This window comes from Perissodus microlepis, chromosome 23, assembly GCF_051167445.1.
Source record: "Perissodus microlepis isolate ML-2025 ecotype Zambia chromosome 23, ASM5116744v1, whole genome shotgun sequence".
In the NCBI taxonomy this organism is placed as follows: domain Eukaryota; kingdom Metazoa; phylum Chordata; class Actinopteri; order Cichliformes; family Cichlidae; genus Perissodus; species Perissodus microlepis.
In genome coordinates this window covers 11,433,256-11,494,203 of record NC_140482.1, presented here as the reverse complement: position 1 = coordinate 11,494,203, position 60,948 = coordinate 11,433,256, and the positions used below count along the sequence as shown (strand labels likewise).

General features: G+C 40.9%; 4 protein-coding genes across 6 annotated transcripts; 2 read left to right on the top strand and 2 right to left on the bottom strand.

Moving 5' to 3' along the window:
* The first annotated feature begins 506 nt into the window (after positions 1-506).
* gckr (glucokinase (hexokinase 4) regulator) lies at positions 507-15,188 on the top strand. 2 transcript variants are annotated; one of them, XM_084922435.1, is made up of 19 exons: positions 507-652; positions 4,895-5,044; positions 5,130-5,198; positions 5,290-5,358; positions 5,594-5,667; positions 5,796-5,862; positions 5,936-5,989; positions 6,160-6,254; positions 6,354-6,459; positions 6,577-6,695; positions 8,921-9,019; positions 9,328-9,425; positions 9,557-9,633; positions 11,704-11,800; positions 11,873-11,982; positions 13,202-13,285; positions 13,598-13,738; positions 14,044-14,175; positions 15,014-15,188. In XM_084922435.1, the coding sequence occupies exons 1-19, from the start codon at positions 602-604 to the stop codon at positions 15,125-15,127; spliced, it is 1,806 nt and encodes a 601-aa protein (XP_084778561.1). In that variant the 5' UTR covers positions 507-601; the 3' UTR covers positions 15,128-15,188. The 2 variants fall into 2 exon arrangements, with proteins under 2 accessions (XP_084778561.1, XP_084778560.1); XM_084922434.1 differs by having other exon boundaries at positions 508-652; positions 14,041-14,175.
* Positions 15,189-18,419: 3,231 nt separating this feature from the next.
* rp1l1a (rp1 like 1a) lies at positions 18,420-38,120 on the bottom strand. Of its 2 annotated transcripts, XM_084921055.1 has the most exons (8): positions 37,980-38,120; positions 31,958-32,210; positions 30,333-30,731; positions 29,995-30,238; positions 25,136-29,886; positions 23,684-24,652; positions 22,572-23,588; positions 18,420-21,378 (listed from the first exon to the last, which is right to left on the bottom strand). In XM_084921055.1, the coding sequence occupies exons 2-8, from the start codon at positions 32,189-32,191 to the stop codon at positions 20,947-20,949; spliced, it is 8,046 nt and encodes a 2,681-aa protein (XP_084777181.1). In that variant the 5' UTR covers positions 32,192-32,210; positions 37,980-38,120; the 3' UTR covers positions 18,420-20,946. The 2 variants fall into 2 exon arrangements, with proteins under 2 accessions (XP_084777181.1, XP_084777182.1); XM_084921056.1 differs by lacking the exon at positions 37,980-38,120 and having other exon boundaries at positions 18,421-21,378; positions 31,093-32,050.
* A 1,303-nt stretch (positions 38,121-39,423) lies between these two features.
* c23h8orf74 (chromosome 23 C8orf74 homolog) lies at positions 39,424-47,491 on the top strand. Its single transcript, XM_084921058.1, has 5 exons — positions 39,424-39,831; positions 40,337-40,520; positions 40,846-41,069; positions 41,216-41,371; positions 41,595-47,491. Exons 1-5 carry the CDS (start codon positions 39,751-39,753, stop codon positions 41,853-41,855), a joined length of 906 nt encoding a protein of 301 aa, XP_084777184.1. The 5' UTR covers positions 39,424-39,750; the 3' UTR covers positions 41,856-47,491.
* LOC146360953 (L-threonine 3-dehydrogenase, mitochondrial-like) lies at positions 44,047-52,262 on the bottom strand. The gene is made up of 10 exons (XM_084921057.1): positions 52,147-52,262; positions 47,941-48,102; positions 47,347-47,389; positions 46,145-46,215; positions 45,805-45,954; positions 45,559-45,731; positions 45,327-45,417; positions 44,887-44,979; positions 44,621-44,797; positions 44,047-44,530 (listed from the first exon to the last, which is right to left on the bottom strand). Exons 2-10 carry the CDS (start codon positions 48,092-48,094, stop codon positions 44,391-44,393), a joined length of 1,092 nt encoding a protein of 363 aa, XP_084777183.1. The 5' UTR covers positions 48,095-48,102; positions 52,147-52,262; the 3' UTR covers positions 44,047-44,390.
* Between the last annotated feature and the right edge of the window lie 8,686 nt (positions 52,263-60,948).

The following is a 60,948-nucleotide window of genomic DNA, read 5'->3' as shown; positions in this document are numbered from 1 at the left end:
TTCTAATGCTGAGCTTTCAGTTTGATCTCCATGTTAACTGCTACTGTGGCAGCATGATTTAAAACCAGGGATCGGAAATGTTTGATCGTTGGTTCCGTTAAAGAGAGACAGCTACACTTTATTTTCAGGAATGACATTTGCCAGACAAACACACAGGTGCTCATAGTGGTGATTGTGTGTGTGTGTGTGTTTCCCTTTTCCCGGTCTCAAAGGTCAAGTAGGTGAACTTTGCTACTACAGACAGAGCGGTGCCCTTTGTGGTTTTTATTCTGAGATGCTGTAAACAAACAGACAGGCTGGAGCGTTTGTTAGGACTGTAGCTGCCTCCACGCACGAAACGATTCGTTACTCACGCATCGTTTTGAAGCTGACGGCGGACTTTCCAAGCTGCTGTTGCCTGGGTGACCCTCTATTATATTTACTACCAGGTCATGTGTCAATCAACGGCATTTTTCATTCTCATTCGTTGTCACTTTTCAGTTGCCGGCCTGGAAGTTGAGCAAAGTTCAATCGGGTCCCGCCCACTTCCCCCTTTCGCTCGCAGTTTCTGTTTTCTCTGCAAATCGTTACCAGTGACCATTTTTGCCAGATAAAGTGGACAATGGCAGGATTAGACTGGACTTATGGTGTTTCCACTTTACGTCAATGGGAAGTAAGTTTATAGAAATCGGCGGACTATTTAGGGAAGTGATTTCTTTTCCTGCAAAGAGTTAGATGAGAAGGTTAACACCGCTTTTGACAGTAAATATAGTGGTAAATATTTTGTATAGCTACAGACAGGATTTGGTTTGATACATTATTGTGCAAAAGTCTTGATTAGGGTTGCTAACTTTTAAACTATCAAATAATGGCGACTCTGGCGTGCACAGCCAGCTGGGCATAGTGTAAATATGCACTGTGTGTTCATATTCTTACAGTAAAAATACAGTAAAACTTTGGCATTCGGTTTAATCAATACCTCATCTAAATCAATAAAGAAAAATGCAGTAAATGATGACAGAAATCACAAACAAGCAAAAAAGAAAAAAAATATTCAAATCAAATACTGCAAATACCGGCATCAATTAGCCAGGTTTCTATGCTACGGAGACCAAACGGAGTCGTAATTTTACGAATCACGCATTACTCCTCATATATGTTGTTCGTCAGGGACCGTCGCTAACTGGGCACAAACACTATAAAACACTCGTCTGATACAATTGCAGTCAAATCAGATTTGATATTCGTAAGAGTGCCATCTGTTGGTCAGGAAATGACATTGCAGGTAAAGGTCAATATATGGGACATTAGAATGAGGATACGAACCAATTTTGCTCATTACGGGATGTTCCGGCTAAAACGGGACAGTTGGCAACTATAATCTTGATCCACATCTCATTTCTTTATGCAGTGCTGTAAAAAAAAATATTTTTTGTCCATATTTGTTACACTTAGTTCAGATCATCAAACAAATTTTAATATCAGACAACAGGGTTGTGGCCAAGCATCTCACAGTTGTTCTACATGAACATAACATTCTTGATAAATTTCAATCTGCCTTTCGTAAGGCTCACTCTACTGAAACTGCACTTCTTAGAGTGTCTAATGATATTTTGATGAATTATGATGCTGGAGAGTGCACTGTTTTGATGTTGCTGGATCTGACCTCTGCTTTTGACACTGTTGATCATCTTATTTTGTTAGATAGATTAAACCACTGGGTGGGTGTATCGGGTACCGCATTGGAATGGTTTAAATCCTATTTGTCAAATCGATCTTTCTCTGTGGCTACCTCTAAGTTCAGATCCTCCGTCAGGTCTCTTGCCTATGGGGTGCCCCAGGGCTCTGTCTTGGGACCATTGTTGTTTTTGTTGTATTTACTCCCTCTTCTGCAACTTCTTAGCTCTTTCTCTGATATTTCATATCATTGTTATGCAGATGATATTCAGCTATATATCTCTTTTAGGCTACCTGATGTTTCTAAGCTCCAAATCTTGCAGTCCTGCTTAGATTCCGTTAGAGAGTGGATGGCTGGTAATTACCTTCAACTAAATGCTGATAAAACGGAAGTCATTGTCTTTGCTCCTGAGAAATTTGTTCCCCTCGTGGTTAAAAATCTAGGCCCTCTTGCTTCTTATATTAAATCCTCCATTAGGAACCTTGGTGTTACATTTGATCCAGCTCTGACGCTGGACACACACGTTAAATCTTTGGTTCGCTCTTGTTTTTACCATTTAAGAAATATCGCTAAGCTGAGTCCCATTGTGTCACGTTCCGAATTGGAAATGATTATTCATGTTTTTGTTTCATCTCGCTTAGACTATTGTAATTCCTTGTTTACTTGCTTAAGCAATGCCTCCCTGGAACGACTGCAGGGTGTTCAAAATGCTGCTGCTAGGCTTCTGATAAAGCATCACAAATACTCCCATACCACTCCCCTGCTGATTCAGCTGCATTGGCTCCCTGTCAAGTTCAGGGTCCATTTTAAGATCATAATCATGACTTATAGGGCCCTGCACGGTGTAGCTCCGACTTACATAAGTGATCTTCTTCTTCCTTATCACCCCAGCAGGTCCCTGAGGTCTTGTGACCAGGGGTTGCTGGTTGTCCAGCATACAAGGTTAAAAACAAAAGGTGACAGAGCGTTTGTATCAGTGGCTCCCAGACTCTGGAACTCGCTCCCTTTGAGTTTGAGATCTGTGGACTCAGTCATGTCTTTTAAAAAGCAGTTAAAAACGTATCTGTTTAAACTTGCTTTTGGTTGATTTTGTTTTGTTTGAGATTTTAATGTTTGTTTTCTGCCTTTGTAAAGCACTTTCGGATTTTATCTTGAAAGGTGCTATATAAATAAAATTTTACTTTACTTTTACTTTACTTTACAACGTAAGTAATATACAAAAGGCAGTTTTTAAATGATGATTTCATTTATTTAAGGGAGAAAACATATCAAAATCTACTTGGTCATGTGTGAAAAAAGAAAACTAATTACCTCCCCATCCCTTGTCAAATCATGAATTTACTGTGATTAACCACATTGTTTGGAAAGCTGAGTTCAGTTTCACTAGCAACACCCAGGCCTGATTACTGACAGACCTGATGAATCAAGAAATCACTTAAACAGACAAACTGAAGAAGCCACAATCTAAATAAAAAGCTTAGAAACAAAGTTACTGATCTCTATCCGTGTAGAAAAGATTACCAAGCCGTTTTTAAAGCTTTGGGACTTTTGCAAACCACAGTGAAAGCCCTTATCCACAAACACTTTGAACAGTAGTGAACCTTCCCAGGAGTGACCAGTTGACCAAAACTACTCCATGGGTGCGTTGATGACTCATCCAGGAGATCATAAAAACCCAGACCAACATTTAAAGAACTGCAGGCCTAACTCGTCTCAGTTAAGGTCAGAGGTCATTATTCAACAATAAGGAGAACGGTCAAAAATTAAGACTTCCAAACCAATAAAAACCACTGCTGATCAAAAAGAGCACAAATGCTCGCCTCATATTTACCAAAAAAACAGAATGTTGATGATTTTTTTGGAATAATATTCTGTGGACTGACGAGACAAATGCTGAACTTTTTGGAAGGTTTGAGTCCTCTTACATCTCTTGTAAAACTAACACAGCATTTCAAAAAGAGAACATCATACTGAGATGTTTTTGGTGGTGGTAGTGTGATGGTGCGGGATTGTTTTGCTGCTTCAGGACCTGGATGACTTGCTGTAATTGATGGAACCATGAATTCTGCTCTCTACCAGAAAATCCTGAAAGACAATGTCCAACCATCAGTTCATGCCCTGATGCTCATCCACGCCTGGATCATGCAGCAAGACAATGATTTGAAGCCAAAGTATGGACTATTGAGATACTTTGGCATAACCTTAAAGAGACCCTTGATGTTTAAAAAACCTCCGATGTGGCTGGATTAAAAAAATTCCGCAAAATGATGGAAAAGACTCATTGCCAGTTATCACAAACGCTTGATTGCAGTTCTTGCTGCCAAGGGTGATGCAACCAGTTACTAAATTTGGAGGGCGCATTTATTTACACAGGGTCAGGTAGCTTTGGATGGCTTTATTACATTAATTAATGAAATCATCATTTAAAAACTACAGTTTGCATTTAGTTGAGTGGTCTAATATTAAAATTTGTTTGATGACTTGAAACAAGTAAATGTGACAAATGTGGAAAATATAAGAAATCAAGGAAGGAGCAAATACTTTTTCACAGCACTGTAGGACAGAGTCAGATGAATAATTTAGCCATTTTACAGTATTTATTCTAGCTAAGGTAACCAACCTTAAGTTTTCCCCATTTGGCTCATCCTTGCTTCATGTTAGCTACTTTATGCTAGCTAAAGTAGTTGAGTGCTGGATCTTACTTGCTTCATTCATTTTATGCTAGCTCAGGTAAACGTAGTTTGCTTCATGCCATCTATTTATTCTAGGTACGCAATAAACCGTATAAAAGATGGACTTAACTACTTGGCCACCTTTTTTAAAGTTATAACAGTTACAAAAGTCCTGTTTTGAAGCTTAGTGCTGAGAACTTTTACCACCGCCATCTTGCTGTTTGAATACTGGATGTGACCAGCATGAGGCAGAAGTGATTGTGAAACTGCTAACAACTTATTAATCACAGGTTTTTAGTCAATGAGGATACCGTGACACTGACTGACCGGCATGTATAAAATGAACATGTTTTATACACCATGAGCTGAAATGATTGATTTGAACTCATAAACTCATCAGGAAGGTCAAGGCAGAGGGCCATTTTTCTCATCGCTATATAAGCCTGAGGTCAGTCACAGCGATCGGGCTTTGGTGGTCCTTCAAAATGATGCAGTTTTTTAATGTTGGATTCACTTTTCAAAGATAGAAGTCAGTTAGTCGTCAGTCTAATTTGTTGTTTCTTAGTCCGCAGATTATGAGCCTTCACTTCCTGTTTCAGAGAAGTCTAATCCCCTGACACGTGACATCGACCGAGTTTCGGCCTATAGCATTGTGAAGATGTTACAAGTTTGTGATTCCCAGATGTTCCAGGAAGAGGCAGGAACGACTTACCAGGTATATCAGTACTAGCCTTCATGATGGGAAAATGTATTCTCAAAATTTCCTTTTGAGAATTTCTTTCTTTAAATCTCATTTTCAGAGGCTTTTGAGTGACCAAGTGGTGAAAACCTTAATGGAGGTTGCTAAAAGGGTGGAGGTCATAATTAAGGTGCCTTTTTTTTCTCCTCCCTCAATATTTGGATCTGTATTTACGTCGGTCAGTCGGGCATAGGCTATTGTGCCTTCTGTGTCTTTAACAGGATCCTCAGGAGAGCTGTGTTGTGATGAGCGGTTGTGGCACTTCTGGTCGGCTGGCTTTCCTGATCTCGGTAAAAGTTGTCCCGAAATACTCTCTGCGCTGTTCAGGCTTCTGGAAAGCGTATCAGTTACTTGAATGTTCATAATGGAAAATCAAGTGCACAGTGAGCCAGAGCAGAACGAAACAGACCCTGCCAGTAATATAAGGAAAATGGCTCTTAATTAAATTATGTGATCAGATCTCTCTTGCTCATGGAAAAAAAATGCTTCCTGTATTGTGTGTTTATTGTCTGTTTGTGTTGTTAGTCAGGCTTCAACAAAGCACTGAGTCAGTTGAACCAAAGTGAAGTGTATTCATACATCATTGCAGGAGGAGACAGGTGAGTTGGGGTTGTGTAAACAGAATATAACCAGACAGTCTCACAAAACAGCAATTTTTTTGCTTGATTAAAATCCTGTAATTAACCTGACATATGCACATATACATGTTCTGGTATCATGTCCTCAGAGCTCTGCTTTCCTCCCAAGAGGCTCCTGAAGACGACCCCAGACTGGGCGTGCTCAGTCTGAAGAAGGTCTGGGACATCCTGGAGTGTGTGTCTTGTGTTTTGTGAGAGCATTTTGACCACAGCATGTTGTTCTCTGCAGGTGTGTGAGGGAAAGAAGCGAGTGTTGTTCATTGGCATTTCCTGTGGACTGTCTGTAAGTCAGCCTCAGCTCTGAGGTCAGAGTTTGAATAGTGTATAGCAAATAAGGTTTACCTTGCTCATACCTGAGAAACAATTCAATCTGCAGGTAACTCGAGATCAACCTTTGAGTTTTGGCGTTCACAACTCTTTAACTTCTCATGTGTGTGATTTCTGCCCCCATAGGCTCCATTTGTGGCAGGGCAGCTGGATTTCTGCTTGCAGCACCCTGAAGTCTACACACCTGTGCTGGTTGGCTTCAACCCTGCACATCAGGCCAGGTACAGGACTTTAAATATTTGCAATGAATGTATGATATGTGATAAGTTGTGAATAAATATCCATTTTGTCTTTGAAACAAACTGTCTTTATGTATGTAGAGATGAGCCCATACAAGACTGCACCTTCACGTTTCACAGTGTGGTACAAAGGATGCAAGAACTTGCAAAAAGCCAGAAGGCCTTCCTCATTAACCCAGCAGTTGGGGTACTTGTACCTTTTGAACTTGATGCCCTACACATTACGGTCGATGTGCATTTATATTCAAAAAAGTAAGTGAGCGGTGTGTTTATGATTGGCTGGTGACTGTGTGTGTCTGTTCAGCCCGAAGCCATCAGTGGGTCCTCCAGGATGAAGGGAGGCAGTGCAACTAAGATTCTCCTGGAAGTTGCCTTCTCTGCTGCTCATGCCGCCACTTCCTCCAACACACCTATCACACATAGGTAAGCTGGAAGACATATGTCATGTGTCATATGCCATGTAATGTTATGAACATGCTAACTCTTGGCATGTTGCTGTTGCAAGTGTGCCACAAGATTAGCTAAAGGGACAGAAAACTTACAAACATACAGTACAGCACTTCAGAGTCACACTGCTAGCGACCAATGATTTATGTAAATTTGACAAGCTGAACGCATTCTGTACTGTACTGGAGACACGGCACGGAGGAGATTGATTGACAATGGTCTACAGCCAATCAGGACGCAGAACACAATGTGCTGTCAAAAAACCCCAAAAAACAGCATGCAAAATTGCCCCCCAAAAATCTGCGAAACAGCGAGGCTGCAAAAAGTGAACCGCATTAAAGCGAGGGACCACTGTATACCTACTTCAAAGTGGCCTACAAGTGAGGATTTAGATGATGGTGCCACTGGTTCATATATTACCAGTTATATATTAAAGCCTTCCTTAGGCCTCGGGGCGTGGGGATGAACTGCCGTGTTTCTCATCTGCTCATTCTACTAAATGAAACAATAGATTTCGATCAAATACACAGACCACATAAAAAACATACAGCGTGTAAGCTTTAAGTGAGCATACATTTTGGACTACGTGTAAGCATTGGGTTTCAATATGTTTAGGCCTAGTCCATCTAGTGCAGCGTTTCAGAACCGTACCACCAAACAAAAATGTCACAAAAAGCATATTGATAATTTTTCCCCTCACACCAGGCATAGCGGAATTGGCTCAGTTTGTCCCCAGTATACCTTTTTTGCTTTCTTCTGATCAGCACTCATGCTAGGGCCTTCATCTGGGTCGGAGTTTTCTCCAGGACCCAGATCAGACTGGTTACTTTTTCTTTTCAGATATCTATCTATTGCTATTATGCGCTGCATCGTCTCACTATTATGTAATTTCTTCTTCATCTTCTTCTGTTTTACTGGCAGTTGGCAACCCATTCAATTAGAGCAGGTAGTTGTACTGCCCTCTAGTGGAGGAGAATGTAATTGTCCTGCCCATTATTCACGCCAGTCGCTTAGCGTAGCGGTCCCCAACCCCCGGGCAGAGACTGGTCCGTGAGTCGTTTGGTACCGGGCCGTCTGATACCAGGCTGTGAGAGTCGAGACTCGGGTGTGAAATTTATGGTTTTTATGGTTTTTATAGGTTTTTATCGTTATTTTGTTTTCGTTTTTATCGCTAACTTGTTCCCTGAGTCTTTTCCTGTGTGTTATGAATAAATCTTCTTTTTTTTGTCAGCGCTACCGCAACACGCCGGTCCGTGAAAATATTGTTGGACCGGTTGGGGACCACTGGCTTAGAGCACTAATCAGGTGGAACCAGATAATCTTCCACACCTATGTGCCGCGGCACAGTGGTTGGGAAACACTTCTCTAGTGGATAGACATGAACACACACCTAGGTATAAATAAACACTAGTCTGTCTAGTGGACTAAGCCAGTAGGTAGATTAGGCTTAGACCCATGCCTAGTTGACTTGCTTAAATAAAAGGATAGCTTTTGCTGTAAATTCAACCTTTGGTGTCTCTTCAGGCTCACCATCGTCTGAGTCTGAAAATGTAGCCAAAATACCTTAAACGTATACATTTCAAATACCCACTAGGGGGCGATCCGTGGATCCAAAAGACTTCATTTGTTAGTTTAAGTGTTAGAGGATACAATTATACTCTATGATCCCTATTAGGGTCACGTCTTGTAAATGGAAAATACACTTAAAGAAATATAGAAGAGCTTTTGATATATAGATTTGTTTAATTACATATAAGAGCTTTGTCACAATTTAGTAAATCAGATCATTTTTGATTGATTGATACTGATTGGAAGACTATATAAGAACAGCTAAACCAAAATAGTTTCATGTGTATTTAATAAAATAATAAAAAGACAGAATGTACAGTTACTGGGTCTCCATCATAACCCAACTTTACTCACAATAACTCACATTGTGTGCTTGTCAGTTGCATGTATCAATTTAGTATCTGCTCATGTTCCATAACCCACAGAAAATTTACTGAAATGTCCTTGAAGCTGACATCACCAGCAAGTTGAGAATAAGCAGAAAAGCTGTTATGTGTATTGGAGGACACCACAGCGTATTTTATTGGGTTTTGCTGACCTCTAGAGGTCATTAGAGAAAAGAGAATCTGTTTGGCATGATGATAGACACAAAAATCTGCGCTCTGTGCTTTGTTTTTGTGTCTGTTCAATAGTGGTGTTCTGCAGCACTTGAAGGCATATGAGAGAACTCTGGCTGTCACGTACTCTCAGACTGATGGCATCACTACTCTGGTGGAGGCAGCGGGACAAAGGTAGAACATCTCATCCGACACCTTTAACTGACGCCTCGAAACTTACTGACAAAGAAAACGAAGTATGTTGATTTATAGCAGCACACTGGTTCTAGCTGTTAGTGCAGGTGACAACTGAATTAGTTGATGAATCAGCACAAAAAGCATAGAAGCAAAAATGACTACAGATACTTAACATGTTGCCATACTCACAGCTTCCTTTGGAAATCTGTTTGCTGTGAGTAGAGAAAGCTTCTGAACTCCCCCCCGTGACATTTTTCATGTCGGGTCAGCAGTTTCAGTCTGATGTGCTTCTGGCTGTGTTTCAGTTTGCGGTGCAGCAGGCACGTGTATTACCTGGGCTGGGGTTTGCTGGCTTTGCTGGGCCTCATTGATGCCAGTGAGTGTAGCCCCACATTTGGTGCAGGTAAGCGCAGTGCGATGTCCTCATTAGGAGCCAAACTACACTGCCATAAAGAAAATGTCTTTTCTTTTTGTTTCGTATCGCAACTAGTGATGGAAACTGTGTGTGTGTGTGTGTGTGTGTGTGTGGCACAGACTATGAAGACGTTCGAGGCTTCATCAGAGGAGGATACAGAGAGCTGAATAACAATGACGGTCCCTTAACTTCACTGGTGTGTGAAAGAAAACAATGTAATAACATCTATTTAGACAAAAGATAAACGATTAAGTAATTACTGCATCAAATCTTTCATTTCACACAATGCTCAATCAATTCACAGTGAAGTGCACAGATTCTTCTTCTACAGAAATCCTGCCACTACCAGCTGACTGCAAGCATGGAGATTTCTATTCTAACATGTCTGTGGGTTTGAAACAAGGCCACACAAAGTAATAACATGTCTGAAATCCTGTAAAATCCAATTAACATTAACATCCAGGTCTTGTTGTGTACCTTGCAATGACACATCTGTCTCTGCAGAGCAGAGACTAGAGCAGGATTAGAGTAAAATACACACTGCTGTATCTGCTCAATGTTCCTTAATCTTTTTTTTTAATTATACCGCTTGTTGGTGTTAATTAGATTTTCATATCAGTGTCGGTAGGACTTACAGGGTACTCTATCAGTCATTTAGACATAAAATTACATGTTTGCTCCAGCATTCACCTGTTTCAGGGTAGGGATTATATGAATGGGCTAATATGAATGTTGAACAGAGAACCATATCTAGGTCCCCAGTTAGGAAACATAAATAAAGAATTCATTCTACATAGATTAGCTGACTAAAATACAACCACTTCTTTGTGTCCTCCTCGGAGTAGGACAAAAATAATGGAAAAAAAATGAGCAAGATTAATGTAGAAAACAGAGAAAAATAACATATTTATTAAAGCATTACAGCTAGCAAGTGCATGCTGAGGTGCCTGTTGCCACAAATTTAGCTAGCAGGTAGTACAAGGGGTTATTGTCTCTGACTAGTTCTGACTTACTCTTGATTTCCTAGCATCCCAGCCTCAGCGAATCCCCAGGATCTTACAAGACCGAACTTGTGGCTCCAGATGTTTTTCTACTGACATTTATGACCAGGTCACCACCAAGTCATAAATGTGTATTAGCAAAATAATCTGAATGCAAGGAACAGAGCCAAACTTAGCCTGCATCATCTGACATCCTTCTACACATTCAACTGGAAAATGTGATACAGCATACTGCTACAGTTTTGCAAACTGAGTGAATCATTAAGTCTTTTTAAAGGACCCAAAATCCAAGATACAGGAGGCAAGGAGGCAGTCCAAGAGAACAAAAGTTGAATTCAATTTATTTTATTTCAGTTTAAAGGGCCAAATCACAAAAACAGTCACCTCAAGGCGGTTTATATTGTAAGGTAAAGACGCTACACTAATAGCACTAATGTATGTCTGATCTTATTGTAAAGCACTTTGTGATTTTTATCTGTGAAATGTGCTATATAAATAAATTTTACTTACTTACTTACTAATACACAGAAAAACCCGACAATCTGATGTCCCTCTTTGCACAAGCACTTGGCGACAGTGGGAAGGAAAAAGTCCCTTTTAAGAGGAAGAAACTTCCAGAAGAATCACAAGAATATCACAATGGAAAAAAAGGGGAAACATACTATTAGTAGACACCCCGTCAAAGAGAGGCGTGTACTATTTCACTAATTAGGGCAACAGGACACAGGGTGGAAACTATCAGGGAAGAGTGAAAGTCAGAAATGAGGGAAAAGGGAGGAAGTCAAAATGACTTAAATAGATAAAGATTAACCTTGAACAAATAAATACTAAGACATGACAGTGACAGACATGGATAACACAGAGAGAACAAAAAACTAGAATACATACTAAAATCATAAAAAAAGATTCAAAGTCTCTACAAACAAACCCCCCCAAAGTTCTCTGAAGTGTAAAAACAGTAAAACTGAAACTGAAACTCAAATATTAACTAAGAATACAAACCCCCCCAAAACAGTTGAACCATGGCACGCCTCGGTGAACAGCTTTCCACAGCTGTTATTGCTGCACGCCACCTTCCAACCCACCTCCAGCTCAGCTCCACATCTTCTGTCATCGTTGCCGTTCTGTTCTGTGCTGAGGCCACGCTGCCCTTTGCTTTCATTATAAACATGTGACAGGGCAGAGAGATGCTAATACCAGTCTTCTTCTTCTTCAGTGGTCCTGGCTATACCATAGTTTTCTCTGAAACTATGTCTTTCCTGTAGGGCCCCAAGTTCTCCATAGCACATGAGGACTTCCTACATCTGATCCTGCCGTGTCTTACTGATAAGGACACTGTGCTGCTAATCTACACGCACTCCGGTGAGACGGTGCTTTGTTTGTAACTTGGATTTTTTCCAGAGCAGCAAGTGTTTTGACAGCCTCTCTCCACAGATGATGCCACTGAAGTGGGTAACATGGCCCGCAGAGTGAGAGAAAAGACGCCCAACCTCCATGCTGTTTATCACCAGGCTGATGGAGACACAGCAGCTTCTTTACAACAAGTAGATGTCTGAAGTTTTGGAACTGCAATATTATGGTTTGATCTTTATGGAGTCACAATTAGAGACAGAAAGGATCTAGCTAAACTAATAACACACAAACTGCACTGTTATTCACATGTCCAGCCCAAACTAAGTGTCATTTTAAAAAATAAGCTCTATTTTTTATTTTGGCAGTGACTTGACAATCACTCAGCCTACAGTGAGGTCTGTGTTCACACGTTAATCTTGAATCTTGTTTCACACACAGTGCTGACTGATGGATTTTACAAACATGCACACTGCTGTGCGCACTACATGTATGAACACCTGTTCAAGGTTTAACTGCATTGCTTTGACATTAGCATGAGCCAAGATGTTGTAAGACCTTCTTTAGCATAACAACCTCCATCAGCTACAAAACTATTTCAGTTCATCAGTATTTTGGCATTTAAAAATATGAATTTCATTTCATTAGCCATTTTGTTTCAGGTTATGTACTGCTGCACTCAAAGCCCTCTTTAAAATATTTTATAGACTGTTAAATCAGTTGTTCCCTCAGTAATTACAGGTTTTCCATGCCCTGAGGTATCACAACAAATTCTTTCTCATCTGTCAACGGAACAACATCCCGAAGTGCTCGGTTGCAAACTTGGGATGTGCCAGTGACAGCTGTTGCTAGAGGCATTATGTGTTCAGGTTCTCTTTTCTTTCCATTTCCAATTCGGGAACATCTGAGGAACACCTGGATGAAATTTCAGTACATCTTTGATCTCAAACCTGTACTTTAACCTTGAATGTCTCAGGAGTTCCTTGAGGGAATGTTTTGGATGGACTACAACTGGTAGTTTCTCTTTCCCAGTGTAAAAAAGATTAGTTTAAAGTCAGGTCTGTGGTAGTAAATCTACCAATTTAAATGAACTCTATGAATTCTGCCAGGAAGACGGATCAAATATTAAGCCAGAAGCTGATGGTTACCAAAAGGGCCTGGTCGTGGTTCAGCTTACTGTGGGACATTAGTGGGTTTGTATTGTATACAAACGTCTGACTAAGTTCTTCCAGCCTGAACCATGAGTGATCATGAATGTGTCTGGGTATAGTGTAGTCAGATGGTGTCTGGCTACAATTGTGTCTTATATGAAAATCAGATAACATATTAGCATTAATTGATACAAAAATCAAGGTTCACAACCTTTTATAACAACTGTACTTGGGTATTAATGTGGGTATCTTTTCTTTGCAGGACGACATCAAAAAACTGTGTTTATCTACACTAAAGATAACTTGGCCTCAAGAAGCACTTGTTTCAGGGACCTTGCAGCATATGGTACAGTATACACACACACTTTGACACACATTAGCCCAACAACTCACTGAAGCATGAGAAATAATATAATATTAAATGCTCTGCCATTATATTTCTGCCACCTTCTTTCCTTAGAGACGTTTGCACCCATATAAAGAGATAAATACAGTGGAAGGAGGGAGTGTCAAAAAAAGTCATCTTTATTGATTCTCAATTTTTCTTGCTTCTGTAGATCTTATTTTGGATGGCAGGTTATTTTCTTTAATGTTTCCTCTCAGTGTGGTTTTTATAAATGCAGGGGAAGGAAAATCAATAACTTTTCTGTGTGAGCAGCGGGAGCTGTCCACCAAGCTGGTGCTGAACGCTGTGAGCACTGGAGCTCATGTCTTAAAGGGGAAGATATACCAGAACCACATGATTGACCTGCAGGTCACCAACACTAAACTGTACCGCAGGGCCACGCGTTTAATCCAGGTACTGTGATGTGAAATGCTAACAAAGCTTAAACACTGCATTACAGGGTGTACTGTTTGTGGTCCGTCCTTTTCATGATTACTGACTACAATTTTCACACTATGCCCTTTTTTTTAGTCTTATACCATAACTAGTAACCAATAAACAACATGATGGGAACCCACAGGGCAAAGTGTTTTTGTTTTTTTAAATAAGTCCATATTCTTACTTTTCTTTCTGTTTACGTGCAGCACATTCAGCAAAGAAGACTATAACTTACTAGAACTTAGAGGTAAATTAAGGCTTAATCATTCTATTTTCAGAAGCTTTCTGCATGTCCAGAGGAAAAATGTGAGGAAGCTCTTTTAAAGGCAATCTACCGAGTAGACATGCTGACACTGGAGATGACATCCTCTGACATCACCACACACACGTGCTTTGCCAGAAACAGCACCAAGGTAAAGAGGTGGTGTGCATGTTGCTGACAGATCCGTACCAGAAACCCGATTTAAAAAAGGTTTCTTCTTCTCATTACCTCTTTCAGTTATAAGTAAGTGCTTTAAAAAGCTTTAAAAACATATGTTGAAACACATTTTAGAATTTAAAAACAACCGTTTTTTAAAATAATATTATTTTGACACATTAGCCTATAGCTGTGAAAACTACTATATTGCTGTTCATTGGTTCTGTGTAATAGGTTGGAGGTTTTTATCAAAGTTCTTATAATCAAGAGGGTCTCAGGATGAGCGGAGGCATTCGTCACAATTTGTTCAGGCTGTGATAGTTTTCTCTTGGGATTACATCACATTCACTTTTACTCATTTTACTCCATTTCAGAGGGGAAGTGCCAACTGCTGTGGCACTCCTCATCTCTTTGCTTGATTTTGCTCGTCGTCAGATTGTCCATTGATCCAAAGATGCTTGTGACATAGAAAGAATCATGTTTAGAAGTTAACTTTGGTCTTCTTCCCCTCACCCCCAACCAGTCACAGCTGATTGCCGCACTTTCCTGTGTCTGGTTCTGCTGGAAGTTTCTTCCTGTTAAAAGGGAGTTTTTCCTTCCCACTGTCGCTGAGTGCTTGCTAGTAGGGGTTTGTCTCACTGTTGTTGTTTTGTTGTGATTTTGCAGTATATAAATAAAAGTGAATTAAATTGAATAAATTACTTTATGTAGAATGACCCACATGGTAGAAGAAAAATCTGGTTTCTGGTACGGATTGGGTCATCACATAAAGAGCTGAATAACTGAAGAGAGAGGAACTAAACGGCTGTATCATGTTGTCTCCCTCTTTTTAGGTGGTCCCTCTGGCTTTGGTCATTTTACTTACCGGTTGGTCACTCGTGGAGGCGGAGTCACATTTGAAGCAGCAGCCAATTGTTAGGGAAGCCGTGGCTCAGCGGATGTGGTAACTGAGGCCGTTAAGTTAAAATCTTACATACAAAACACACAGATTTGAGCACTTTTATCTCACTCTTAAATGAACATACTTCTGTTTTCATTTAATGTGATTGAAATAAAATAAGTAAATTAAAAAAAAGTGTGTTGTTTTCTAAGATAATGAAAGTTTTAGCCTTTTTGACTCAAATTCACTAAAATATGTTAGAAAGCCTGACACTCTATGTTCTGTAAGTGTTTTCTGGAGTTTAAAGGCTCAGCAGGATCTGTCCGTGTGATGTAAGTCAATCTCAATCCCTCTTTTGCTCAACTTACTCACAGGTAGGGGATTAGCGTGGTTTATGTGTGAGTATCTTGAGAAAGAGGTTGAACAGCTTTGGAACTCCACTGGAGGAGAGCCAAACACAGCGGCGAAGCCCAGAGAGAAGGAGGTCCCAAGAAGATGAAGTGCACATCAGGTCTGGATCAGAAAGCGTTAGGACACAATTCTCAGCATTTCTGTTTGCCACCTATAAAATCACAGTGATTTTACTTCATAAACCATTTATTACTTACACTGCTGGCTGTTTGATTTTGTAGCATGATGTTAACAAGTGCAGGAAAAAATGGAAGTAAAGGGCCTGAGATCATTGCACTCTGTTATGTGTAAGACTAAAGCCGGGAAGTGATTAGCGTAGCTTAATAACCTGAAAGTAGAAGGACACATCTTGCTCTCTCTCTTTTCTTGGGTTTTAATCTATACACAGAAACAAATCTGTTACACACTCAAAGTGTCTAATTGTCTCTAAACCGCTACTAGTGGAAGTTCCTTTCACCTGTAGCTTTTGAGTTTATAGGCGTTTAGCCATGCTAGCTGTTTCTTTCTGGTTAGATGCCATGCTAACCTAAGCTAATCACCATGTAACTAGACTTATTAATGTAAGTTTGCGTTTCAGTACTCTAAAGCTGGGCATTTTAACATGGTGGTCTGTGGGTATAACTCACTTTTGGAGCAACCTCAAGTGGCCATTAGAGGAACTGACATTTTTAGACATTTCACTGCATTTAACAATCATTTACAGATGAGGACAGAATTATTAAACATATCAGGCCCTTGTGCTGGCCAGTCAGTCACATTCACTTAGGTCTTCTGGGGCAGTTTTTCACACACACCGCAAGATCTGATATCTCCGTGTTGGCGTCGTCCCAACATCATAATAACGATAGTCCCAGATCAACATCGCAACTAACCAATATGTCTGAGCATTAAGGCTGCCACGATTAGTCGACTAGTCACGATTACGTCGACACGTCGTTTGAAGCTTTGTAAGATCCCAAAAGACGCAGGAATAAGTAGTAGGATTTAAGAGTGTAATAACGGACTGAAACAGAAGATGGCAGCACTGCATGTACAAGGATGCCAGCTGCCGTTAAACCCCGAAGAAGAAGTAGCTCTGTCCCAGAATTCATAGCGCAGCCCAGCTCAGTTTCCAACAATGGCGGCAACTGGTTAGTTTTAATATTGCTCTTATTATTCTTTCTGGGTCACAAAATAAACGTTTAATATATTTTCAGGCGAGAATGTAGCTGTGTAAACCTCAAATATCTGCTCAGTTTATCAAGACACCACATATTTTCAAAAGCGCTCCGACGTTTTCGGAGACGTCTGTTACCCTCTAGCTCGATAGCTAGCCGGAGGCAAGGCTCACTAGAGCCGTGAGAACACCGGACTCCCGGCAAATCGTTTTCAAACCCACCGCCATCTTTCGCTACTCAGGTTAAACATATATGAGTCACTTAGATAACTTCAAAATGTTATTGTTTGGCTTTTTTTTAGTATTTTATTTGTTCCTGAGTAAATTGGTTTGGCTGAGATTAAAGTTATAGTTTTTACACAGATGAATAAACGTCAAGCAGACAGCTGATTATCAGAAGTGTGAGATGCTGGAGAATTTACTCCGGTGTCCCGTTATATTTTAGATAGCAAGGAGTTTATTAAACTTCACCGAAACAATCTGCAGATTTCATTAAAATTTAATAAACTATCATCTTGCCTTTATTTTTAGTTAGCACAAACCTTAAACACTTACAGCTGTAAGCTAATGATAGTTATATAAGAGCAGATGCTGCTGGTGCAATAAGCTGTACGTTTTACGTACAATGGATGATGATCTGATTAGTCGACTAATCGCAAAAATAATCGGTGACTAGTCGACTATCAAAATAATCGTTTGTGGCAGCCCTACTGAGCATTCAATTATCTTTAGTCAAGAAGTTAACTAATGCTATTAAAAAGTATCATTAGCAAACCAACTTTAGTAACCTAAATTTGGCTAAGAGGAAACCAAACTTGATAATATATTCATTATATCAATAAAATTAATAAAGAAAACACTTCAAATTCTTACCATTTGTCTGACAAGAAAGTTTTATATAAAGAAGGGTATTTTTCTTCTTTTTTTATCCACATTGCAAAGCTATGACAACACGATTGCTTAGTTGCAATGTGATCCTGGAACGAGGTTAACACACCAAAACAGGCATGTTAGATACGCTGTTCTTCACCAGAAGCAACATATGTTTTGGGTTATGGTCATGTTGGAAAATAAAGTGATGACCCAAACATAGTTTTGCTGCTGACTGCTTGAGGTTTTCTTTAAAAATCTTCACATATCCTTTCTCCTTCATGATTCCTTCCACCTTGACAAGATTCCCAGTTCCAGACACACTGAAGGATCCCAACATCATAATACTCTCACCACCGTGTTTCACTGTGGGGATTGCGGTGTTATTGGGTTATACAGCACGAAACTACTAAGTGCCTGCTGGACACGTGGTGATTGGTTGATCAAATGAACGCTGGTATTTTCTAGAGAGAAGAGCGGAAACTTGTCAATGTGGACATCGCACTCCTAGGCTCCACTCAACAAGAACTTACGAGAGGCAGCGAAGACCGGATTATGAATAAGCGCCAAGAAGACAGGTACTTCGTGTGGGTTATGCTTACATTTGAGTACCAGTCATGATCAGACAGCAACAAGTTGACGAAGTTGAGAATTTCTGCTACCTAGGCAGCATTATCTCAAACGACGGTGTCTCTGATCGAGATGTCTGCTCCAGGATTGGCATGGTGTCTGGAGTTACAGCACATCTGGAACTCAACTTTACTGAACACGCCGATCAAGATTCATCTGTTCAACTCCATTGTTATCCCAATCACCCCTCTACGTTAGCGAGACATGGCAATCAACAAATGCAACAATCCGTCAGCTGAACGTGCTCCAACAACGTGGCCTCCGGCGAATTCTGGGACCGGATAATGAACAAAGAGGTGCTACAAAGAGCAGGCATGCTTCCCCTAGCCGATATTGTTGCTCAACGTTGATTTCGGTTTGCAGCAAAATTCCTTTGCCTACTCCTTCACCGGCCAGCCAAAGTCGCCATGACATGGTTTCCACATAGAGGGAAACGCAAAAGAGGAGGTCCTAAGACCACCTGGTGCCGGACCATAATAGATGATCTGGAGCGTGCCAGCGTTAACTTGGATGAAGCCGACTTGGACATCAATAGCTGGCCGATGCGCTGCATGGTGTAGGAGAAACTAAAGACTAAAGAAAAGACCACTCTCCAATCTTTCTTTAAACATAATCAATGTTTCTATGACCAAAGAGCTCTAGTTTCATTTCATCTGACTAATAGACGTACTTCCACGATACATGCTTGCATAACTGACTTGGAGTTTCAGCTCCATCAAACACTGCCGAGTTACAGAAATGTGTCCAGATTATTATAGAACATTTTGAGAATTACCATTCAGTGCATTTATTTTATTTCTGTCAGTATCATTACATTCATATAATCATTTGCTCTAAGTACATGATGTTCACTTTGTGATGCTTAAGATTAGTGGACAGACAGACAGACCAGTAACAGCATAGGCACACACACCTTCTTGGTACCACAAAATAGGAGGCTTTTGTCAAACTAAGCAGTAAGAGATAAGCGCCTCATTCTCACTGTCCTGAGCACATACTGACCGTGTGCAGTGTCCCTGCTCTAATATACAGTTGAAGAGTAAGCCTGAAGCCTTTAACAGCAGCTTTGACTCATTCCAGCTTGTTTAACAGGCTTTGTGAGTCTAATGGAGAGCCACTAACTTAAGTGTGATCTCCTCCTCTGTTTGTGTCGATCATCCTCTATGTAACCATGGATACAATAAGGCATCAGTAACACGCTTCACGCTGTTGTTCCACATGGCTGGTGTGCAAACTCCGCCAGTATCTACAGCATGTAACACACACCTAAGGAGACTCCTTTACCAAAGCAGCAGAGAAAGGTTTACATCAACCTTAAAGTCAGGCTGTCGTCTCCTAAAATTTCCTGCAGCTACACGCTGCACACTGTTTCTCCTGGGACAAAAAGCATTTACGGTATGATCACAGTAATAGGATTACATAAATACAGTGAGGTACAGCACAGTTAAAACACATTCTTACTGTCAAGAATTCAAAGATAATACATTGTTATTAAAGTACAGTATGTATTATTTGAAGGTACCTGAAAATAGAATACTTTGACATTTTGAAAAATACAGCTGTTTACTTTCTTGCTAAGAATTGACTAAGAAAACATTTATATATGCAAGCTAAATGCTAAATGAATACAAAGTTGGGAGTTAATGAGCTTTGTTTAACTTAACACTGGAAGAAAAAGGAAACTGTGAGCTAGCTTTGTTTAGAGGACAATAAAAATGACATTAGTTTATTAGACACTCTAAAGGTCAGTAATTAGCTATGCTAAGCTAATTCTAGCTTTTAAGTGTGTACGCTTGATAGTGCTGATAAGTCTTCACACTAGCTCAGCAAGAAAGCAAACAAGCCTATTTTTCAAAAAAAAGATTCTAATGTAATCACATTACAGACTTGTATAGGTTTAAACAATTGATTTAACAGGTTAAAGATTTAAACAAGTAGTTAGATAATAGGTAAGCTAGGAAATTACCTTTTTTTAAATCTCCATGACGATGACATTTTATGACTTCCTTTGTACACTTAATGACAAGTTTTGACAACTAAATATATATATAATGAAGACATGGTTTGAAGAGCAGTAGAGTAGAATAGTTTGGGGTTTTTCCGTAGCTGCAGCGGCAGAGACCACCCTCACTAACTTCTGATGCACACCTCACTTTGTTTTATAAGCAGGGTGAAATATGACAAAAAACCCACAGTTCATAAAAGACCTTCAAGGGTTACTTCTAGTATGTTTTTCGGGGTAAAAAAAATCAAAGCAAGCTGGGTGACCAAAACCCTGAGAATCCAGCACTGACCCAATGATACAGCTCCAAGAAATAGTCGCAGAACTGAACCGATAACCCAAGTAAATACAACTGCCATGGCTGAGCTAACGTGTAGTAAATATAAAAAGCTATTCCATTCAATACAGCAATAAATCTGTCCACTGAGCACAAAACTGAGTTCTGATAATTCACCCATAGATACCAAGTGTTAGTTTTTCAAAAATATATTCTCATATGCCTTCTTACATACAGTTAACTTCAAAAATATGCACAGATCCATTATAAACACAATAAATGTACGATAGACTGGTTTCAAGTTTCATTTTGCTTTTGTAACATAAATCAGTTTTGTTCCTCCTAAACAAGATCTGGATTAATAAAGTGCTTCAAGTTTTTAAGTGAGTCTTTAAACCTATAAAAATGCCTATGTTGATCCAGTGTAGTCCCAGAAAGAGCAAATTATGTTTTTAAAACTATGTCACTAAGTTGGGGATTCACCTGGCGAATAGTCTTTGAAAGTGTCCTGAGGTGCATCCAAAAACTGTCCAGTTTGTCTTAACCCTCTTTCGGTTTGAGTTGCTTGACCTTGGCTGGTGACCGGCTCCTTCTCTGGCCATTGCTACCACCTGTGGATATGCTGTCAGCCGTTTTGGACACTTCAGTGGAGTCCACAGGATTTTGTGGGGACTCAGCGTCGATGTCCTCCAATGAGCCAGGCTGGGACTCCACTGAGGTTCTGGTGAACTGATGCAGAAGAGCACCATCCTCTCTTTTGCTTCCATTTGCCTTATCCTCTTCCTCTTCCTCTGGCTTGAACTCTTTAACAGCATCTTCCTCCTCATCTTTGTCTTCTCCACTCTCTTCCTTCTCCGACGATCCCGATTTGTCAGCAGTGGTGTCGCTTGAACGTTTGCTTTCTATGTCCGAGTCTTCCGCGTCTGCCTCCTCTCCCTCGGTCATGCAGGCAGCTGGAATCGCGTCTTGCCCCTGTAGGGTTAAATGAGATAACAATAAATGATTTCTGAGCAGTTTTAATTAGATGAATTGGGCATTAGAGTGCTGTAATTACATCTACAAGATGCTTACATAGTACCACCAAATTAATGTGTGAGATTAAAATGAGTTAATCAGTGCAGGGAGGTGCCAGTAAATAATATCACCAAACTGATCCTTAACCGGTTTCAGCTTCCGATGGAGGCAAAAATACACAGTTTAAAAGTATTTTTAACATGTTGAAGCTTTTTCTGTAACTGGCAAAAGCAGCATACGTCCATCAGCGGAAGCTTCATGTTGGTGCCAAACAAAACAGATTTGTTCAGGCTCTCTAATTGGATGGCGAGATTATCTTTTCCCACAGGCTTAGAATTAGTGGTGAGGATGCAGTAGGTCAGATTCCTCTTTAAGGAACAGCGCAGTTTGTTGTTCAGGGACTCAGTGGTGTTTTAAAATAGAGTGCAAGACAGAAACTGTTATTAATTGGGTTTAAATTTTAAAGAACATTTAATGTGGGGGTGTAATAATTTTATTAGCATCACCTATAGCATAAATATACTCCTAACTTGTGAAAATGTACATTGGATAGATGCAATTAAAAAGTGTGCTGTGATATATGTCATATATATATATATGAATAAATACTAAAACCTGAGTGTTTGCCTCACTACATCATGTAAGGCAAGCAGAGGTGGGCGGATCCATCTAATTACTGATATCTAAGCTTCGATGCCAATGCTGGTATTGGCATTAGATTGACACTAGCACAATATGATCGATACTTCCAAGTTCAGTATGTAGCCCTGAAACAGGCACATTTACATTCCAAGTCTCTAAAAAAAACCTAGTTTCAAAATACATGAGAGGTGTGTTTTCTTTAAAAGGTTAAAATTATCAGTACTGGGAACACTGACCCTGTATTCACTTGTATTGGATTGATACAATAATTTGCGGTACTGCACGGCACTAAAGGGGAGTCAAAATTAAGCTGGAGAGTCAGTCTGATCATGTTTGTTGGCCTATCTGACATCTTTAATCAATGCGGTTAAACTTCCATGAGTGCAGTGCTGTTTTACTAACATGAAAGTGACTGTCCTTTAAAAGAAAAAAAAGAAAACAATGCTATCCTTTGTGTTATACATAATAATTACAGAATAAACTTCAGTAAAAACATGGTTCACATTTACCTGTGGCGAGGTTCTTTCCTCTTCAGATGCCTCCCCTTCCTGTTCCTCACTCGATTCACCCTCTCCTGTGCCGTCTTCCTCGTCATCTTCACCCTCTGCTGACGCACTGTCCCTCTCTACAACCTCCTTTGACAACGTCGACTTTTCATTTTCTGTCGTTTCTGCGGCACTATCCTCCCCCTCTTCCACACTTTCACCCTCGGTGGGTTTTTCTTTATCGTCTACTCTCTCATCACTCTCTTCATTTTCTGGGGTTTCTCCTTTGCCCACTGACGCCTCTTTTACTGTGTCTTGGTCGCTTGTCTCCTCTTCTTCGCCAGTTCCTGTGTCTCCCTCATTTTCCTCTGTTTCATCTTCTCCCATCTCTTCTTCATCCTCTCCTGTTTGCTCCTCTCCCTCCTCCTCTTGGTCACTCTCCTCCTCGTTTCTGGTACACTTACACTGACGTTCTTCATCCTCCTCTCCAGTTTCTGATGTCTCATCTTCTCTCACTTCTTCACCACTTGTTCCTTCTTCTTCCTCCTCCTCCTCTTTGCTTGCACCACTTTCCTCATTTTCCTCCTGTTCATCTTCTGTCTCCTCTTCTTCCCTTACTTTACCGTCATCGTTTTCTTTTTCAGCCTCTTCATCTTCCTCTGCAATCGTCTCCTCTAAAACAACAACAGCTCTGATGTCCTCTTTGGTTTCCTCGTCTTCCTCTTCCTCCTGGACTACGTCTAAATTCCTCCCATCGTCGTCTACAGCCGCCTGGCTTTCGTCTTCCACTGCCGCAGGCTGCGGCACGGTTGCAGGGGCTGGGCTTTTCTTCAGCTGAAGTATCTTAAGTAGGTCAAAGTCCTTCATCACCGGTGCTTCAGCTGCTAGCGGGTTGATTTTGAAAGGCCGTGCAGCCATTTTCTTGCGAACACAAGCTTCGCATGGACAGTATTCGTCGTCACTTCGCTGGTCGCTGAACTCCCCCGTCATCTCTCCGTCGCTGAGGGAATCGCCGGTCTTCACCGACTGTTTCTTCATAATCTAAAAAGACAAACAAACAAACAAAAATTAAATCCAACAATTTATGTCATTCAAGCAGTATCCTCTGCTATGAAGACAGTTTGTGGTAGATTTACCTTCAACATCTGACGTCTCTTCTCTGTTGTAGTGGACTCTCTGGAGAGATGTGTTCCTTGTGGCGGCCGAGGTGACCTACCACCTCTCCCCGCTCGACCCTGAAGCTTCCTCATTTCACGTTCAATACTGCCCTGGATGCGTCGGCTCACCTCATCCCTCAGCTCGCAGATCATGGTGTCCAGGATGTGACTGTCATCCAGATCCCATCGAACTTTGAACTCTGCCATTGCATTAATGTAGTGGACCATAAACTGTTTTTCAAGCTTCTTCAGAAGGTGAAGTACCCACACTGGGTCAGGGTCTTGGGATGGTCTTTTGGCCAAAGATGCTCGAAGAACAGTTGGGGGTGTGCCTGTACTAGAGTCTTCCAATGTCTCGTGCTCATTATCGGTGGGAGATTTGGAACTGTCTTTGGCAGAGGTCTTGTCTGATGACTCTGAGGGTTTGGAGCTTTCGCTTTTTTGAGGAGCTTCTTCACTTTGCACTGGTTCCTCTGCTGTGTCTGCCTTAGCTTGGTCTGTGAATGTTTCCTTGTGTTCTGTCTCAATTTCTGTATCTCCTGCCATTGCATTTCCCTCTTCCGCCTCTTCTACAATGTTCTCTGCTACCTCGTGTGCTTGTAGAGATTCTCTCTCTTTTGGAGGTGTCTCATCTCCTCCTTGATTGCCATTTTCCTTCCCTGAACCTGCAGAGCCACTGCTCATATCCACCCCAGATGAGGACCTTGGTGGTGTCACCTGCTCTGGGCTACTGTTCTTGTTCTCCTTTGTCTCCTTGGCTTGGATGTTCCCAGGCTCAGTGAGCCAGAGGGAATGAAGGATAGCCATTATGTCCTCATACTGCTGGCTGCGACCCTTCTGTACATCACAGCCAGGGCCCAATGAAGGCTCAATGAGCTGGAGCTGGGCCAAACAGTCCAAAAGACCCCTGGCTGATGTGCTTAGTCGGCGTCCATAAACCGGAGACACCTAAGATCAAAAAGAAAACATTCAGAGAATGTAGAATATGTTCAATGCAGGAATTATAGTCAAATTCAAATAATTACAACTGGTTAAAAAGGAATTTCAAAATCCTGAAATTAACTGAGCAGAGTTTTAGGATTTCTAGATTTAAGATCTAAGATCTGCAGGGACACAGGTTGCCTGTTTAGGATTGAAGGTAGTTTATGTTAACATCCACCTCTTTTCATGTCATTTTCACATATTTGGCATATCTAACCCAAAACGTATAACTTCTAAATTTGAAAATTTGCATGTTAATTATGTAGGGTCAAATGGATCATGAACATGGTACATTTCCTAGCAAGTCAAGTACTTTTGGTTGCTCACTTGCTCACAAGTGATTGCCACAAACTTGGCAGTTTTATTCCAGATGCCTCTGGTGATGCAACTTTTTATCTATAGCTCTGTATAGCAGAATAATTTTCTGTCACAAAAAAGTAACTGGCTTACCTCGGGCATACTCCTACATCGACCCAGAGAAGAACTTAGAAGAACTTTCATCACAGCTGCAGAAGACTGCCAGCTTCTAGGCAGAGCCTCACTTTGTAATAGTAGAGCACTAGGGCGACCAGAAGTCCCCTCTGCATCTCCTGAAGTTGGATCTGAGCCCTTCTCCTCCTGTGCTATCTCACATTTAGCTTCATCTTCTTTCTCTTCATCCTCTTCAGGGTCACCTTTTTCCTCCAATTCTAACTTCTCACCTTCAGGACTCTCCTGTGCTAACTCTCCTCCAGGCATCTCTTTCATTTCCTTTGGCGTCAGCTCTTCCTCATTAAACTCATCGTCAAGTGCCAGCATGCTGCTGTTAGCAGGAATACTTCTCAGCCAGTCACTAACAACCTCACTGGGGGACGTGTTGGGCAAACAGGCAGGTGTCAGTTCCTCTCTTTTATCCATCTGATTGCTGCTTCTTTGACACATTCCACTTTTCTTGCTCTTGGACTTGTCACTGGACTTACTGGCTTTAGATTGTCGGCTGCTTGGGCGTGCTGCAGCCATTGTTTCCTTTAGCAAGTCAGCAGCAGACAGAGATTGAGACAAAGTGCTTTCACTGCATGTCTCTACTTTGCTGTGTAAGGGACAGGGGCTTGAGGACTTGATAGGGGTTCCTTTCTTCAGAGAGCTGGCCATTTTGACACTACCACAATCGCTCCCTGTGCTAAATCTGGACTTACATTCGACCTGATCTTTTTCTTTACTCTGATCTGAAGCTAAATCTGCCGACTCAGCCCTGAGGCAACAGGGACTTTGGGAGGAGATTACTTTACTGTATGCAGTGTCTTCTTCCTGTTTGGCCTCACTAGCTGCTCTAGGGTTTTTTTGATTTTCCGTGCCATTATTTTCTGAGTTTCCAGGAACTGTTTTTGCTGTTGTGTTTGCAGAGGATTTTATCTGGACTTTCGCACCTGCTAATGACATTGCAGATGAGTTCCTGCTGTTGCTACCATTTGTCACTGGAGCAGACTTCATATTTTCTGCTTCACTGCCATTTCCAACTTTGGTCGAGCTAGCATTAGCATGTTTTTCTTTAGACTCACAGTTGCAAGAAGACTTGTTAGACCTGCTGCTTCTGACTGAAATTGTACTTGCTGCTTTTTCTGTCTTTTGCAATCCATTTTCTTCACCTGATGGAGTTTCAATAGTTGGGATATCCACTGCTGAACCACTCTTCCTGCCAGTACTGTTGGATTTTTGAGAAATGGTGGACCCCGTTATCTCCACATCCTCCTTCATGGTGGAAACCTCTGGGCTTTTTGGGAGACCGGGAGTTGAGGTCTTTGCCTGGCCCTCGTCATTGCTCTCAGCACTTCTGTGAACACAGACGCTAGACTTCCCACTGTCTGAGGCAGATGTTTCTTCAGGTAACCCAAGAGAGACCGATTCTGTTGAGTTCTGACTCAAAGGATGGTCTGTGCCTCCTGATGACACGGCGCTGCCTGCTCGCTCAGAAACATTCTCACTTTTCACCTCGAGCTTCACCTCTTTATCCTTGTTCTCCTTTTCTGTCTTTGCCTCATCAAATTCTGAAGCGGCTCCACAGCAGCATCTGGATTTGCCAGATTTAGCAGAGCTCACGGAGTGAACTGACAAGACACTGGGCCCTCTTGTGTCTTCAGCATCAGAGCCATTCAACAACTGCTGCACAGGAGACTTACAACTTTTGGTGGATGCGGCTGAAGCGTCGGGAGAACGCATCCGCGGCGAACGTGTTCGCTTAGGTGAGAGGGTTTGGACATTAGATTTAATTTTTGGTGCACTCTCATTTATTATCTTTTTGTTTCCATCCGCTGTTTCAATAATAGAAATATCAGTTTTTCCATTACAATTTGACTTTTGAGATACTGTAGATGAAACATTTGATCTTCCTGATGCAGCACTTGGTGCTCTCTCATTCGTCACATTTTCCTCGTCATCAACTGTAGGCGTTTTAATGGTGACAACATTTGCACTTGAATTTGATTTATGAGAAATGTTGGACCTTACTGAAGATTTTGACTTGGCAGACATGACACTTTCCACTCTCTCCTGATTTTCTTTAGCTTCACTTGGAACTGGAGATGCAGTTGTGTGATTTGACTTCTGGGACTTGGAGGACTTGGCACTAGGGGCTCTGTCCACCGGGTCATCTCCCTCTATCTTTGTACTGTGAGACTTTGCAGAGGAAGCTGATTTATGGGATAAAATACTAGCAGTTCGCTTCTCAGCTTTTTCTGTTTTGTGTACTATTTCAGAGTCTGATTCTGTGTTTTGATTACTGTCAGATTCATGAGATTTGGAGGACTCTGCACTGGGTGCCCTCTCGTTATTTACCAGTTTAAGATTGTTCTTTTTTTCTTCAGCTTCATCTGCTGTCTTTGAGCTTGAACATGTCACCATTTCATTGCCATCACATTTAGACCTGAACGACTTTGTAGACTTAGCAGACTTGTCCGATTTAACTGACGTGCCAGACATTTGACTTGGTGCCCTTTCTTCTCCCTCTCCCCCAGGCTCTGAGGCTTTAGTGGACTTATGGGATTTAATAGACTTTGCAGACAGGTTGGACTTTGATGACATTGCACTTGTTGGTCTTTCCTCTACCTCTGTTTCTGTTCCTTTCCCAGTTACCTTTATGGTAGCTTCAACTCCTGTCGCTTTTGCACAGTTACTGCAAGTCGACCTCTGAGATATGCTGGACTTTACAGAAATATTTGAGTTTTTTGATCTAGCACTATCAGGTCTTTCAGCCTTTTCAGCCTTTGCAGAAACATTCGACTTCACAGAGAGGCTACTGGGAGCTCTGTTGTTTGTGTCATGCTCTTCTACAGCTGGATTGTCACTTTGGGATGTGCCTTTAGCTCCTGACTGACAGGTGGAGTTACGAGACTTGACTGATGCATCAGTCTGAGCTGAAACACAAGATTTGGCTGACAAGGAGCTGACTGCTCTTTCTACAGTGTTCTCGCCCACTGCTGTCTCCCTTGAACTGATGTCAGGAGCTTCACTTGTGTGTTCAGACTTGCTGGACTTTGCAGACTGATTTGACACTACGCTGAAGCTTCTCTCGTCCTCTTTTTTTGCATGAATATCAGTGCTGCCCTTACAGCCAGAGTTGTGTGATCTATTGGACCTGTAGCTTGTAGCTGAAGTAGCACTGGGAGCCCTTTCTTTCTCTTTTTGTGTTGCCTGAGGACTGGATGTTCTAGACATGGCACTGGATACTTTGCCCTCCAAGATATTTGGTGTGGCAGAGAGGCGTCCATTATTGGTGAGGTTGGTTTTGTTGGATTGGGTAGAAACATCTGAGGCAGCATCATCACTGCTGGGGAGGGGAGAGGCTTGGTTGGAACGATTGGTTCTCTGTGATTCCCTGCCACCGGAAACAGAATCGACCTTGCGTTTGCAGCCCCCGCAATTCGGGCACACGCTGGATGTCGCTGACTTTTGAGAGCTTGCTGAGAGTCCTGTGTGACCTGACAAGTCACTTACAGCCCTCTTTATCCCTTCATCATCATCACAGGCCCCTCCTTCCTCTGATTCTGACATCCTGGTTACGCTTATTTTAGATGTGTTGCAAGGGACTTGATCTACCTCATCTGGGCCAGCTGAGCAAGCGGCAGCTCCTCCACAGAGACAGGAAGAGGCTGCCGACACTGCCCTGCTTCCTAGCTCTTCCTGCTCCTTGTGTTTGGTAGAGTGGAAAGAATTGGCTGAGACGTCATTTGTTGGCTTTTTGTGCAGTTGAGTTTCAGGGGTTGGGGACGGTTCATTGCTATGGCAACACCGTGAGATGCTTGGTGGCAGATCATCGTCCTCATCATCTTCATCCTCTTTCAACGACTGAAGGATATGTGAGGAGCTGCTGACTGCTGATGGCGGGCGATCTTCTTCGTCTTCAGCTGACTTTCTGCTGAGTGGTTGAAGGTTACTGTCCGCGACAACCACTTCACTTCGACTGCAACACCGGCTCACCTTGTGTACCTCAATGTGGGTGTCCCCATCCTGCTCTACCTCTAATCTGTGCTCAACCTGCTCGGTTACACACATTTCCTCCTGGACCACTTTGCTCTGCTCTGAACCTGAGCCACCCCCGCAGCTGGAGAGCCGTGCTCTGCAGCGCACCACCCTTCTTGAATTGCACGATGAGGAAGAGCTAGAAGAGTGCGTATGTCTCATCATACTGTGGGTGTGGCTGGGTGCATGTGTGGGTGGAACAGGAGCTGATTTATGGCAGTGTGCAGGGTTTTCCCATAAGTCGTAATGCTGTTCATGCCTCTGATGGCAACACGGGCAGCGGTTCCCTTCCAACTTGCACTGCAGCGGCTGGCTGGAATAGTCCACACCGTACTGATCAAAGGATGTTGAATCAGGGTCAGAACAACTTTCTGACTGGCCCTGCTGGAGATAATGAGGCTGAGCCTGACTTAGAGGGCAACATTCATTGCTCAGAGATGGAGATTTTTTAATTTGAGTGGACCACTGGAGGGTCTCGTCATTCTGGAGGTGAAAACGCACCCTCATCTCCACCGAGAGGCTGCCATCTTTATTTACCAGAACACGCTTTTCAATGTCATCATTCATAATGGCTGGCTTTCCCTGGGGGCATGCGGTGACACCATTGCCATATGACTTTTCAGAGGATAAAGAGAAACGTGCCGAGCGGTTTGAGGAATCAGAACGAGGGTGAATGATGCTCTTTTTGGTTTCCAGACCAAAGTTAACTGAAGGAAAAGAGAAAAGTGCAATATTTAACAAAATGTATTGCCTCTTTTCTTGTACCTTTTAAAACTTGTCTGTTGTTAACTTGCCCAGTTGTCTAAAAAACTCACCATTTTTCTTGCTTTCATGTCCTTCGCTGTACTCGCTGGCTCTGGATTGAGCTCCATGAGGTGGGGACCTTATTCCTTGAGTAGCAGGGGATCGTGCCCCATTTCCAGGAGTCCGGGGACCCAGACCAGGGAGTTTCTCTTCTGAACTTTTCCTAATAAAGTTTATCAGCAAGGGGCTGAAGGCTTCCCGGCCAACACACACCAGAACACCTGGACAAGTCATCAGGCTTTGAACGCTGTCAATCTGGAAACAATTCACCAGAGTCAACAGTTTTCACTAAAATGAGCAACCTTTGCAAAGTTTTACTATGCAAATTCAAATAGATATAACTTTTTACCCTGCGTCCCTCTACAGTGTAGATCTTGCGGACATGAAACTGCATCACTTCGGACACCTCATCTAAAAAAGCTCTCAGGCTCCTGGCTGTCCTTCTGCTCAGGACCACGCTCCTCCTCATCCCCGGTTCGCTGTTCTTCACCAGCAAGATCCGTCGCTGTCTGTAAGGCATATGCAAATGGCCAGGTGGTGTTGCGGATGACGTTTCAGGCCTCTGGGGCCTCCGGTTGTGATGGTACCAGATGCCTGAGTGTTTGTTGACCAGCTCCATGTTTACTGGCTTCGCCTGGCGTCGGTCAGAGCAGAGGTAGCAGCCACCATCCTGGAGCTGCTCCAGGTGTTTGATGGTGTGAGTGCCACGAGGGGTGGTCACAGTCCGCACACCAAATGGCAGCGGCACCTGTGGACAAATTGTACATAAATATCAAATGTGACTGTTAATCTGTCTCTATCTCGTATCCATGTATTGCTCTCCCTACATTGTATAAAGCACTGCTGATCAGGACAAGCGCCGTTTTAGCCACTTAACATCCACCCTAGATGACCCATCTAGGGTTCGTTAAATATCCACCCCATTTTGTAGGATTTTCAATTGTTTCGAACATGTAATGACAAAATACTTGGGATTTAATTTGAAATAAACAGTTCCTGAAAAATTGCTTATTTATCATGTGGCTAAAGCAAAACCCAACCATAACCTTTGATTAGCGTGGATGTTAAGAGGTGAAAAGACCTGCATCAGTAAAGTCAAAGCCACATACTGTCATGAAACGCTGTGCGGCAGGCAGGAGTTGGACCCAAAATGCAGGACTCACAGACTCAGGGGATGAACTCAAAATCACAGCTTTATTTGCTGGCAGGAGAAAGTCATACAAAGCAAACTAAACTGGAAACTCACAAACTAAACTCACAGAGAGACACAGGGAGATCCACACAGCATGAGGGACGACGCGACACTGACTCCGAGAAACACAGGGTTTAACTACACTGGGAAATAACGAGGGGAATGAGACACAGAAGGAGGGCACAGCTGGGAGAAATCAGGACCGATGAGACAAGCAAAGCAGGACACATTCCCATAAGACACGGACCTTCAAAGTAAAACAGGAAGGATCACACACAAGTACAATAATACAAAAATCACAAAGAACTAAAAACGCTGGGTCAGGAGACCCAGGACCGTGACACATACAGCATGCCGCACCTTATGTCTTAGTGGGCCAGATGAGTGAAACTATTTGATAAATGTATAAAATGAAAGAAAATGTTGTGGTAGTTCATTGCTCAGACTGTCCTGTAATTATAAAGCATAACATTTTTGTTAATTGACAGAAAATGTCTGTTCTTGTGTTTTTGTTTTGTTTTTTACACTGTGATATTACTTTTGTGTCATATGGATGGCCATGAGAGAGGTCTTTATCAGTAGGAAATGCTTAAATACAGTTAAAAGTCTAAAATTTATACATTTATATCCTACTTCACATTGTGCAAAGCTGTCCAAGGGTCATATTGGAGTCTTTTACTCTTCAGTTCTGGTCCCCAGGCCTAATGTTTGACACCCCTGACCTATATGCATGCATCTAAGCATTCAGCTTCAAAAGAAGTCTCTACTATAGTTCATCTAACCTTTTGAGAAAGGTCGTCCAGCAGGGCGTCAAAGCATTTGAAGCTGCGCTTGTGGATGGCCATCCTGACGCCCCCAAACTGGCTGTCACCACTTTTGTAGAATGTGATCCGTTTGGCTGGGGTGGTTGAGCTCACGTGAGCGGGGCGCAAGTTGGAAGGGGGCGGGGCAGGGATGGGGAAGACATGTTTAAATGGGGGCCGGGGGTTCCACAGCCCTGTCTGGACTGAATGCATGCTGTGGTCTCACATACACCTGGGAAACACACAAAGATAAGAACATGTTTATTTTTTCTGCAGGTTTCTGTTTATTTTTCTGGTCCCGTGCATGCTAATCACACTCACAAGAAGAACAAGTCTTAATCAGGATGATTAATGGAGGATTTAGGACAGGACATCCGCTGAAAGGACTAGCTGACATTGGTGGGAAAAACCTTCTGTATCGTTTACAACTAAATTCCAATAATAAGCTGTCACTTTTCCACCTGCTGAGGTGAATGTGTTGTTTCTGTAATGATTTTCTAGAAAAAGACATTTACCTGGATTCCCTCAAAATATTCTGTGCAGTCCCCCCCCCCCCTTGATCATTGATGATCATTGATCAGTTTCAATTTGTTTTTTGAATAAGAACTGCAAATCCTACAAAAGTTCAACAAAAACAAGCCACATACTTTAATGTGAATTAACAAGATAAACTGTAGACAAATGCTATATTTACATGGATGTTAAAGGCGGAGCTTTGCACAGGGAGCTATTTTTATTAGTGTGGCCTAGGACACGTATAGAAATCCTGTTTGGAACAGACGTAAAAAGTTTCTGCCCTGCTCCTGGAAAGGCAGCATCAATCAGCTTACATAACATATGCTGAGTATTAGTGTTACAACACATGGATGACCATAGATGAACACAACAAATAACTACTTGTTAGTTTTGAGTTTTGATGGGTTTCAGGTCTGTATCGACACACACCAGAGTGTATATAATTGTTATAAAAACCACAAGCTAATATCACGTGTATGTTGAGAGATCTGCTGTGGTGACCCTTAAATTCTTCAGCATCAAGACAAATATCACTTTTTCTACTCGGTACATGTGGTCACAATGTGCCTCTTGATTGTTTCCTGTTATGTCTTCTGATAGGCTTAGCAGGCTTTTAAGTCTCACGAGGCCAAATCAGTGTTGACACTGCTTCTTAATGCCTCTTTAGCTCAGTCTTTCCTAATAACATTACATCAAACATATCATTTAAAATTCTATGAAAGGCACAGTTAACCCAACATTTAGGCACATGTTAAACAGGTTTTCAGTGTAGAACAACACAAATAAAACTGACTGTAACGTTTATTTTACACTTGAAACTGACTCAGTCAATCTCATATAACTTATTCTGGCTTTTTTCTGAAATGGACAACAAAGTTGCTTTTGATGTGCAACATTAAAAGCAACCACTGAAGCTGTGGGAAAGTGATTATGCTGTGGGACTAAAGGAAGGTCTTAGGCTTACAGCTATGCTGACGTCCATGTGCACTAAGCAAGTTTTTCCAGCAAAGAGGCAAGTTAATCCAAGCAAATGTTAGCTTAGAGCTTTCAGACACTTAAACACATTCAGTTAGTGTTTCATTATCACCCTCTGCTTCTTTCTCACTGCCATTCAAGATTTAATGGAATCAATATATCAGATTTTAGAAGTGGAATAAAGGAATATTTTCACTTTCTGTTAATCTCATCTAGTTTCTTCAGTGCTATTTTTAGACATAATGAATTACAAATACTTCTTAAAAACTATTTTTTAGAAGCACACCAACAGTCCCAGTTTATATATGACAAACAAAGCTTAAAGTTCTCACATTTAAGCAGAATAAATGACTCATCTGTTAAATGAAAAGCTGTGGACGGACTGCTCGATGGACTGATCATTTCATATCTAACACACAGATTTTTCTTTCCAATACAAAACTCTGACTCACATATATTAGCCTTTAACACATTACACTGAAGCAAACCATTAACAGATAACAGCATTGTAGGTTTAACCCTTTTCAACATGAAGCTCTATTATTTTCCCATGAAAGCATTATTACAACAGATTTTATGTTTTTGCTTGTTTAGAATCTTTTTCAAATGATTTGAAGATGCTTACCGTTGTCGTAAAAGAACAGGAGAATGACTGCTGCCACTAATTAACAACCACTTTTTCCATGCCATATGTATTAGTTGCACTACTCACATATTCAGGAAGCATGGTCCAAAGAGGTATGGAAAAACTGAAGAGAAATTTGTGGATATCTAGTCAGACCAGGAGACTGGTTTGCAGTATTTGTGCAAGTGTGTATGGTGACGATCCCCGAGTCATACGTGTACATATACAGCAGAGTCCCTGATTCCACTCTCCAGCTCTCAGGGTAAAATGGCAGATGGACAAGAGGAGGGAGGGAGGGAGTGGGGGTGGAGAGAGGAGAACGGAGGAGATAGGAGAAGACAGGAGGGGTGAGGCTAAGGATAGAATGAAAAGCCTGCTTAAGAACCTCTGTGTGTGTGTGGGAGAAGGAGGGGTTGCTATGGTGAGCCCAAGACGTTAATAAGGCAAGTGATGCTCTTATGCATGCCGCACCTGAGCAGCCGAAGACGCATATGCTATTTTGTAGTTGTGAGGTTAAATTATTGAGATTGAATAGAAATATTAATAGGCAAGTGGCAAATACATCAAAGATGTTTAGATTGTTAGTGAAATTATAATTTGAATCATGTCAACATGAAAGTTACAGGACGCCGAAGGACAAAGTTAGGTAGATAAAGTCTTAAAAAAAAGTCTCAAGTCTGACTTAGATAAAGTCAGATAAAGGCAGTCGGTTATCACATTCTGATTGCAGAGTTGGTGCAGAGGCCACAGGTTTTAGCACATATAACGCCCTCTATCTGTGTCTTCCTCACACACAAGGATCTAGTTGGAGGATTGTAATTACACACAGCCTGTCTAACAGCAGGGTTCCTCCTGTCTAGAAACCCCTGAAACCACCAACTGCTGCCCTGGAAAAAAAAACCCTCTAATACTACAGACAGAGTAGCAGTAAATCTGTAATGAGCCAATCACGACCAGCTGATTGTCTCAGTCTGGCAAAGCACCATTTCACAAAGCCAGAAGGGGAAAGAGCAGCAGCAAGACCCAGCACAAAACCAGCACCAGAGACAACAGTTGTGGCACTGATTAGGCTGGACACAGCATGAAAGGAGGAGCTGAAGGTCAAGGTGGGTTGCACAGCAGCTTGCAGAAAGAAAGAAAAAAGTATTTGTCTAGTAGGTATTCTAAATGATAAATATGAATGTTGTGTATTGCTTTCCCAGTGTGGGTAAGGGGATGGCATATTATTTATATCCACAGTTCTTATTCCATTATCTTTTCTTTTAGTGGGATTAACGGTCTATATCTGTACCTAAAGAACACGTCCAAACTTAACAAGCTCTTTAGCTGCTATATTGGCTCCGATAATTTCAACAGACTGTTGCCAGCTTTTTCATATTTTAATTTTCTTTTAAGTTTTTTATTATCTGGAAAAGAACTGCCCACTGTGGTCGGGAGATGGTACTGACACGAACGATGAGGGTGAACAAAACAGTGAGCGAAAAGAGGCTCACACAAACATGCATATAAAGCGTGTTCGAGACAGAGTGTTAATTATTTGCGGATTCATAAGTGACGCTGGTCACATTACACATGGTCATTTTAGCTGCCGTTAGCATAGGAATATGATTGGAGCAAATTCAAATATCGCACTGGTGGAAAAGACTTTCACCAAAGAGACTTGATGTTCCAGGTTATGGTTGCCTAGGTAATCCTCTAATGTATTTACTATTAGATCACCAAGCTTAATCACCCCCATAGAACCTTATAGCATTGGTGTATGTATAAATGTACACACATATTGTTTTCTTCTTGTCATAGGTGGGTATTTGGGTGTTAAACACTATATGTATACTTATGATTCCAGCATATAGCAGGACAAGGATTATAGTTATTACTTAAAGTATTGTTATAAATACTATTAGCATTTATTTTATCCCATCCTTTAGTTGATCAGTGAGGCAACATGGTTAAGCGTCCTCACACAGTGGGTCTTTGCACCAACATGTTCTCATCCCAAAGTGTAACAGCTGGAATGTGCGTTACTGCCGGGAGTCTATTGGATTGCATCCACAATCCGGCGCGTATCACAGGAAAGTTACCTTTCGTGTTCCTATGGGACGCCTTGGGACGTGACAAATCGGCGGTATGTTGCACATTGGGAATGAGAATGGTCTCCTTTGCACACTGTCCCTACTAAACTCCTGTTCCGATGATTGTTTTTCTGTTAGTGTTGCTGTTGTAAGTCTGCGATTTCCTTGTTCTGGATATGTCCTATTTAGCTGCTGACCTGATTTGTTTATAATAATAATTTTAAGAAAATATGCATGTGGTCAAGCTAACGTCATCAACAACAACCTCAATCTCTTATTCTTTTCAAAACACGCTTCCCCAGCTGACAGTGTGGAGCGTAAGATGTGTATACATGAGCCAACAGGTGCCATGTAAACCCCACGATACCCTTTGAATGGCAGCCACATCACCTTTATACACAAGCAGAAAAGAAATGAAGCAAGAGACAACCCCCCCCCCCCCAAACAAACAAACAAACAAACAAACAAACGGGAAATACAAAGGGAATAAATACATGTAAAAATAAATTAAATGGAAAACTAAATAAATTAAGGAAATAATAAAAAAAAATACATCTGAAAACATCAATTTAAATTTCTGTATACATTTTTAAAAATATATATTTTATGTTAGGTGCCATTAACGGTAAATAACTGTTTAAAATTAATCATCATTTATATATTTTGGCTGTTCTGGGCCTCCATAGTTTTGAAAAATTCACCAGTATTGCTGTTTTTTGCTGAGGCTTAGCTGCAGATCTTGTAAATACATTACAAGCAGAAAAAGCTTTTATTTTATTTTTTTCTATTTTATTTCATTTTTTAAGTTGACAAATTAAATTATTACTCAACAGGTTGGTTTGTTACAGATGTTTAATCAGAGCAGTGTTTGGTACCGCTGTTCAGGGGCATGCTGTGTTGTGGAGTTAAAAATAATAATAAAATAATAAGTAAGAGCAGAAGAAGAAAAAAAGAATCAAACACGTCTTTTTACACTTTTAAAAACACCAGGGACGTTTATTATTTCCATCTACAGGCTCAAAATGTCCTTGAAATATGTCTTGGTTTTATAGAAGTGTCTTATTGCATAAGTAAAACTTATGTAACTCCTCATTTCATCAATCTGTATCTGCTTCACAGCCTTAATGAGAGACAGAGGAGAGGTAGGCGGCCCTCAGGGGGATTCTGGGTAGACAGGAAGTCAAGGATGAGTAGTTCCAGTGCTGACAGGAACCTGAGGCATCACAGTGAGGCGTCAGGATGCTGCTCTCTAAGAAAGTTTTGGTACTAATGTGTATTCCTAGAGGATAAATCAAGCAGTTCATCACCTGTGCGCTTTGCCTGATGATGTTACACATGGGTATAGGCTTCAGTCCTGCAGGAGTACTTTCCTTTGTGATATGTACACAGTGAATCACTGAATTCGAACATGTTCACCTTAAAACTGACTGAAAACGGAGAGAAGTTCTGCTCTTGCTCTTGTGTGATCACTTCAGTCAGCAGAAAAAATGAAAATGAAAACAGAGCAGAGATTATTCCGCATGCGGTGGCCTACTTTTGGAAGTGCGCTCACTCCTTTGCTCAATCCCTTTTGTCTCTTATCCTATAAGCAGGTGTGTGATGACCTTATTCCCACAACTGGACCACATACACAAACACAAGCCTTCTGGATATATGAGCACTTGCTCATTGGGGTTTGCATTCTCACTAAAATAAATTAAATTAAATTGAAAACACCCAAACACAGAACCTTACCACAGATGTTCAGCTTTGTCTAAGTTCAGAGAAGCAGGTGTTTGTAAAGCAACAGGTGAGAAAGAGAGGTTCTTCTTACCTGTGAGGAAACATGCTGGAAGGAACCAGTGAAGGTCAGTGTCCGAGTGTAGATCCCGATAAAGAAGCAGTTTGATAACAGAGTGATAATAAAGTCAGGTGTGGTCAGCGGCAGACAGCGCCGCGAGCTCGCTATCTGAGATTTGAGAAGTGAGCACAGGTTGCGGGCGCGCGCGTTCAGGCACGCTGCAAGTCCGCGGCATGAAAACCGGAAGTACAGCGATTAAGACTTTCAAAGTAATGACTTGAAAGCCTTTCAGTAAAAACGGCAGGATTGAACGTAAACACACAAACTGCACAGCTCGGAAAATCAAGTCCAATCAGTTTATTTATTGTGAAAGCAAAAAAGTAGCAAGACTCATTTAGATTGGCTTTTAACTAAATTTGTGTTGAATATTTGATTGTGCTATTTTATGTATATCAGTTTTATATTATTGTGAAGCACTTTGTGGTTCTTATCCTGTGAAGAGTGCTCTATAAATAAAGTAAAGTAAGGACAATACAGGAAAAAAACATAAACTAAACTAAACAAAAGAAAAACACAAGGGAGGTACGATCTGTCTTCGAGTGAGTTTCAAAGATGTTGAGTACTGGTGAGGTCCTACTTTGAAGAGGAAGACTGTTCCAAATTTTAGGTGCAACTAAAGAAAAAGGCCTGATTTAAACAACCAGAACAACTAGAAGAATCTAGTCAGTTAACCTTAATGATCTAGGAGTGTGCATAGAGTTAAAAGTTCAAAAATGTAAGAGAGTGCTGATCTATTTTTTGCCTTAATAATAAACAAAAGGATCCTAAAATCAATTCTGGAAGGCACTGGCATTACTTTCTCAAAATCAGCAGATGAGAGAATTGTCTTAATCTTTGCAAGGGCCCTCAGCTGGAAGAAACTGGCTTTAATAGCAGAATGTATTTGTTTGTTAAAAGTGGAGCTGCTAGGGTAACAGTTTAGCTTAGTAGATGAGCAGGCGTAGCTCTTTCTTGCACACAGGCACGTGACAGACTACAGACCTATTCTCCACTCTTGTAATTGGCATATGTAATGCACAGTGATGAGTCTACACAATGTTGCCTTGGGTTTAATAACTGAAGGGTCCACCCTAAAACTATTGTATTATATTGAAATCTGTGAATACTGATTATGAATGGCTCGTAATCCTAATTAGGATGCTTATTTTGTATGTAGGTCTTTGCATTACAATATAAAGCACCTTGAGGTGACTGATAAAACTGAATTGAATTAAAGGCAAAATTGTAATGTGTACGCAACTGAACTGAGATTTGAAAATGTGAAAAGGGGTAACTACATTCGCATCAAACCCTAAAGGTTTGATGGTAAAAATCGCACCTGAAATAAAGCTTTTATTTTTAAAGGCACAACCGGAAATTGGACACTATCGACTATTTTCAACAGCCGTTACCTTGACATTATTTGATGGAGAACAGGAGGAGGAGGAGGAGAGGAAAGGCAGAAGAAGAGAGACGGAGAAAAGAAGGGAGAGGGCTGGGGTTGGTGCTAAAGAGGATTAGAGCTTTCTGCCATCTGTGGCCACAGACTGATAATAAGCCCAGTTACATTACCAGCCTGCTCTTTTCTTAGCCCTGAAACAGCCCCATAAATGAAGACTGTGTGGTTTAATATCAGACAGTCGCTATTAAACCTACGAACAAACAAGCACTGAGTAATTACGTGTGATATTTACAGGTAACACTGAATTCTCTTCACACGTTCAATCAGCAGCTTTACGTCCCTACGTCATCGCGTCAGTCTCCAATGGCAACCGAGCTCCGCTTTGTGTTTATCAGGATGGATTCCCTAACAGAGAGTGAAATAGCTCAGATAGCGAGGCTACAGGTAGGCGGCCACTGAATTAACACCCAGACGTTTAATTTAAGCGATATAAAGACGAAGTTGTGTCCCAGCATTTTTTTTTAAAATGGCGCTAAAATCTATAATTTGACCTAAATCTTAAAGTAAGCGACTGGTTGGAGAGTTAGCTTGAAGTCATGCACGCACATTATTTTATTATTGGTCATTGGTTTAATTTTCTGAGCCTGAAGTTATTAGTTTACGTACAGCAAACTAGGGTAGAGTGGACTTTACAGCCAGCTAGCCCTACATGCGCTTTTTTAAAAATTTCATGTTGACTTTTTAAAAATGGTTTTATTATTATTAAATTGTTTAAAAATGTTTAGTATCTAGTTTAGTTTTAGTTAATGTAATAACCTTGGAGCAGAACTGCAAAAATAAAGACATAACCACACCATTTATGAATAAATAACTAAAATAAGTTGTAAAAATGGTTCTACGTGTTGCTCAACATTTCTCACTTTTGTGTCTCTGTGATTGTGTTTGTCAGAGAGATGCTGGTGTGCAGAGGCTCAGCCGTTACTTCTCGTGGCCCGAGTTCAGTGACGAGCGACGATGCTTCTATCAAGAGTTTGTGTATGACGTGGTCGTGTTCGCTGCAGACTGCGGCTTCTCCTGGCCGAACGTTATCCGGGCAGCTGTGATCGCCAGAGACATCTTTCCACGGCTGGACGGTCAGAGTCAAACAGCAGTGTACTATAAAGTGGCCTGTTAGAGGACACACTGCTTAACCGAGAGGTCGTGGCCCTTTACATGGCCAGCAGAGAATTACTATCAGATGTAAAGCTCTCATTGCTCATAAACCAATACAGACACCCTAGCATACCACACTGAGTGATTCATTGACTCGGAGTCATTCCCTGTGTGCCCTATTAAAACATTACTCATGCAGTGTTAGTAATGCAGGCCCACCCGTTCACAGTGTGCAGGATCATGTGCTGCTGGGGTTTGGTTCAGTAAACCTCGTTTAAAACTTCTGGACTGTTTTCTATCCATCAGATCCTGATGTACTCAACTTGCTGTCACTACTGAGAGAGGTGCTGTGTGAGGGATTACCGAACCTCACCCCCGTCCATCGACATGACTTCACCAGGTATCTCACAGACACCTGCATCACACGGCGGAAGCTTTTCCAGGCGGTGGTCGATGGAGCTGCTAACGTGTCTGTCACTCAGCTACACTTGGAGGTGCAACTGCCACCCACACCCCCTCCCTTAGCACAGGTAAGGAGGCCTCTTTAAGTGGCGGCTAGCGAACCTGCACTGCATAATCATCATGCAGATTCAGGGCTGCTATCTGATGGTACTGGAATCCATTTAATATGTCCCAATTTGTTTCAAACTTAGAAAATAACTCCTTTTTACTGCAGGGCGTCGATCTGCAAGAGTGGGAAAGTCAGCAGCATGAAGCAAGTCTCACTTCAACCTTGGAGCAGAAGGAAAATGAGCTGAGGTCTTTGAGACAGGGGTCACGGGTCACTCTGGAGGACATCACTCTTCCAGAGGATAAGCATCTGGATAAACAGGTTCATGTTCCCTAACCCTAATATCTAATCATGCAGTGTGCTACGAGAATATGTGGTTTTTGTGTTTTAAATGTTTTTCTCCTAGACAAAAAATATTTTTTTCTAAACCAGCCCTTCTTTTAAAACTCTCCAAAACATTATTATGGTTACGCCAGCTGAGGTACTTCCCCTAGTGAAATTATTTGGACTGACTGACTGTCACTGTTTTTGGCTCCCCAAGTAGGGCATTGTGGAGTTGGTTCGTGCAGCAGTGAGGGCTACCGAGAGCCAGATAGTGGCAAGCCTAGTCCAAGAGGTCGATCTGCTCAGTGAGATCCTGCAGCTGAAACTGCAGCAGGAGGCTCTGGCCACTGGGAGGCACAACAATACTTCTACCAATACAGAGACAAATGCAAAGGTACAAACTGCCAAAACTAAAACAGGAGGGACGGCGTCTGGAAAAGCAGAGGGCAGGAAGTCAGTGAATAAACCTGTTCAGAAGTAAGAATGTTGAACCATTTGGTCACAGTTTCGGCTAACTGTGTTACTTTTGGATGCTCAAGCTTGTATTATCATTATTATTATTTTATTGCACATCTTATATTTATGATTTGAAGATTTCTGTATTTGAAATGTATCCCTTAACACTTGTTATGTCATATTTGATACATGAGTTTTTGTGAGTTTTTAAACTTCTACATGATCGGTGTAATCCCACTCTCCTCAATTCAATTCAATTCAATTTTATTTATATAGCGCCAAATCACAACAAAAGTCGCCTCAAGGCGCTTCATACATCCTCGAAAAAACTGAATAAATTGCACATTTTTTAGCAACAAATTGCAAAAAAGAAACCTGGATGTAATGAATACACATTAAACAAATTAAAACTCATATGTGCAAATATATGAGCCCATATATATGTGGAGTTTTTTTGTTCTGTGGCTTCCCATGTACTGTGGCTTCCTCCCACAGTCTAGAGATGTGCAATTAGTGGGGTTATTTGGTGATTTTAATTTGCCAATAGGTGGAAATGTGAGTGTGAATAATTGTCTGTCTCTAAGCAGAAGAGAATGGATGGATATGCAAATTAATATTTCATTGTAGAAATGACCAGAAGGTTCAATAAAGACCTTCTGGTTATAAAATTTCAAAGAAATTACAATTTTCTACTAATTATCTTATGATTTAGGCTTTAAAGGGTAAAAAGCAAGTTTCACAGCCACAGCAACATGGTTACCATGAACTGTATATAAAAAATGGACATAGCCAATGTGACGCCACTGGTTGGTTTCTAGACTCCACATTTTGAAGCCAGGGATAGCTTTTTGGCTGCTGCAAGGTTGCTTTTCTCCAGACAGACATGACCATAACCTGGGTGGAATGCTAAGATGTCAGCTAGCATTAGCAAGCTTAGTTAGCAACACAGACACCTAATGCTAACACCTAAAAAGACTTTTAACTTGGTAACTTTTACTCTCAATTTCTAGTTGTTGTGTTAAGAGTTACATTTGGTTATTTTTCCTTTTATGTTGTGATGCTCATTTTTTCTGAATGTGATTTTTTTTTATAATTTAAAATCTGCTGAACTTAGCTTACCTTCAGTGAATGGTATTAGTGGAGGTGAGGCCTAGAACAAAGCTTTCAAGAAAGCTAAAATTCACCCTCTGTAGCTGTAATGGCTCATCAGCATTGGGTCAGTTTTCAGTACTGCGTAGTTACAAAGAAAATTCAGAAAAACTTGTTGTTTTTTTAAAAGGATTTATTAAAAAACAGCAATAATTCTGAAATAATAGCTTTATAAAAAACAAACATTAACAGAACATCCAGTCCTTTCTTTTTACACCTCCACACAGAAGAGCCCTGCTTATCTAATGCTGACGTGTTAATCCATTCAGTCCACCTCAAAACATATAAATAAATAAAATGCCCAAAACACACCAGTGCAAAGATCAAGCAGCATCTATAAGCTAATTTCCTTTGCTGCACATAATTTAAGGCCTCAAGCACTGCTAGGTTTCCTTTTCTGTTTACCCATCTTGTGCAGTCCCTGCAGCAGTACTGTGTAGGGTCACTATTTCCACAGTTATCTGCACCACTGTTTCAGGACACAGTTCACACTAGTAAACAGTGGGAGTGAAGCTCTTACTAAAAGCCAGGTTGTTTTCAAGTGTGGCAGACGTGCCCCTTAAGGCACACCGCAACAGACTGGTAGCACACTTAGAGACCGCACATACATACTGTGTACACTCAGAAAGAGACCATAACTCTTAAAAGTTCAGCATCTTGCTTCGGCGAAAACATCCAGCGCTCTCTAGCAGCAAACTAATCACAAATGCTGGACGGATTCACAGAGAGGAAAAGAAAGGCATCAGGTTGATGGTTCAGCAGGAAAGCCTTTTGTTTTGCTTCTTAACAAACATATTGTGGAAATCTCAATTTCAGTCATCCTTTTTAGACTTTCTGCCTATCATCTTCAAAGTCTTTGTTGGGTCTGTGGCCTGTTCTCCGTACACTGCTAGAAAGATCCAAGGTCATCTGGGAGGGGAGTTTGAAAAAAGAAATCATCCTCACAAGAGTTTCTGCAGGGAAGAGTCACAAGTACCCATGACATGTTGAACTTCTCTTTTGAGATAACATGACATTCAAAATGGATGAGGCGCTAGTAAAACGTGCACCTGTGAATCCTCCTGTGAGGGGATATCAGATCATTTGTTGATTTCATTCATAATTCTTTACAGCCAATTGCAGGAAATCCCACATAATATTACTTATTACCGGTGCTAACAATGCGCTCCCTTCTAACTGAAGCAATGATCAGGGCACCCATCCTGTCGAGGGTTGAATTTGTGGCCATCGGTAACTTATCAAGGGCTAAAAGATGTGGGAGCATGCTAAAGTGCCAGGGATTTCTCCCAACTAAAACATCAACCCACATACGAAGAGCCGGCCCTAAAAGGAATTTTTTTTTTTAAGATTTTGCTACTTAAGACTGTCACGTTCAGTTTTTAAATAAAGCTACAAAAATGCTGCAAATGTTTCAGAAGGCGCTCGCTAGCTTGTTTCCCAGAGTAATGTGAGTCAGCATGGTCTGCACCAGCTCCGGCAGGTTGTACTCGTGCTTCCAGCCCCAGTCCTGTCTCGCTGCGCTGTCCTCCAGTGCTTTTGGCCAGCCGTCGGCTGAAAAGATGTAGCAGAGAGGAAGATTATAGTAGCCAGTGAACACTCTGAAAGGATAAAACTATGACACTGGTATCCCAGCAGTCTCACCGATCGCCTGCCTGACAGGATCCACATTATAGGTAACCTTGAAGTCAGACAGGACTTTCTGGATCTCTCGGGTGAGGTCCTGTGGCGTGAAGCTCATGGCGTTGATGTTGTAGGTGCGGCTGACGAGCGCGTCTTCTGGAGCCTCCAGGAATTCCATAGTGGCCTTGATACAGTCATCTGGGTAGGAGAGGTGGACGGAAGAAGAGATGAGCGAAACGGGAGTGCTTCAGTGCCGCCAAAACAAAACGCATCAAAGTTTGCTTTACCGATGTACATCATAGGCAGCCGTGTGTCGCTGCGCAGGTTGCACTCAAACTGACCGCTCTTCACAGCTGCATGAAAGATCTGGACAGCGTAGTCTAGAAAACAGTGAAAAGAGACCATCAGAATCAGACTGCATCAAAGACATGGAGCAAAAAAACCCAACATTTCCAAATGGTGCGCCATCTTCCTTACATTGTCAGTTAGCCTGCACCTTTAGTATTTCCAGAGACATTATACAAGATAAGTGGTGGAGGTGATGATGGTGATATTATAAATGCATCTGTTATGTGTCAGTTGCCATCAAAATTATTGTTGAGCCTCTATACCCGTTCATTTAAAAAGGAAGTGAACCAAAACTTTAACCATATTGCAAATGTGATTGTTGAGGGCCAACACTTATTCCTGAAAGGTCTTTGGGTATTTGTATCTCAGGTCTACTCACCTGTGGTTCCTCCTCCAGGCTGGGAGTCAGCCGAGATGATGCCTGGATACCTGAGACAGCGGAAATCCAGCCCATACCTTTGGTGGTAGTACTGATAATGGGAGGAAAAGACTCAAAAACACCAGAAATAAGATGAATAGAGGTCAGAATGAGGACTGGAGCTACAACAGCTGTAAGTGCGGAGAAGAAATACGGGTATGCGTTTTCAAAGTCTCTACAGAGTGTGTCTCACCTCACCCATCAGCTCCGCATGGACCTTGGATACACCGTAAATAGTGCGTGGCCTCTGCACACACAGATCAGGAGTGGGGTCTTTAGGGGAGGATGGACCGAAGGCACCGATTGTGCTGGGGACAAACACACGCAGACCATGTTCGGTGGCTATATCTAATATGTTATGGAAACCTAGAGAGAAAGAGAGGCTGTGCATAAGTCTGCTATGTTAATGCTATGGTAAACGCGTTACAGAGGTGTCTACCTGTGATGTTGACCTCTTTAGCCAGGGCCACGTTGTGCTCCCCCACAGCGGACAGCACAGCTGAGTAGTGAACCAGCCAGCTGATGTTATTGTTGACCACAATCTCCCTGAGGTTCTTATAGTCCAGAATGTCAGAGAAGATGAATGGACCTGTGCAGGACACACAATAGACTGTGTGTCGACCCACTCATCTTTGGAAAGTGGAATGCAGTTTTATGGACATGTGGTTTGCATTTGCACTGAGCAAGAATGGAGCTCCTAAACAGAAAGACCGCATGGCCTTTGTAGGGTTTTTACTAACTTGTAGAATATGTGGAGAAGGTAAAAACAATGCACACACCGTTTTTGTAGACATGGTTGGGGGGTTTCCGGATGTCAGACAGGATCACATTGAATTTTCCAAATCTCCTCCTGAAAAAGAAACATTAGAGCGGCCAGTTTTGGTAACTCTACTAAAAAAGCTGGTCTGCGGTACAAGTGACATGATCGCATGACGTCTTTAAGCTTTCTTTCATTATATATCATTTTAACAGTTGTTTCAACAGCTCACACATTACACCCCATATAGGTTTGGCTCACAGGTATCACCTTTTGGAAGTTTTTCTAATTTTTCTTTTAAATAAAATTGCTGGATTTAGGACTGGTATCACCACAGTTCACCACAGCAGTTTAAAAGAGGTCTGCAACGATTCATTGAGTAATTTGAATAACTCGACTATAAAAAAAAAACTATTTCCTTGCTTTGATGCTTTGTCTAATGCGTGACCCTGTAGTGCTCACCCACATTTGTGATCAAAAATAAACCTGCAATAGGAGAGCGCGTGTGAATTAAAAGTATGACAACATTAAGCTCACACAGCCTCCAGTGTTTCAAGAAAAAGACTGATAACACAACAGCAGCAGTAAAGATGATGGTTTAATGTCATAGTTTAATGTTGAGCTGGGGTCTGTCTAAACGCGGAGTCATTACTGAGACGGGGGCTCAGGTGGAGTGAAAGAAAAAGGTTTTTTAGCATCCAAAACAGCTCCTCTGTTCCCGTAAATCACCATTATAACCTTTACTGGGAAAAAGCTAGCGGGAGTCCTTCGTCATACAACCTGATGCATCCATCGCTGTTTGTTTTACACATCAAAAAAATCTACAGTATAGCTACAGAAGTTAGGTGACCCCTTACAAGCAAGCACTTGGCAAAAGTAGGAAGGAAAAACTTTTAACAGGAAGAATCCTCGAGCAGAACCAGGCTCAGGGAGGGGAAGCCATCTGCCACGACCAAGCTTCAACCACCTGGTATACCCAGGCGGTCTCCCAGACAAATACTAACCAAGCACAACCCTGTTTAGTTTCTGGGATCAGATTGGAGCAGGAATGTACAAAATGGTGTGGCCACAACTAATACAGTGACTGGTATGTGTATATTGACAGATTTTTTTACTGGTATCAGTCTGAAAACCCAGTATCAGTATCATGTATACGCAAAGAAAACTACTCTACATATGGAAATAGCTAAACAACGGAAATCAGAGGTCATTTAAGCTTCTTACCTTAATGACTTAGCAAGCCCCACCCCCAGCTGTCCAAGTCCTCCTACAAGGATAAATTAGAGAAAAAGAAGCAAATTACCAAGCAGTTTAAGTACTTTTAAGAACTGTCGTGGAATTTTTGTAAATAAAGTCTGCAACACAGAAAGAGCTGTGGTCACAATATTTATTACTACGCGCAGGAGAATGGATACATACATCAAAACATCACAGGTTCATAGTAATGAGCTTATGACATCGTCAAACTCTGTGTATCTTTCAGTTACAACAGTCTTTTGTCCACCCTGGGCTGTTGCTGAACAGAGAAGACTCCCACTATCTTTTCCCAGGCCAGCACCTGGCGCTGGCCCTGACCTTCATCCTTCTGAGCCAAACACTTAGCAGATAACATAGTGAAACATTGTAAGGCCTAGCTAAGCAGTTTTTTTTATTTCACGAGGTCATACTGACATATACACATACTTCATCTAAGCATGCAAAGGTTACACAAAAATCATACAGTGAAGTTCTAACCACCTATATCTAAATGTGAGGGTTAACTAGAATTTTCCCATTACAGAGCTTAAGTAACACAAGAGGTATGAGACAAAAACTAACCAGTAATGAGGACTTTGGGTTTGTCACCATCAGTGCAGGATGAAGCATGTGTTCTGACGCCATGTACTGCAGAGGTCGTCTGCATAACACAGCGTGGGGGCCTGTTCCCAGCATGCTTCAATGCAGCTCTCAGCAACTGAACCACCGGCATCATAACACCTCCTATTAACAAAAGCACACATTAACATAAAACACTGAGTGCATCCACAGCCTTAGTATATCCAAGTGGGGTTACATTATTATTACTGTGGACACACATATTATCAGGCTTAACACCATCATCCTGTGATAATGTTAGCTTAGTTAAACTGACCTTAAATCAGCTCATCTGAAAAACCATCCAACACTTAGCTCGACAAAGCTACTTCCTCAGAGCAAGCTAATGGCTGAGTCACATGAGTAAAAATAGGACAGTAGGCTCCTTAAATAAAAAAAAAAAAAAGTAAAAATTGGTGATGCCTCGTAATTATAATGAATTTTTTCACATCTGTTTTGAACTTGTAGTCACTAAATGGTTGGCCAGAATTTGAGGGTGTTTCCCACTTGACCATTTTTGATGGCAAGCTTGCACAGGTTAGCTGACAGGAGGTGACTTTCCTGCAAATAGTTAAACTACAGGAATGTCTCAAAGACATAAATACCTGAATGACCTCTAGTTTCCTGCTTCTAAATCCAGATAAATCTGAGGTTATTGTACTCGGCCATAAAAATCTTAGAAACGTGGTATCTATCTAGATGCTTACTCTGGGTGGCATTACCTTGGTCTCCCATAGCACTGTGAGGAGTCTTGGAGTCATTTTTGCCCAGGATATGTCCTTCAATGTGCACATTAAACAAATACGTAGGACTGCTTTCTCGAATATCCGCCTAATCTCTAAGATTAGAAACATCCTGTATCAGAGTGATGCTGAAAAAGTAGACCATGCATTCATACCTTACTGCTTCTTCTACTTCTAGGCTGGACAACTGTAATTCAATATTATCAGGACGTCCTAAAAACTCCTTGAAAAGCCTTCAGCTGATCCAAAATGCAAGAGTACTGACAGGGAAATTTAAAATCCTTCTCCTCACATTCAACGTCTTGACTAATAAGGTCCTATTTTATCCTGAAGACCTCATAGTACCATATCACCCCAATAGAGAACTTCACTCTCAGGCTGCTGGATTACTTGTGGTTCCTAAAGTTTCTAAAAGTAAAATGGGAGGCAGTGCCTTTAGCTTCCAGGGCCCTCTTTTGTGGAACTAGCTCCCAGTTTGGATTTGGGAGAAAGACATCCTCTCTACTTATAAGATTAGACCTAAAACTCCTTTTTATAATGTATATAGTTAGGGTGACCCCGAATCCTTCCTTATTTAGACTGCAATAGGAATAGGGCTGCTAAGGGTGGGTTTCCCATGATGCACTGATTGTTTCCTCTTCACTCACCTCTTTTCACTCTCTGCATGTTTATAACAACACTCTGCATTCAATCATTAGTTATTATTTAACATCGGCTCTCTTCCACAGCGAGTATTTTGCCACGTCTCCCTCCGATCACCCCCAAACGCTTGCAGCAAATGGCTAAACCGCCATCCTGGAGGTTTCTTTTCTTTCTGTTTAAAGACAGTTTTTCTTTCCCACTGTCGCTGAGTACTTGCTTATACAGGTTCATATGATTGTTGGTGTCTTCTCTATTATTGTAGGGTCTTTACCTTACAATATAAAGCACCTTGAGGTGAGTGCTGTTTTGATTTTGCACTTTATAATTAAAACTGAACTGAATTGAGCACAGTTGCAGTCTGACTTGAACTGACTGCAACCACTGAAAAGTGGCAAATTACTGCTGTCTAATTTCTAAATGCAGACATTTTGTGGCATGTTATGCTTTTCTACCTGCTCTACTTTAAGAAAGATGAGTTTATAGGAGCATTTTGTGCATATATCAACTTGAAACTGTCAAAATAAACCTAACATGTGAAAGCCTTGCCCGACCCCCAACACCCATCTCAGATTAGCTTCTTAACAGCCTCCTGCTGACTTGGTCTAAATATAGACCTCTTTATCTATATTCCAGACCACCATTAAGCCTATTGGGGAGCACAGGTTAATGTGGACAAACACTTTCAGAGCAATGGAGTCTAGCAGCCTTGCAGTAAATACTTTGTGTGTTAAACTAGTTAAATAAACATATTTATTTATTCGAGGTAAAAGAACTAGTAACGGCACTGAATCAGTGCTTTTCAGAAAAACGAGAAAAACAAGTTTAAAGACTTTTTTTTTCTTTTGTTAGTACCACTGGACACAATAAAAGTGCATAAAGGGAAATTTCGTATCAATTCCCAAAGCTGCCCAATTATTTCGGTCTTATCTGGGGTATAAGTTATATACTTTGTTTAACGGATGTGTTTCTTTAAATCAAGATAGTGTCCCCTCAAGCAGGATCCTAACCACTGAGGATAACTAGCTTTACCTAGATACTGGTTACATATGTTGAGATTCAAGGGTCCGTTCTTCGTACCTCGCTAAGTAAGTTAACTGGATTTGATTGTTGACGATTTCGCGTGATCTTGGATCGTTCGGTTCTCCGAAGCTCATCTGGGACTTGCTGTCATAGCAACAGATCCGTAAGCGTAAACCTGCTTGGGAGCAGGCTTACTTTATGTAAACAGGATTAGATCGCGGCCACTCAGGTATGTCCGCTTCATTTATACGAAAGCAACAGCGATATTTTTCCACTGTTTTTCCATAAATAAATATTATCAATGTAACTAAAGATAATGCAGTATTTGATTCTTTTATTGATTTCATACAGATACATACAGGTCATTTCCTAAAAAAAGGGAAATGTACTATTAATCATTCTATTTCATGTATTTGATTATTTCAGATGTAATTCATATTTTAGAGTAGTAATAGTAAATTACTTCGTGTAATCAAGATGAGAGACCACGGCTATAAAAGCGAAGGTGGATTTGGGAAGTCTGTCGCAGCCATGTCCTGTCCGTTTGTACGCGAGCAACCCATCGCGGAAGGTGCAAGATTGATAAGGAGAGTTTTCAGAATTCAGCGTATATTGCGGGATAGACAGGATCCTTTAGCTCAGCGCGACAGTGTGCTCATAGAGAGATATCGATTTTCCCGTGAGGGTATTTACTTAACCAACTTGTTGATGAGGGGGTGCAGGACCACCACCTGTCTTTTTTTTGCTCTGCCCTTTTCTTGGTTGCTGTTATAAACAAACAAACAGATTATTTCAGGGTCTCTTTTCAAGAGACTAAAAGCAATATAAGTGATAAATATTACCATTCTGTAGAATATTCTTATATTTCACTTTTACTTGTTCCCATGTTCTAGTGGGTCCTGTTGTGGCTCTAATGTGAAAGAGGATATAATGTAATATAATATAATATGATATAATATAATATGATATAATGTAATATAATATAATAAATTTACCCTACCGCCTACTGGTGTTGGCCAGAGGGGCCGATGGCGCGATATGGCAGCCTCGCTTCTGTCAGTCTGCCCCAGGGCAGCTGTGGCTACAACCGTAGCTTGCCTCCACCAGTGTGTGAATGTGAGAGTGAATGAATAGTGGCATTGTAAAGCGCTTTGGGTGCCTTGAAAAGCGCTATATAAATCCAATCCATTATTATTATTATTATTATTATTATTATTATTATTATTATTATTATTAAATTACTTACGAGTTTAATTTGTCAGCAACTTTCTGCCAGCCCTCTCTCCTTGCTTTTGCAGCCTTTGCAGTGTTCCCTTGCGTTTTAATTAAACTCTGAAACTCCTGAAATCCCTCAATCAAGAGTTCTTGCTCTGCTGCCGAAAAATACTGAGCGCGCTCCTTCGACATTTTCGCCGACCAATCAAAGGGTTGCCGATCAATGTTTCTACTATCGATGCGTAGCCCCTTTTAAGCCACCCAGTGATCTCACATTACTTCATCCAGCTGTACTAATCGTCAACAACAGGTGTGTTCGGAGAACCGGAATAGCGAGCTCAAAGTTGGCGCGATGATTTGATCTTGGATGTAGTAAGCGAGGTACGAAGAACGGACCCCAGACCATCGTATTCAGTTAACTTAAAAAAGTGAAACGTGCAGTAAAAATAACGTAATGTAATGCGAGCTTTTACAGATGACATGAAATGTAGCCAACTGAAGCTCCTGTGCAGGGAGCATAGAAAACAAGCTAAACTCATGTTCTCCTTACTTTAATGCGACCTGGAGACGCAGGTTCAGAAAACACCTCCGAAGCCCTCCGCTGTTTGCGATCAAAACATGGAAATAGTCGCGCGTATATACTGCAAAGCTTATTCTGCTCTGTGATTGGCTTACAGTACGGGAGGCTCGCGACAAAACCAGTCTTAGGAAAATCTAAACTTCCGGCTGTAACTTTCAAAATAAAATCTCATAAGCCTGCTGGCGATAATAATAATAACAATAACAATAACAACAACAACAACAACAATAATAATAATAATAATAATAATAATAATAATAATAATACATATCTCTCATATCTAATACGTACATCTCGTGGTTGGCCTGGGAACGGGCGTTCCCCCTGGCGAGCTGGAGGGGGTGGCCGGGGAGAGAGAGGTTGGCTGCTGCCCCGCGACCCGGCTAAGCGGAAGAAGATGGATTGATGAACAACAACAACAACAACAATAACGATACCTCAAGAACACCCTAACATTATATAAAATGTCTGAAACTAATATGGAAAGCAACAGCAAATAAACTAAAATAAAAACATTTAGAAAACTAAGCAGAAAACAGCAAGACACGCTTATGTTGGAATTACCAGAAAGTTTTTGTGCTAATATTATTAAACTGACAAATTTGAATAATACATTTCATTTATTGATTTAATCAATTTCATATACAATACTGTGCAAAAAACTTGAGCCACTACTTATTATATTGCTTCCAAAGATTCAGACTTACTAGTATTTTTTTAAGTGGTCTTGAGGAACAGTTCTCCAGGTTCTCTGAAGGTCAAAGCCAGTGTCTAAGGTTTTCTTTGGACACCTTTTTTTTTTGTTTGTTAAGCCGCCTAACACTGATCTATCATCAGGTATAGAAAAGGTGCCTAACTCAAGGGATTAACGAGTGTGGTGTCTACATACCAACACACTGGCAAAGAACCAATTTTACAGCACTTTGTTACTAGTGGCCGGTCACATTGTTCCCATTTCCCAGACATAAAATAGTATTTTTCTACTTTGGGTAATTCCCATAGAGCTATTAGCCAAAAACCTGGCAGCATGGCGTGCAGTTTCTTATCAGAAATAGTCTCAGTGGAAGAGTGACTGCCAAGAAGCCAGACTGACTGAACTACACTGAAAATAAGTGGAAACTGGTCTTTTTGGACTAATGAATCCACATTTGAAGTTTTTGGTTCAAACCATCATCAATACATGGAGGAAGTCAAGAGAGTGGCACAACAGTCATCTGTAAAACAAAGTGAAATACAGCTCTGTAACGATTTGGTTCTGCAGTTCGGTCAGTGGTGAAAGGCTCTGATTGGCAACAGCTTTACAAATATTTACTGCCAAGCTTGTTAGAATTGCCTTAGATGTTTTTGCTGGCTTTTTTGTATATCTGTGTGTGTGTGTGTGTGTGTGTGTGTGTGTGTGTGTGTGTTTGTTTTGCTTTTAGGGTACTCTGTATCATATTTAGCATTACAAATGAACAGTCCCACAAATATGAATTTTCTTTGTTATAAATTTTGGTGACTCATCAGATCAGTGGCCAACATTGCACTTGCCTACTAGCATATGTAACTCCACATGAATTTTATACAAACTAAAACATGATTATTAGTAAAAGCTCCCATAAGAATAAATTATCAAGCTGTGGTGAGAACAGTGGCAGGTGTGATTAAGTTGAGACGTGTTCATGCAACCACTTCTGTAATTAAGATGAAACCTAGTGTCAGTTATAACCTTGCCCCTGCTAATTATGTGCAATTGATTTATCCTCTGTTGCATGCAAAGAGATTAATCTGTGTCTTCCACCGCTAACAAACGGTGGACACATGCGCACACATACACTCCTAGATGTACGTGAACATGAATCTACATTCCTTAGAGCTTTTTGTCATAATATCAGTCTTTTTTGATCAAGTTGAAGTTTCTGTAAGGGGACAGTACATTTTTCTCCTGGCCTGTACGTCTGTTTGTATTTTTTGGGGTAGGCGGCCCAGTTTGTGGTGAATAGACTGTATATAAAAGATGGATATGGCATTAAGCTTTAAAAGAAGAAGTCAAACTGTATTAAGCCGGCATTCTTTTAATGGTGACTCGGGTGGTTATAAAAATTGCCAGTGTCGTTCTTGCTCTGTGGCCTCAGCAAATCCTTGTCGTGCTGAGTTTATGGTTTCTGATTTCAAGTCATAATCAATGCAACAGAACATGATATGGAATGAAAGCACTACAATACAATACTGTCCAAGATAGGGATAGATTTGCATTTGTCACAGATCTGGACAATATCCTGAACAATGTGATCTGGAGCTTTGATTTGTTTTTGAGATTTTTACAAATTGGTGAGATCTTTTGGACATGACTGGATACCCATCTGTCGAATATATGTGTAATAGAGCGATATTTATTCTGCTAAAGATCTCGTCTCTGATCTCTTTGCAAATTAACCTCATCTTTTATGTAGCTGGTTTTCAGATATTGTAGATACAATGCGTGGGTGTTTGATGGACATGTGTTTGCGATATCTTAGTAAACGCGAAAGATTGGACCCTGAAAAATCCCAAATCCAGACACACATCTGTAAAATATACATGTAACATGCTCATATTTAATCTTTATGCACACACAAGATATTTAGGTAACATACTGCCATAATTGATTAGAAATCTGAGATTTGTTTCCCCCCGTTTTTAAAGTGTCTTGAGGCAACTGTTGTTGTGATTTGGTACTCTATAAATAAAACTGAATAGAAATGAACTTTTGCCACATACTATTCTAAAGTATCCACAAATCATCTGTAATTCAGATTTGCATGTATCTCTTATTTTGTCAACAAGGACCAGCAAAATCCCCTTTATATTGGCTAAATATCAAGATTGAATGTACTGCAATCTTTCATTTTAACATTTTGGTAGCCCCTACTTACGAAACCATGAATACAAAATAACACATGGCACAATAACACATGAAACGAATTCATTCTTAAAAATTAAGAAAGTAAATAAGCAAGTTTAGTATTTTGGTTTGCAGCGGAAAAAGAAAAGTAAAAATTAAGCAGAAAGTTTGGTAGTTTTTGGACAGTTAAAATGTAAAATTCGTTTTACATTTTCAAAAGAATGCTAATTTTACCCTTTGAGCTTTTCACTGTTTCCTAGAGGGAGACCAATATTTATAGAGCTGGTTTGGCTCACACTGTAATTGACCTCACTGACGCCTAATATAAATAAATAAAGTATTTTTTGTTTGTTTGTCTAGAAATACTATATTTAATGTAGCATTTAATATCAAAACTGTAGAATTTTCCCGTATTGCACACGCTTTAATCATGCCTGTCGGCTTGTAGCCACCAGGTGGCGGTAGATACCCAGAAATGAGAAAAATAAAGAGGCCTTAATCTGTGCTTTCCACTCTGCACGGAAAAAGAAGAATCAGTTGTATACTTCTCTTTTCATAATTACCTGCTGAAAATATAATAAACTACGTGTGTATTTCCATTTTTATATTAGGTTGTATTTTATTTTTAATTTAAAATTTTTTAATATTTCTATTTTACAATCTAATCTTCATCTTTGCTACTTAGACAACATAATAACAAACAAAAATATGCACAAAAAAGCTTTACTGTGACTGTTGAATTGAACTTGACAGGATTTATCCATCAGGAGTGCTTCAGTGCCCCGTCTACTTCCACACTCCATACGTTTGGAAATGAACCAATTCTTCATGTGGATTCAGTTCCAACCCTGCAGAGCGGGCCACAATAGATGATTCATGTCTTATTGTTCTTTTGCTTAAAAAGGCTCTGTTGTTTTTGCCACTTTTGGAGGCCTGCCAAATGTAATACGTTCACATACTCCTAGCTTGTTTTGCTCATTGTTGCTTTGTGTGAATGCTCAAAATGATGGAGTGTAAAAAACACAAAGCTTTGTAAAAAGATTTTTTATTGCTGTGGTCGCCGTGGGTCTCCACATGAAGAAGAAGATATTCTTTGTTTAATGCGGAGTGGAAATAATTATTGCTCACACAGGCAAACATGAATGCGATTACTCATAAACAAAGGATTTTAGCCATAATACACAATGAAGTGATGTCCTGTAGTATAGTCATGTACACCATTAAGACAATACAATTTGCTGTAAATGATTAACATTACTATATGTTGGAAAACAGCTTTTTATTGTATTCAAACTTCATTAAATAAAATCTTTATAAACATCTACAGGATTCTTTTAAATTATTGCTCACATTTTTAGCATTACATGCTCAAAATTAATTAGTAAAAATGCTGTACATAACACACGTATTCTACAATAATAATATTACTGGTGCATTTGAGTGTAAGCAGCATTTTTTGTTAAATTCAAGTTTTAATGACTACATATGATGCTGGATATTTTAAGGATACACCGATGTGTTGACAGAACATTGACAGATATCGGCCGATATCAGTGAGTCGATACAAACAGAAAAAATTTGTTTCTTAAAAAAATGAAAATCTGTTTTGGCAGAAAAATCTAGAATGAATGGCAACAAATCAAACTAAGTGAAAGCATTTTTAGTGGGACTCTCGGCCAAATGCAAGTCATTTATACAGTGACATTTGTACTCACTCACAGCTTCAATATTGGTGCATTCCTATTTAATCCAGGACAAAACATCATATTTCTAAAGGTGATGAAACGATACTGGTAATGAAACAGACAAAATGCACAATGTTGTAAAATAAAAATAATCATCTACAATTGTATTTGAGTATAGTAAAAGCCTATCAGCTAAAAACATCCATGTTACTTAATATCTGAGCTTTTGTCAACATCAGAAACCACTAAGTTATTAAGTTAGCCTGTGTCAACCACAGTCCCCGCTGGCTTCAGAATAAAAGCAGTCCTGTCTGATATAACACAGCTCTATTAATTTGGAGCTGTATTTTCATTTTGCCTCTGCCTCATTTAACCACCCACAACTGACTTCAGCCCAACCTGAACTACTTGTCATAAACACTGCTCTGTCAACACGTATTATTTCCACAGATACTGTATACACAAACGCAATTAACTCAGAATAAGCTGTATTTAAATGGGAGTGTTTTAACAAAAGGGCGCCACGGTGGAAAAGAAATGTGTTTCGAATACATAGATATTTCAATAAATGAACAATAAAAAGGACAATTCGTGTAAATGAGCTTTTGCGGAAAATAAAGGGACACGGTGTCAGCTCAAGTAACGACGCTCATATTCAATTTCAGCCCAGCGTTTAGTCAGTGTCCCCCCTAATTCACCATCATGACTCAGTCGGCTAATGGGATTGTAGTCAGGCCTATTTATTGCCATTAGGGAATTGAGGCAACATACAGTGGGTGAGGGGTTAATTACAAACAACTGAAGGGGTCAGAGGTGTCCGTGTGCGTGCTTGTGTGTGTAGCTCATGTGATCATGAGAGGGCCGGACCTTTGGTAATAGGGGGCGGATTTAAACAAGGATCCTTGGGAGAAGATTTATCCGCAGGCTGTGACATGGCAACAAATAGTGCTGCTAGGTGAAGGCCTCTCGATGTAGAGTCCAGTCTGGATGACAAATGGCTTGCATGTGTGTGTGTGTGTGTGTGTGTGTGTGTGTGTAAAATAGGAAGCCAGCCATATTCACTTATCACTGAGTCAGGTCCTCCATCGGATCCACTCCTGACATCCACAGGGACCCATTTGCTTCTCCCACTCGCTTCTCTTGTTTTGTCCCTGCCTCTCTCTTTCCTATCTCTCTCTCTCTCTCTTTAATACTCACTTTCACCCACCACCCCACCTCCCCTCACCTCCTCTCCTCCAGCGCTCTCAGCAGTATCTCCCAAGCCTCTCAGCTTCCCATATTACACTTCCAGATAAGAGAGGAGAAGGGCCCGACTGACAGGAACCCCAAATTAATTTACAAGCAATGATGCCGTTCGTGGGCTGATAGAACAGTCTTTATACAATATGAAGGGACGGGGAGTGACGCCTCGGAGCCTCCACTGGGGAGAGTGGAGACCGTGCTATCTTTGTAATTATACGGAGAGACCTTGATCCTTCTCTCACTTTCTGTCTCCCTCGGTCTCTCTCTCTCTCGCTCCTGTTTTTTTTTTTCTTTTTTTATCCTCGATAAATGTTGCAGAAGGAACCCAGGAGACAAATCCGAGCTTACCGCTCTGGATGTAAGCGATGAAGAAATCAGTTTGGTTTCTTTCTTTCTGCGGCTTATATTAAGCACGATTCGATCAAATGTTTCATACGGTATTCTTCGGGGTGTTTCTTTAAGGAGACTATTGTGCCACAGTTGTTCCTTCCTCCTCAGCCTCCCACTGCTGTTACTTTCAACACTTATTGCATGATTCTCCACAGCTCTGTGGCCTAATAGGCTTACCACACCATAGAATCTAAAGAAACGTAAGTGGATTAAGGAAATCAGTTTTCCAGTTTATATACCATTCATTAGCCACTGCCAACAGTTGATGTTGGACGAAAGCTTCCACTATGAGAGCTATTCCACCCTGAGTTTCTGGCATAAATGCTTCAAGGTCCCCTGACAAACCCTGCAAAATGAGGAAATAATGTCTGGTGCTCATGGTTTGCTCTCACACAGTCGAGGGATGGTCCTTCAGTCTTTGACTGGCTCGCTGAATGGCCGGGCAACATTTCCTGCTGATGAACAGGAGCTGTGTCAGATCAGGTGACAGTTAATTTCTTTTGCAAGGTCTAGAGCCTCACTGAGATAGGATTCATAAGCTTAATGCCAATATTTAGTGATTTAAAAATGTAATGTTCCTATATATTGACTCGTTAATTTTTTAGACACATTATTAGGGAAATTACAGATTTCCTAACATTTGTTATGCTCAGCTATTTATTTTCTCATTAAACTCTGTCTGACTCTGCCCAGATCAGATGGTTATTGTATTTGTGGAGTTTTGAGTGTGTGTTGCTGAAAGGAAAGTAGCAGAGTGCCCTCTAGTGGACAAACTATGCAATGTCAGCACTGATAACACGGTTGAAGGGTGTCTCTACCGTCTCTTCTTTAGTTTTTAATATTGGCTGTTTTAAATGGTGAGATCAATACATCATCAAATGCCTAGAATCAGCTGATAATATTGACCTGATAATAGGTCAAGCAATACATAAATCTGTACAATTAATTTCTCTTACTGACAGCAAGAAACCTCTGACAACTACTTGCCAGCTGGTTGGGACAAAATTGTCTCTAACGACCAGTGGTTACTGGTAAGTGACCAGTTCCTAGGCCTTAAAATAAAGACAACCCAGTGCTAATCTTATTGATCAGCATCATCTACTATAGGGATGCACTGATATATCAACCAAACATTGGCTTGGTATTGACTTTGTTGACTGATGTCAGCTAATGGGCAATTCAAAGCACAATAACTGATGAGGATTGCCAATACTTGCATATACTCTGTTGTATCATATCAATTTTGGCTTAAAGATTGAGACTTTAGAATGAATGCAAAATGGTTGGATTAAATGGCAACAGAAACAGAACAAAGACAAAAAAATGATCTTAGCACAGAAATTAAATTATTGTAAATGGCAATGGTGGGATTTGTGGGTGGAGCCAATCTGATGGCAGGAGGAAGCTATTCTGTAGTGATGTGTCTTAATCAAATCTTGAGGGGTACTGAATTTATTTCCATTTTTTTAATGTAGTGGAACAATGCACTACCTGTAGGTAAAGGAAAGGACACGAAATCCAGGGGTACAAAATGTGGGGGTTGTGCATTTCTTCACTAATGTTTCCTAAAGCTCAAGCTAACAAACTCTCTATTCTTTTCAACACCCATAGCATTTAGGCTCAGTAGTGATGATGACCATGGGATAGCCACGAACAAAAAAATAATTATATTGTCATTGTGGCTGATTAAAATCAGTTATTTCATTTTCAATCCTTTGTTTTCTGAGATGCTAGCACTGACACCTGGATGTGCATTTTTCAGCTACTGATATGGGGTCAATCAGGTAGATGTGATAACGCGATATTTATTAACATGGCATTTACAGTCTTGGCGTGCCCACTACATCACGATCACTGATCAAAAATATTGGGTGGCTTTCCTTCTAAAAGCACGGGAATGGATTAGTTCACATAGTTTGAAGGCTAAATGCTTTGTGAGCTGTGAAATAGATAATTTGTTAAGGCCGGTATTCAGGGGCAGCTGCTGGCAGTTATGCAGTCCTGCCCTGATGGCAGTCCAGCAATCCGACACAGACCAAACTGGTTTAGGTCCACTTAACACGTTAATGTTGAATTCCCACATCATCGGCTCCGGCTCACAGCGCTTTGTTCATTTTTGATGGCTTTTTGGACACTTCAGAACCTCCGACCTTCATCCTTCTTTTTATTGTCAGGCACTCTAGTTTGACCTCAAAGTGACTTGTTCTTTATATTAGCATGACGTGTATCGAGTGAAGCCAGTGTTGCTAAGCTAGCATTAATGAACACTGACAGTAAATGTGCTAACACGCTGGACTGAGAATTGTAAAGAGGCTTTGATGACACTTTCCTGTGCACGTGATATATGAAGTAAGTGCGTGCATATGCTTAAATGTCTTTTTATTCAGTAAATTTTTATGGCTGCAGGAAGGTTGAAGTGGGGTTGATGATGAAGCAAACTTGGATGCGGGACGAGATCAGTGAGCTAACATAGCTTCCAGGGAGCCGTGAAGCAGCCGGGCTGTGCTCCTCGCACAGAGATGGAGAAGTGTAAATCCAGGGCTGAAAACTCCATTAGGCAGAGTCAGTCATGCATCCGTGTGCTCCAGTGCC

Coding starts and splice junctions, on each gene's coding strand:
- rp1l1a (XM_084921055.1), bottom strand. CDS start 32,191: ATGCATTCAGTCCAGACAGGGCTGTGGAACCCCCGGCCCCCATTTAAA. Junction 23,589..23,683: donor AGAGACGTCAGATGTTGAAG/GTAAATCTACCA, acceptor TTGTCTTTTTAG/ATTATGAAGAAACAGTCGGT. Junction 21,379..22,571: donor AGGAAAGAACCTCGCCACAG/GTAAATGTGAAC, acceptor TTAACCCTACAG/GGGCAAGACGCGATTCCAGC.
- gckr (XM_084922434.1), top strand. CDS start 602: ATGGCAGGATTAGACTGGACTTATGGTGTTTCCACTTTACGTCAATGG. Junction 5,199..5,289: donor GGGTGGAGGTCATAATTAAG/GTGCCTTTTTTT, acceptor TGTCTTTAACAG/GATCCTCAGGAGAGCTGTGT. Junction 6,696..8,920: donor AACACACCTATCACACATAG/GTAAGCTGGAAG, acceptor TCTGTTCAATAG/TGGTGTTCTGCAGCACTTGA.
- c23h8orf74 (XM_084921058.1), top strand. CDS start 39,751: ATGGCAACCGAGCTCCGCTTTGTGTTTATCAGGATGGATTCCCTAACA. Junction 40,521..40,845: donor CATCTTTCCACGGCTGGACG/GTCAGAGTCAAA, acceptor TCTATCCATCAG/ATCCTGATGTACTCAACTTG. Junction 41,372..41,594: donor ATAAGCATCTGGATAAACAG/GTTCATGTTCCC, acceptor CTCCCCAAGTAG/GGCATTGTGGAGTTGGTTCG.
- LOC146360953 (XM_084921057.1), bottom strand. CDS start 48,094: ATGATGCCGGTGGTTCAGTTGCTGAGAGCTGCATTGAAGCATGCTGGG. Junction 44,798..44,886: donor GCTGCCTATGATGTACATCG/GTAAAGCAAACT, acceptor TCTCCTACCCAG/ATGACTGTATCAAGGCCACT. Junction 44,531..44,620: donor TCCTGTCAGGCAGGCGATCG/GTGAGACTGCTG, acceptor ACATCTTTTCAG/CCGACGGCTGGCCAAAAGCA.